Source organism: Glycine soja, chromosome 18 (genome assembly GCF_004193775.1).
Source record: "Glycine soja cultivar W05 chromosome 18, ASM419377v2, whole genome shotgun sequence".
Classification (NCBI taxonomy): domain Eukaryota; kingdom Viridiplantae; phylum Streptophyta; class Magnoliopsida; order Fabales; family Fabaceae; genus Glycine; species Glycine soja.
In genome coordinates this window covers 11,837,088-11,905,014 of record NC_041019.1, presented here as the reverse complement: position 1 = coordinate 11,905,014, position 67,927 = coordinate 11,837,088, and the positions used below count along the sequence as shown (strand labels likewise).

At 32.3% G+C, this 67,927-nt stretch overlaps 1 protein-coding gene, 1 long non-coding RNA gene and 1 pseudogene across 3 annotated transcripts; 1 reads left to right on the top strand and 2 right to left on the bottom strand.

Annotated features, from left to right (window-relative positions):
• The first annotated feature begins 9,597 nt into the window (after positions 1–9,597).
• Positions 9,598–14,294, top strand: LOC114396555 (trifunctional UDP-glucose 4,6-dehydratase/UDP-4-keto-6-deoxy-D-glucose 3,5-epimerase/UDP-4-keto-L-rhamnose-reductase RHM1-like). 2 transcript variants are annotated; one of them, XM_028358596.1, is made up of 3 exons: positions 9,598–9,710; positions 11,778–13,323; positions 13,575–14,294. In XM_028358596.1, the coding sequence occupies exons 2-3, from the start codon at positions 11,788–11,790 to the stop codon at positions 14,019–14,021; spliced, it is 1,983 nt and encodes a 660-aa protein (XP_028214397.1). In that variant the 5' UTR covers positions 9,598–9,710; positions 11,778–11,787; the 3' UTR covers positions 14,022–14,294. The 2 variants fall into 2 exon arrangements, with proteins under 2 accessions (XP_028214397.1, XP_028214398.1); XM_028358597.1 differs by having other exon boundaries at positions 9,599–9,710; positions 11,786–13,323.
• Positions 14,295–28,854: 14,560 nt separating this feature from the next.
• LOC114396077 lies at positions 28,855–29,962 on the bottom strand (annotated as a pseudogene).
• An 18,174-nt stretch (positions 29,963–48,136) lies between these two features.
• On the bottom strand, positions 48,137–49,855 carry LOC114394815. Its single transcript, XR_003662848.1, has 4 exons — positions 49,643–49,855; positions 49,291–49,557; positions 48,604–49,204; positions 48,137–48,428 (listed from the first exon to the last, which is right to left on the bottom strand). It is a non-coding gene; the product is annotated as an uncharacterized LOC114394815 (long non-coding RNA).
• Positions 49,856–67,927: the final 18,072 nt, after the last annotated feature.

Here is a 67,927-nt window from a genome sequence, read left to right as displayed (position 1 = left end):
GTTAAAAGCTGAGTGAAGCTAAATTAATTTTCCCAAACGAATGATGACATATAACATTCATATATATATATATATATATATATATATATATATCAAATATTCTCTATCAACATCTTTTTTTTCCATCTCTTTTTCTATTACAACATATTAATTATCATATCTATATTTCTCTTTTTTTTTATTAACTATAATATTTATATTTCTCTCTCTTTTTTTTTTGTGTGCCATTAATTTCGATATTAGGTCATGAATAATTATTCTTTCTCAAATAGAGTATAATACTGAAGTAGCCATAGACTAGAAGTGTGATTGGGCTTTACTACATCAACTCCATTCAAATGATGAGAATAATTAGTGAGTCTTGCAGACGAGCAAGGTCCCAACCTTTTAAATGTTTGAAGTTGTACTTGTCTATGTACATGTGTTAAGACTAAACTTGAAAAGGAGATGCCCATTATATCCTAGAGGTATACCCTTTATATGAAGGGGATCGGCAAGTGAATAACAATGGGAGAACCAGTTAGTGCCAAATTAACAATATATTCCGAAAATAAAGGGTACGTATAGCTAGCTATCATTAGGTTTGGAACATTTATAACGGTGACTAAAGATGTTTTGCCCAGACAAATGCTAATGGATGCTTTAAGGATATTGGTTAAAAAATTGAATCTTGCTAATAATTATCCTTAGGTATAGATTAAAGAATTAAAAGAAAAAAATATATATTGTAAAAATTATAAAAAAAAAATCATGAGTAATACAATTTTTCGTCTTCTAATAAAAATATTTTTATTTTAAGTTTGTTACTAGTATCCCAAGAATACTGATCAGTATTTGTCTAAGAAATTTAAATAGGAAATTTTCATTAAAAGGTGTGATCATTAATACATTTTTACAGTGGTTTTCAATGTAAATTTTAAGTAGGATTCTTTATTTTGAATTACTTAAATTAGTGTTCTTTCAGTATGATCCCTCCATTTCTTACGATAAAATTACGATAATAGGGAAAAAGATGGAGTGAAGTTAATTGTTCGATTACATTTTAATATTTTTAAAATTTAAAATAATTTAAATAAAAACAAGTAAAGAAAAAAAAATAGAAGTTGGAGGTATGATAAGAAATAACTTCTCTTATCCCTAGAAGAATATTACTTTTCCGTCCCTCGTCATAAGAATAAAAATTGTTTAAGACATGAGAATATAATTTTTCTAAAATTAAAAAAATCCGAGAATCTCTTTTCATAATCTTCTATCAAATATGAGAATAAATATTCTTACATTCATACTTCCAAAAATTTATCTTGCATTCTTTTAAAGATATGAACGATGAATGAAACCTTCTTATGTTTGTTCGATATCGACAAAGCGTCGCAAATCATCCGAGGGAGAATGCGAGAGAATATGTCCACGGAGGTCTAAAAGACGAAAAGAAAAATTTTAATTTTTAATTTGATCTAATGTGGATTCTTCCATCGTGGTCTTCACATACTTTTGGTTTTGCATACAGAAAAATACATTGTTGGATTACGAACAACTAAATCGGACGACCTTGTTAGCTTTCACACCTACCAAACTGAGTTTTCCTTACGCACGATAGAACCCATCCACGAAACAAATGTCTTTTTAGAATAAGAAAAACTAACCCTCTACTGCGTTGTGTGATTGGAGCAGGTCATAAGGCCCAACATCAAATAATCAATAATTAATCAAGAATATTTTTCACATTTTATTAAATAATTTTTAACTAGTTAAAGAAAATATTAAAATAGAGATTTTTAATTCTCAATATGTGATACTTTTTTTTCCTTAAATAGTTTCCATTTAATTTTTTTTAACATGTTAATGGCACTTGCTTACCAATATATATTGGTTTAACTAGAGGGATTTCATATTTTCTTAAATAATACTCCCGAATCTTATTTTGTTTATCGGTATTTTAACAACAATAAAAAATGGTCCCATTTTGATTGTTATTTTACAAATATCAACAAAAGCATTAACTATCAATTTATAGGTGGAGGGTGTTGTGGTTCGTGATAGTTTGGTATACATTTGGTCAAGTAGGATTGCTTGCATCTTTAGGGGTTATCAATTTGATAGAGAGCTGCTCCTACAAAATATGACTTTTTTTTCTTTCCTGGTGTTGGCTTAAATTTGCACGTAGTGGATATGAATGTAATTTTTATGACCGATTTGTTTTGTGGTTACTTAATATTTGTACTAGCATGTGTCAATTAAATACAATGTAACCACTGCTTGCTTGTTTTCTTTTGTGGGTTTTACAATTTGTATCATGAATAACTTTTGGGCATCTCTTGTATCCTACTTTTATAATATATTTTCATTTGCTGATAAAAAAAATACATGACCAATTTACTTTTATTTGGTAAGTTTCAATTTAGGATATTAATCAATGATAAAACAAATACTATGATCATTATATAGACACATTTAATACCCCAATTATGATCTTAAACCCTTGCATATAGATTCAAGACACAATTGAAAGAACAAGAAACACACGAGAAAGGGATTGAACTGAGTGTATGTGAATTTTAAAAAACTCTTTTGGAATACATGTTTTTCTAAAATGATAAAAACCTCATCAATGTAAGATGCATGAGGATAAGGGAAACAGAGAAAAACATCCTATTATATCGGTTCACTCAATTGATTTACGTTTGGTGCCCTTTCAACTAGAATGTGTTCTATTAATCACACCTAGTTATAATAGGTATTCTCCAAGTCACTTATGGCTTCATAATTGTAACCTTATCCCCAAGATTACAACCTAAGTATTCTTTAACACTAAGCTTATCTAGGCTTTCACAAATCTATTGTTTGTATATTACATGTGAATCAACTCACAAAGTGATGATATAAAAGTTTAACACATATACAAGCTAGCACCACAAAGGATAAAAACTACAGAACATCATAAGAAGGGTTGAATTATGACTTTTTCTGAAACTTTAACCTTTCTAAACTTTTACTCAAGATTACATTGGTGTTCAGAAAGTCTTGACATAGTGGTTTAAATACTTAGATAGTTCGACTTTCTAAGTGGTTAATCACAACACTCAATATTAAATGTTTGAGATGATTATGAGAACTAAATACCAATGTGCATTTGCTCATGTTTAGAAGATCATTACATAGATAAATGTATCTCTTAGTTGTTATGAAAACATAGATAATGTGATGATGATTCAACACTTAGAAAGTTGTTGTGTTTACTGTAATACTTAGAATGTTGTACTCAGAAAGACATTGTTCAAAATATTGTTTGAAGCTTTTAATGCACAAAATCATTTTAATGTTTTCTAAAAGTTTTCATACTTTGATGCATATGATTGAACTAGTTTGAAATAGATCTTGTTATCACAAAGAAGATTTAGTTCATATATGTCATTTACCAAAATAGTTAAGCTTGTTATAAAAACCTTCTTATGTATGCATTTTGATATATGTCATTTTGATGCTCAAAATGTTCTAATGCAGATGCAGTATATATGACAACAAACAATATAATGTAAAGTGGAAGGGAAAAAGAGATTCAACACATAGATTTTTATGCCAGTTCACCTTAACCTTGGGCTATATCTAGTCATTACCATTTAAGATGAGACTTTTCACTAACACAACCAACAACTTGTTGGGTTTTTACAACTGACAACCTTGCTGGACTTCATAACATCTCCTTCACCACAACACCACCTTTAGTCTTGGCTTGGAGATAACCCGTCTCAACCACAACACCATGGTAGAGACAATCCAAGTATTCTTCACCTCTTTAGGTGGGCTTAACACAAAATGATTCTCTACACTATTTGGTAGCAAAATCCACTCAACCATGACACCCACTTGGTCATGGGAGAGACAATATATACAAATATTTCTTTCACTTCTTCAAGTTACCCAAGCATTATTTCACTCTAGCCTCTTCAGGCTACTATCTTAGGGAGACTTTCTCTAAGATATCCACATTCCTTGGGTTCTCCCTATCAATTTTCTCACAACCAAACTTAACCCACATGGTTAATTTGGGATACATATAGATTACATACAAGGAGAATGTATTTAGGGGGATTTTATAGCAAAACAAAACTCATAGGTTGGATCTTCATTGATACCTTGGTTGTACTTCACTCCATTTGTTTTCTTTCAGCACATAGAAGGGTTATGAAGGGTAGAGAGAATGCAATTTTTGTTTATGCACTACGTAGGTGGTCTCATAGCTTTGCTCTCAACTTCTACAGTTGTCCTCTAATAGTTTTATAGACCTACATGTCAAACTAGCCATTATGATAGTTGTGACTCTTCTTCTCTCTCTTCAAAAGCTTGCTTCAAGTTTGAAATGCCCCAAGAAAATAGCTATTTGAAGTAGGGCCCTTAGCTTTGCAACAACTTCTTGCAGAAGTTGAAAGTGTGTCAGTTGTACTTGACTTGACAGATCTGAGTTTACCCTTAAGTTCTCCATTCTAAAGAACAATTATGATCAATTTCTAAAGGTATATCAGAATTGCATTCTAAAGTTATTGGGAAAAGACCTATTCTGATGTAGGTTCCTTTTGATGAAGATCACATGATATGAAATTATAGATAACTCAACTTCATCAATCCAAACAGTTCATCATAGCAAAGATCATTATGAAGTAGCATACATCAACATAGGTAACATGTGAAGGTTGTTGGTGTTGTGTTAGTATTTTGTCTTTGGTCCAGACTTCACAAAGTTCCTTAAGTCTTCATTATAATGTTTCACACTAGATCTTCTCAAAGACATTCTCGGCTTTCCACTTGTGCATCTCTAATGCAATTAGCATTCATTTTCTGAAGTGCCATCAATGTGTGTGGCAACATATAGAAAATGAAATGCTTTCAACCTCAATCTTCTTATCTCTATATGTGTGACAATATATGGAAGAATTGATTTTGTCTTTGAGGTGCATTCTAAGCCATTCTGAACCATTATGAAGTTTAGTTTTCAGAGTTAAGTTCTTCATCATTTTGATATAGACTCTGATGTAGTTTCATTTTGAAGCATAGATATTGCATGATCTTGACTTGAATACATCATTCTGATGTAGTCATCTCAAAATCTATCTTGCTTTGATTTTGGTCTATCATTAGAGTATCATGGTGATGTTTTCATTCTCAGAGTCCCCAAGTACATCATTCTAATGTTGACTCTAAAACAACTTCATTCTAATGTTATCTGCTCAGTGTATCCTTTGATAGATCTTCTGAGTAAGGCTTTCTTAATGTCTTTGCAACATGATAAAATTAAGATCTTCAGAGGGAAGTACTAACTTCATCAACAAATGGGATTCTTTCAAATCTTTTGAAGCTTTTCACTTGAAAGCATAGTTGAGATCATCTCAAATTCACTTTTGTAGCTCAAGCAATCTTTAAATTACTACACACACATCAAGTTATTTAGGCAGACCTACGTCTACAACTCCAGGCTCCATTTTGTCCATGATCCAGGTTGTATTAGACCACAACTTACTTGTTAAAGATCTTTCTTCAAGCTTTCCATAACCACCAAGAATAATTCAATTTCATTTTTGGAACTTCAGATACAATATACATAATGAAGTCATCTTGTTGATGAAATTCCATTCTAAGTGTGTTGCAGCAATGTTGTTCTTCATGTCATGTTCATTGTGTAGATATTCATGTTTACAACATTCTTCTTGTCCTTTAATTGTTGATTACTTCTCATGCCTTGAAGTTTTTCTCTTCATCTAGTAAGCATGTTGACTTCTTCATTGTAGTACACAACCAAGGATGCTTTGAGTCTTCTTTTGAGCTTTCAAGCTTATCATCCTTTTTGAGTGACTTATAACAATCCTAAGCTTGCTTCAATTGTTGTTCTTTACAAAACTTGTCTTTTCTGAACACATTTAAGCAAACTCATCAGTAGGCATAAACACAAAATGCTTATGATTTGTGTCCATAAGATTTGTCATAATTAAAATACCAAGGGTTTTGGACTCAACAAGCCTAATCTAGCCCACTTTATATTTCTATAACCCAAGCCTGACTTGTTACCCTCATGAGCCTATTTATTATACCTGACCCTAGCTTTTCTAGAAGCCCTTTTGTTAACCTATTTAAAGGCTTGTTTCATATATGTGTCGTGTAAAAATACAATTATTGTATAATAATAAAATTATTATGCGTTGAAATATTAGAGTGTGAACAATGACTTCAAATGTATTCCCATGTTACTTAAAATTGGATGTGTTAGTATTCTTTTTTTTTTTTTTTGCTTTAACAAAATCAAAGATTTTCATTGAACATAATAAGTCAATTTTAAATCACAAGATGTGACCAAAATGTGCCTACAAGAATTACTTGTGATTGGCTACCAAAGCCTTTTAAGCCTCACCGCATGAATATAGCTTTTATTCCTACTATTCATCTATGCCTACAAGAATTAACCTATTCAAATATAAAAATGATTTGAATTGTTAAACCACTAAAATAATTTTGTTATTTTATTAAAATAATTATAATATTATATATTATAGTAATAATATTTTTTATTAAAAAATATTTTTGCTAAATAGGCTAGCCCATCAGACTTAATAGACTTATTTAAAGTCTATAACCTGACCTATTCAACTAAAAAAAAACTTTTTAAAAAGCTTGAGTTTGACATTTTTGTTAAATGAGTCGACCAAGTCAGGTCTTAAATGGGTTGGACCCATATGTAACATCCCGGACGCTGATGAGGGTGGGGAGTGGTCACTAGTGCATAAGAGATATGACACAAACAAGGAGCAACTCCTGGCAAGCTTCCAGTGGGAGGGGTATATGAATGAATCAAATACACGCTCGAATGAGAAGGATCTAGAGACTATGCAGGTATGTGATTGTACAGTTGAGGATGACTTAAAGGAAGTAAACGATACTATCTATGCTAACAAGATGCATATTCTTTTTGGTAGCTCATTACTTAAGAACTCTATAACAACATGCTTGGCTTGGAACAATTTTTACATGAGTGACCTTTTGGAAAATTTTCCTTAAAAGCATGTTAGTAACGACAATATACGTTCAAAAGTTTCATTTTGGTTTGTGAGGATAATCAATGATCTTAAAAGTAACTGGAGTTTTATACCATAGGCCTTCGTAGGTGGCTCGACTTACTTCCACCCCTAGGTGCAAACGTATATGTTATGTCATCAAACGTATAGGGATTAAAACAAATATATATATATATATATATATATATTAAATTTTGAAGGGGACTAAAATCAAATAAATTTTTTAAGGAAAAAATTTAAAATATCCTATTTTTCAATGAAAAAACCATATTTAAGCTAATAAATTATTACCTCATCTTAAAATTTTATTGATAAAAATATAAACTTTGAATTTTAGTGTTAAAAGGATAATTTAAAAGTATGCATACTGTCCACGAGTAAAAGGATAATTTTTAGGGGGGGGGGGGTTTATGATTAGGATTTTTAAAAGACTTTTTTTCTTATAAAAAAGTCTTGTAGTATTCAATGAAGATTTTTAAATAGTATAAATAATTCTTGTGGTATTTAATTAAGACTTTTAAGGAAGGCAACAAAATCTGGTAATATTCAATTGGGATTTTTAATAACTTATAAAAAGTCTTTTGGTATTAAAAAATATACAAATTTTGATGGATTATTTTTTAAGAAGGATTTTGATAGATTTTGTTAGACTTGTTAGTATAAAACATCTATCAAACAATTTCACTCAAACCCTTGAGATTTTGTTAAACTTTTTCTTTCTTTTTCTATTGGTTAACAAACTTGGTCTCCTTTTAATGTTCTTCAAGGTGCATGTGTCATATATATTTCTCCTATTATTTTAGAATAAAAAAATATAAAACATATTTCTCCCCTCTATACTTTTGCTTTTTTTTTCTAAATTAAATTAATGTTTTTATGTATTAAGACTAATCATATTTTTCTTATATTAACTATATCCATAACTTATTCGACCTAATATTTTTGTGATTGTCACCCTTAATTTCGTTATACACATAACTTAGTAACTCCCCTACCAATTCTCCACCTGCTCCCATATAATATATGTTTGCTATTACATCCCATTTAACACATGTCATTAGATTTATCATGAAATAATTATAGTAATTAAAAAAATTTAGAAAATCAACGTATAATTTTAAATTTATTGTTCAAATCCAAAAGTGAGAACAAGAAGATGTTATTTCAAGAAAGATTAATATAAGACGAACATAAAGTTAGAATCAATATAATTATTAAAAAATTAAAAAAATATTTTAATTTTATTTTTTTATCCAAACTTTATTATTTTTTACTAACTGATATAATTTTAAATGTTTTTAAAAATACACAAAATCCTTTCAAATCTTATAAATTCTTATGAAATATATTCATTATATTAAAGTCTAAAATACCATAATATTCTTACCTAATCTTATAAAAATGTAATAAATAATAATATTCTTAGCTGATCTTTAAAATCTAAAAGATTTTTTATATTAAAATAATTTTCTTAAATTTTAATCCAATATACACCCGTTAGTGTTGAGTAATACTAAACTTTAAATTTTAGTCTGATGACTTGATGACTATACATACTGCCCACGAGTAACACGCTCATTCGATTTATTTCTTAAAAACTCATGGTTACCCTACTCATACAATAACTTATACTAATATAGTCATAAATATAATAATTATAGATCGATAACACTTAAATATTATTAAACTAAAGTTAATTGAAATTTTGTTATAAGATTATTTATAATTATGGATAACGTTTTTAATAATTATTAAATTCAATTTGGGGATTGAGATAAAAAAGATAAATTGAAAGGAATAAACGATTAAGAAAACCAAGTACAGATGTGAAAATAAAGTATGGTAGTATTGAAATAGTTGAGAGCGAATATTTCTCAGTTGTGAGAGTAGCTTGTGAATTGAAATGCATATCTAAACGAGAGAATAGAGAAAATATTGAGAATGTCTAATTGTAAAAATAAAGAGAGCTGAGAGTTTCATCATCCAAATTATGCATTCTAATTTATATAATTTATATATTTGAAGATATTTATTTGTAATAAATTTAAATTATATAAAATAAATGTTTTTCTTGTAAACGTACGCTCTAAAAGTAAACCATATTTTTTTAAAATTACTATCAATATCTTTCTTACTATATTCTTTTTAACATTTTTTTTATTATCGTCTAAATTTAATAATTACAAAAATATGTTTCTATAACTTCTATTTTTTAACACTGAATTCTTTTTTTTTTTTATCTTAATCTTTTGATTTATAAGGGAAAATGAACTTTAACGCTGAATTCATGCATACTAAGGCATCAGTGTGCCGCGTGTTAAATTATTAAAACTTATGATCCTCGTGCCACCATACGTTGTTTTTGCTGGTAAGGACTGTTGAAGAATTTTTTGCCTCAGACAAAAAAAGGAAAAAGAAAGAAAGTTATGACGAATAAAAAAATGTAACTCGTGCTCCATGAGACTGATGAAACTAAGAGAGGCAATTATTATTAATATTGTAAATTATAAACTATAAATACATGATGGAATAACTTTGTGTTCACAATTCATTTCTCCCTCTTTAGATTTCTCCTCTTCTCCAATTTTAAACAAAACTTCCATATTTTTCTTAAATTTATTTGATCGTTTTGCTCGTGGCTGAGGAGCTCCTGTAAGTTATTTTCCACTTTTCAATTCACTGATATTAATTGTTGAGTACTTTCTATGATTGAAGATTTTGATCCTTTGTGTTTAATGATTCCTTTCTTAGTGTGTATTTTCCATGTTATTAGTTTGTATTTAACTGTTGTGTTTAATTACGGTAGTTTTCTGTCAAAAAATTTATGCTTTTAGTTTGATACTACAAGTGTAACAGTCAACAGTCTTCACTCTGGTCAGGGTCTAGTTATATTTCTAGTTCCCTATGGTTTCGAGTCTTTAATGTACTGCACCCTAGCAAGTTTCTCTAGAAAATACTATTATTCTTCTTCCGTTCATAAATGGTATAATAATTAAGATTTAAGAAACTCATTAAGACACTATTTGGATAAATAAATTAAGAGATAATTAGGATAACATTCCTTGAAGGCGGTGTCAATTATATTTAGTTATTTACACCCTTCTTGATTGAATAATTACACCTCCTTTTTTGCTTTATATTTTACACCACTACCCATTATTTCAAAAATTACACATTCTACTCCTACCTTTTTCGATTGATTACACACATAATACTCTTAAAATAAAAATATTCATTCAAGCTGACCCTGCTTGAGCCTAAAAGGATTTTCTTGTCAAGAGTCAAGTATAATTTGAACTAGTCAATTATTATTCCAACTTTTGTATTTGTGTAATGGAGTCTTCTAACTAGCTTGTTGACTTATAATTCTTTTTTTACTTATCTGCATAATCAAAGTCCAAATATGTAAGTTTTAAATTATTTTTTTATTTATTCTTCATAAAAAAATTATTTAATTTTTTCCTTAAAATAATAATTTATTTAATTTATAAAAAAAATATAAGCTATATTAAAATATTTAAAACTTATTAAAAAATATAAGTTCTAAATATGCAACTCCTTTAAATATTTAGAAGAAAAACTTTATGATTCATAATGATTTTATTTCACTTAAATAAAAGTATCTCCTATAAAAAAAATATATTTGATCTCTACAAAAAGATATTTGATTAATAATTACATTTAAGAGACAATAATATAGAAACTTATAATAATTTCTGACTTGTGAGTTGTAACACGACCTAACCCATTGTTATTGTTGACTAGCACACAATAGCCACAGCGAAATGGGGCCGGGCCGAAACCATTTTCCGCATCAAATTTGGGGTATTACTATTTGCTAATAGTAATATGCACGTGGGTACACTTTAGTCATATCCCAAAATTGTCCCTTGAAAAATTGTACAATGGAATCATATTTCTATTGTGCAATTGAGGGGTGTAAAAAAAATAACAATGAAAATACGTTTCCATTGTACAAATCATGTTTTCATTATTAATTTTTTTATCCCTTAATTGTGCAACAAAAACAAGATTTTGTTGTATATTTTTTTATCTCTAGCTACACAATGAAATCATAATTTATTTCTGTTATTTGGTTTCACTTCCAAAACAGAATCATAATTCTATTGTATAATTCTATCTTCATCCCTCATTGTACAACAAAAATCCGACGCTCTTGTTTTATTCAAAATTATACAATAAAATCGTCTTTTCGTTATATGTATTTAAAAAAAACACCAAAATGGAAGTAAAATTTTGTCGTGCTATTCATCAATAACACAAGGAAATCATAGTTGGGTCATATTTTTCAAAACAAATATAAATAACACAAAAAACACACCATGACGAAAGTACAATCTTATTGTGATTTTCAACCCATAACACAATAAAATCATAGTTTAGTTGTGTAGAAAAAAAAACAAAAAAAAAGGCATACCAAGAATACTATGGTTCAATTACAGATTGATACATGATAAAAAATGTTGACTAATATAATAATTAATCTGGAATGATTTTTAACTAGTGGATAACGTTAAAAAAAATTACGGGGACCGCGTATCAAAATTAAACTCTGTTACTTTGATGTATAATTGTTCTAAAAACATATATTTAGCCTCAAGATGGGGGATAGGAGGTTGTAATAAAATGTTCTTAGAAATTCATACGTGACATGATTCAACACTTTGTGCAAAACTTGTGACATTTATATCACAAAAGTTATGCAGAAATGGCCAACACCTACAAGCCAAAGAACATTCTCATAACAGGAGCAGCAGGCTTCATTGCATCCCATGTATGCAACAGGATAGTGCGAAACTACCCTGACTACAAAATCATAGTCCTTGACAAGCTCGATTACTGCTCAAATCTGAAGAATCTCATTCCCTCGCGTTCATCTCCGAATTTCAAGTTCATCAAGGGAGACATTGGAAGTGCTGATTTAGTAAACTACATCCTCCTCACAGAGTCCATTGACACCATCATGCACTTTGCAGCACAAACTCATGTAGACAATTCCTTTGGCAACAGTTTTGAGTTCACCAAGAACAACATCTATGGCACACATGTGCTCCTAGAGGCTTGCAAGGTCTCAAAGGGTCAAGTGAAGAGGTTCATTCATGTGAGCACTGATGAGGTTTATGGTGAGACAGATGAGGATGCTGTGGTTGGAAACCATGAGGCTTCTCAATTGTTACCTACCAATCCATATTCTGCCACAAAAGCTGGTGCTGAAATGCTTGTCATGGCGTATGGTAGATCGTATGGTTTGCCGGTTATAACGACGAGAGGGAACAATGTTTATGGGCCTAATCAGTTTCCTGAGAAGTTGATTCCAAAGTTCTTGCTCTTGGCCATGAAAGGAAGGACTCTTCCAATTCATGGGGATGGGTCTAATGTGAGGAGCTATCTCTATTGTGAAGATGTTGCTGAGGCTTTTGAGATCATTCTCCATAGGGGTGAGGTAGGGCATGTTTATAATATAGGGACAAAGAAAGAGAGGAGGGTGATTGATGTGGCTAGGGATATATGTAGGTTTTTCAATTTGGACCCTGACACACATGTCAAGTTTGTGGAGAATAGGCCTTTCAATGACCAAAGGTACTTCTTGGATGATGAGAAGCTCAAGGATTTGGGGTGGTCTGAGGGCACTACTTGGGAAGAGGGTCTAAGGAAAACCATGGATTGGTATGTCAAGAATCCTGATTGGTGGGGTGACGTTTCTGGTGCTTTGCTTCCTCATCCAAGAATGCTCACTATGCCAGGAGTTGAGAAGTACTATGATGGCTCTGATAATGTGACCGGAACCGCTTCCAATGGTGATGTTAACCATTCTAATCAGAACAGAATGGTGGTTGTTCCAGCCACAAGGAATAATGTGTCACCACAAAAGGCATCTTTGAAGTTCTTGATATATGGTGGTGCAGGGTGGATTGGGGGGCTTATAGGAAACATTTGTGAGAAGCAAGGGATACCCTTTGAATATGGCATGGCTCGCTTAGATGATAGATCACAGATCTTGTTTGATTTTAGGACCATTAAGCCTACTCATGTTTTCAATGCTTCTGGGGTGATTGGAGCATTAAATGTGAAATGGTTTGAAGCTCATAAGCCAGAAACTATACGTGCTGTTGTTGTTGGTGTGTTAACATTAGCAGATGTCTGCAGAGATCATGGTCTCCTCATGATGAATTATGCCTTTGGTGGTAACTTGGAAGACAAAGCAAATTCCACTGATGCCTTCTATTTTAGAACACAAGCCAAGGTAGGTTCCTAAAAACTTGCATTTGCTATGAGTTTAATTTCTGCTCATTGTCCGAGTAATTTATACTGTCAAATTTTAATAAAAGAATTGTTAGTGTAACTTTTAAGATTATTGCAAACATAAACGAACTTGTAATATATGGTGATTTATGATTGGATGACACAAAGTATATACTATTTATTCTTTTGCTATTTCTATTGCACAATTTTTGCATGGTCACTAACTTTGTTTTTCCATCAATATGGTTGCAGGTTGAAGAGTTGCTAAAGGAATATGAAAATGTTTGCACCCTAAGAATCCAATTGCCAGTGTCATCTGATCTCAGCAACCCACATAACTTGATCACTATGATAACAAGGTCTGATAAAGTGGCCAACATTCCAAACAGCATCACTGTTTTGGATGAACTCGTACCAATTTCAATTGAGATGGCCAAAAGGAATTGCAGGGGCATTTGGAACTTCACAAACCCTGGTACTGTGACATGCAATGAGATTCTTGAGATGTACAAGGATTATGTTGACCCTACTTTTAAATGGGTTAATTTTACACTTGAACAACAGGCTCATGTCCCTTCTCCAAGCACTAATGAGATGGATTCATCAAAACTGAAGAAGGAATTTCCTGAGCTGTTGCCTGTCAAGGACTCATTGATCAAATATGTGTTTGAGCCAGAAAAGAAAAGCTTGGGGTTTTGAGTAGCATAATTAACCATATATAAATGTATACATTTCGGTCTCTATCATTTTATTTTCCCTTTTTTGGTTAGTTTGGTTTAGTTTGATAGAATTGAATTTCATATTCCTTTTACCTTTTTTTTTTCATTTGTATTTGCTTCTGCTTTTTGTAGTTTATATTTTCTATTCCATAACAGAACTATTTTGGTCAAAATCAAAAGAAGTTGAATAAAGGGTTAACCCCTGATGTATGAAACTATGAATATATCCAAATTCGTCCATGGATTTTTTTAATTATTCATTAATAAGTCATGTACTAATAAATTTAGGGTTACTTTATGGAGAGCATCTTAAACCACGATTTTTATTTAAGCAACCCTTCTATATTTGTATCCTTAGTAGAGTTCTGTAAGACTGTGACTGGATATGTCAATTTAAAGAACAGTCTTGTGTAAAATAAAAACAACTTTTTTCTAGAGAAAAAAAAAAGAATTAGAAGTTGCATGAAAATATTTGTCGTCCTTAATTAAGATTTAGAGGTACTGTTTGTATAATGAGATGGGTGAAATCCATATAGACCAAAAAAGTCTGAAGTATATATATATGGCAGAAGGACTTGAATCTTAGGGAGTGAAGACAGACGTTGCATATGCAATATAACTTTGAGCAATTTTGAGAAAAGGGATGCAATTAAAATGATTCAATTAATATTAGAAGTTTGAAAATATTTAAATAAGAAAACAAAATGAAAACGAGAGCCAATATAGGCACAATATGAACGTCTAAAAAAATAAAAAAATTCATAAGTCGATGGTGAGCGCATCACTAACAGTGGATCAATTATACATCATCATTTCTTTTTACGAGAAAGACTATCAATGATAATGTACTATTATTTCTGTATAGATTTAAAATATGGATTAAGTATTTGTAATGGGCTTTAGTTGTTTTGGGCTCCCATCCAAGTACATTATATTATGAATGTTGCTAGGTGTACCCAGCATTTTTGCTGGTGCACCCAGCAAAGTTTGTAAATGGCACAAATGCCCCTGGTCTCTTTAATCCATAAGTAACTTATGGATCAGCTTGATCCGTAAGTTACTTACGGATCAAATTGATCCGTAAGTTACTTTTTTTAAAAAAATTTGAAGTTTTTAAGTTAAGTTTCCCTTTTTTATTAGTTTGATTTGTTATTAATTTATTTTGTTGAGCCCTTGCATATTTAAAAAAACATATTTAATAGGTAGCGAGTTGAAATTGAACCAACATTACTAATCAATGGAAATAAATAAAACCAACACATACTAGCTGCCTGATTCGTGCATCAAGTTCAATGAAAATAAATAAAATCAACTTCAAGTTCAAGTACAATAATTGTATATACATCGAATTTCAATCTAAAATACGTAAATAAACTACGCCTGATACGTGCGCCGCCTATGTCGAGACCTAACATATACTAGCTGATCCTGTGTCACACTCCTGGCCATCCTGATGCATTCTTCGATCACGTCATGTGTGGATGAGCCTGGCGTGACCACCCCAAGGCTCAGATGACGCTTTAACCTCTCAACAATGTCACTACAAACTTCCTGTTAAATACAAAACAAACAGATTACACAATTTATTATGAAAATATTGACGTAAATTATTAGTATTACTTACCACTGCATGTCTAGGCTCGTCCACAGTAGATGTCGATGGTGCTCCTGGCTCCGGAGGAACGACTGGAGGCTGCGGAGCATGATGATCTGGCAGAGGATCTGATGCCTAGCCTGGTGTCATGAAAGAATGTGAAATGCGGAAGAACCAGTCCATGTAGTCACTGGCACACTGACCTGGCTCAGCACACACCTCAGCTGCTGCAACCATATGCTCCAAATAGTGCATCCACCTGTCGTGTATATCATCATATGACACCCATGAATCGACAGGCGGAGCAGGAATGGTCTGGGTGCATCCAAACTGTCGCATAACCCTCTTTGGCCAGTAGTACACGGCAACGGGCCCCCAGCACAGGAGACCGGAATAGCATGAAATCAAATGGAAGTCCCGGATCGATCGATGCTCCCCATTTGGGATCCAATAGACATCCAGAATCTGGAGTCGGTCCAGGTGCTCCCTATACGTCAGTGTACGTATGCTCTTGACGATCTTCTTCGTAGCAATCCACCTACAGGCACGCGGTGAATCCTCATCGTAGTCCGGATCAGCAGTAAACTCCGCGATTGAGGGAAAGTGCTCGTATATCCAGCACTACAAAGGTAACATGAAAATCATAAACATTAATAATAAAAGTCTAAAAATTTTTAAAGTAAAACATTGTTGGTTGAAAAATGTGTTTCTTACCTGTAGCAGCGTGATGTAACCGCCAAGCTGTCGGCTGTTGGTGACTGAAGCATCGTTCAGGTGGTCGTACATATGGACCAACGCAGCAACTCCCCAGGCGTACCTCCCGGTCTGACTGAGGTCACGAAGGGCCTCCAAAAACATAACATGAACATGGGTTGCACTCTTGTTAGCAAAAAGAGTGCAACCCAGAAGATGAAGAAGATAAGCGCGAGCCGCAGCTGTCCAATGACCTACCTGGCATCGGCGCTGATACATATCACGTACCCATTGCAGGCGTACATAGGGTCCACGACACTGCCCTGTCTCAGCCCTGGCATCCTCTGTAGAGACCATCAATAAGTCCACTAGCATCTAAATCGCATCATCCACGTGCAGGGGCTGAAAGGCGTGCAAGTTGCCAACCACGGGCAGATGCAGAAGAGATGAGACCTCGTTCAGCGTGATCGTCACCTCTCCCACGGGGAGATGGAAACTAGATGTCTCCCAGTGCCATCGCTCGACAAATGAGGACAAAAGTCCCCAATCGCCAGTGTCTACCGAACACGCGATCAGAGGACTTAGTCCTGTCCCAGCAACTAGGCCCTTAATGGTAGGAACAAGCCTGCCTAAACTGTGGACCTTCCTCCCATGAGAGGATAACTTCAACTCAGGACGCTCTTGAATTGAAGTATATAGGAACACAAAATTCGTTTAAATCATCATTTAAAGGAAAACAAATTTCAATCATAAAGTATAATTAACAAATAACTAAAAATAAATATTATAAATACCTCTCCCGTCCATATGCTGCAAGCAACGTGATCCGGATACTGGGTCAGCACGAATGGGTCGCTCGGACCACCCAGAAATCCCTCATGCTCATCCTCAGGAGCCTGGGCGCCTATGTCTGCATGAATGTCTGCCCCAGTGTCCTCTACATCAGCTGATGCCATCGGGTCATCCAAAAATACATCAGCCTCAATAGAAGCTCCGTCAGCCTCTGTCGCCGCAGTCACAAGTGCTCGCTGCCTCCATGCGAATGCGGTAGGCCGTCGACGCTGTGGAGCATCATCGGAATCATCATGATCTCCTTTGCCAGTAACGTGACCTAAGGCACGACCTAATCCTCTGGTCCTAACCATGATCTGCAAAAGAGTCATGCAAGTTGTCAGGATTTAATTGATTGTATGCCTGTCATTGAGTCAATTATTTATTTGCAAAGTTGTTAGGACTTCATAAGATAGGAATGTAAGAGCTTCATATAAGTGCTTCATAGGATTTAATTGACCTAAGACACTCAACCTCAAACATTTTGGTTGAAATCGAGCTTCCTATAAGTGCTTCATTCAATTTTTGGATCAAAAACAATTTTCCTAACTTGTTACTCAATCAAGTTGCTTCACTACAAAAGACATTGGCAATAATAGAAGATATAAGACTAATCTTGAACCTTCAGCTTAACTTTGAAGTGTAGGTCTTGGACATAATATTAAAACATCTACATGACTAAGTGGTTAACACTCAAGACCTTTATTCTTGTCAACTAGATTCTACTAATTAAATTTGATCTTCAACTGGGAAAGCAAATCAAATTATAAATATGTATTTTTCAACAAATAACAGTTTCAAGACTTCAAACCAAATTGCTAATATACAACAATATAATACACAATGATCCAAATTGACAATAATATACAATGCTCTAGCTAAATTGACAATGATATACAATAATATACAATGATCCAAATTGACAATAATATACAATGCTCCTGCTAAATTGACAAACCAAATTGACATTAATATACCATGATATACAATAATATACAATGCTCTTGCTAAATTGACAATAATATACAATGATCCAAATTGACAATAATATACCACATCACAGTTACCAATGCTCTTGCTAAATTGACAAACCAAATTGTGACAACAATCTAATAACAATGATCCAAATTACAGGTATTATTTAATATTTTACCAAAGTAATACACAATGTTGAAAAAAAAATTCTATAATATATCAACTACATACAATTCAGACTTCAAACAAACGCCTAAAGAGAAAGAAACTCAAGCCACCAACTTGATGAGTAACCTGCAAATTTCAAAACAAATTTCAAACTATTATAAACTTAATCAACAAATTTCAAACTATTTCAAACTTAATCAACAAATTTCAAAAAAACTCACTATTTTTTAAATATTTCCCAATTTTAAAAATTAAAATTAAAGATTACGGATCAAGTTGATCCGTAATCTTCAATTTTACAAACTGCTACCTACGGATCACCTAACAACGCTTACGGATCAAATACCAACGCCGGCAATGGAAGACGAAAAGTTGCTTACCTCGACAATGTCGGCGCAGAGGGACACCACCAGCCTCAAAATGCCTGGAATACTCAACACCAACGACAACACAGTCGCAGAACACGGACTCCCGGTGCGGAGGAAGAAGACGAAGCTCGCGGGGGGAACATAGCGCGGACAAAGCTTTTCTGAGACCAGCAACCACTTGGAAGAAGAACCACGAAGAAGAAGGCCAATGTGGGAGGGAGGGAGGGAGAGAGATGAACGCGGTGAATCTAGCAAGAAGAAGAAAAAATGCTCAGGGGTCACGAGGAAGAAGAAGGTAACGTGGGAGGAGGGAGAGAGACATGAACCATTTTTTTTTAAAAAAAATTAGGCCAGGGGTACAAATGTATTTTTGCATCAACTACTGGGTGCACCAGAAAAAATGATGGGTGCACCTAGCAACACTCTTATATTATTGAGAGGAATTGATATTCCCGCTACACCTTTTTGTATCTCACTACCAGTTTTTGAAAATTAGTAAAAATAGATAAAAGTGCTCCTCTGACCCAATTTGACCAACTCCCACCCCTTCCCCCATTCTTCTCACCTCCAACGTCTAGCTCCCTTCCCCTTTCACACGTCTCTCTCGCTTCCTTTCAAAATTCCATCTTTCGTCTTTCCCATCCTTTCAAAACTCCATCTTTCCCTTCCTTTGAGCCTATCCCCTTCAACTCTCCCCTTCCCTCTCAGTTCCTTCTTCCCCTTCAACTCTCCCTTTCATTTCTCTTCATCTCTATCCCAAAAGGTAAGCTTCTATAAAAAATAATCATTTTTTTATACACAACGAAAATACGATTCTATGATGTTTTAAAACCCAGATCACAATAGTTTTTCAAAATAAAAAAATATATACAACAAAAATACAAATTCAATGTGTTCTAGATTCAAAAGCACAACAGATTATTTTACAAAACAAAAAAAATACACAACGAAAATACAATTTTGTCATGTTATTCATCCAATAACACAATAGAATCATATTTTCATTATGAAATATTTTTTGTTTTTAAATTATTTAATTCATTTTTTAATTAATTTTTTATGCTTTTAATTTTAATTTTTATTTGCTTTCTTTTTTCAGATGGATTGCACGATGTGTATTGCCTATGCCTTAGACGTTGAGGACTAGAGGCAATGTGTGATTGTGTCAACATGTTGTGATGCAGAGTTGGCTCGATGATAACAACAACACGCAACAAAGGCACAACCAAAGGAAGAGCCATAGATACTGCCTGTTGATTGTATCATCGAATTCCATTTGGAAGAGGTCCTGTGGATTTAACTTTGATTTGGTCCTATAAGAACTACATAACTAGGCATGTATGGATCAGTCGGTCAAGAGAAGAGTCGAAGTTGGTCAGCCATGGTGGCAGTGTTATGGACTACGCTACCCAAACAAAGTTGAAAGGGCATATATGTGGATAAGTTAGGGCTTAAAAGCCTATATGTTGCACGGTGCATGTCTGGGAATAAAGGCGTAATCAACATCTTTATCGAAAGATGACACAATGAGACCTATTCCTTCCACCTTCCAGTTGGAGAGATGACCATCACCCTCGATGATGTGTCATGTCTTTTGCATCTGCGTATCTCAAGCAATTTCCAAGATCACACAGACACGACCTACACTAGGAAGGAGATCAAAGGTTCATAGAGGTCAGAGCTCGGTATTATGACAAACTAGGAGGCAGATGCTGCAACGTCAACATGCAACATGGTGGCTCTGAGTTGGTTACAATGGTTGTATCACACCTACGTTGCTAGTGAGACATACGTTTGGGCTACTACAACATATTTGTTGCATTTGCTTTGCAATACCATCTTTGTTGAGAAGAGCTCGACACATGTACACATTTGCTACCTACAATACCACAATGATCTGGATAGTTGCATTGAGTATGCTTGGGGGGTAGCTACGTTGGCTTATCTTTACGACCAACTGTCATATATGAGTAAGTATGGCAACAAATAGATGTGAGGTTATATGGTGCTACTGGTGATAAGAATTATTTTTTTAATACACAATTGTTTGTTACTTAGTATTATATGACACTAAAAATATGTTTCATGTTTTACATGTGTGTGTGTTTGAACATTTATCGACCATTCCTTGTAGTAAGAAGGTGTTGGATTATGACCGTAAGAAGCCATTTGCGGCTAGGTGGTTGCCATTGAGGGGTAATGATAAGGCTACTAGGATAGGCAGTTGTCAAATCAGTTCCAGATGATTGATGTTGCCTGGTCCCCATATGCATCACGCATAGACATTAGACCTTTTGAGGACTAGACATGCTACTTTGGCTACATCAGAGTTGGGACAAACATGGTATCTATTGTAGAGGGTTTTGAGGCAGTTTAGGTATGCACGAGGATTCCCTTAAACCTACTTGAGCGTCTTACTACATATGATAAGTGTTGTGAGGCATGGGCTGAGTGGGAGCAGCATTTGGTGGCATTGGGTAAGGCTTCTCCACATGGGACTTCATGGGCCTACATTATAGACTACCTACCTTGGTATTACGAGCATTTACATCCATACATGATTTCGGCACAGGAGGGAGAGCCACCATATCATCTTGTATGTATTTTGTCTCAGCCTCAGCCACAACCTGGTCGTGGTCAGATACCAGATTATGTACTAGGTATTGTTTACTCCTGTCAGGTAATACAAATAAAATTGTCATCATTTTGTTTTATTTTTTTATTGAAAAATTAATTACTAATTTTAGTGTTAAATATTTATGTAGGATTGATTCCAAATGATGTCAATATCGACACAAAGATTGTTGGACATGAGAGTTATTCTTGGATGCACATATAGTCATCAGGTCATAAAGTAGCTTCTACTGATAACATAGGAGGGTCATGCAACTTGATATAGCTCAGCTAAGGAGCAGCCACCATTGAGGAAGAAAGCCATTAGAGGTGGCATAGAATGTAACCGCAAGGGCACTTAAGGACATTTGTTCAGGACATTTGTCATTTTGTATTATTATTTTTATTATTATGTATTCGACTTATGATATTGTTTGTACAATTTTTTATGTTCTATGAACTTATATTTAGCAATTTACGTTTGTCTTGTTTTTATGTTTAAACTATGCACACCTAGTAATGTAATAAAGAACGAAATTTTGATTGAATTCAGAAAACAAGCAAACAAACAACAACAACAACTAACATAAATTTCATCAATTAAAAACATGACTACATAGACTTATCATCTTCATTAGAGCTTGTTGCCATTGATCCATGCATCAGACCGATAACATCTTCGATAGATCGTGGTTTTCTTGGTTTACACAGAAGGACAAGAATTTCTTTTGGAGATTTGTCAATCATTGCATACAACTCGATTAGACATTTAGAACTAAACTGCGAAAAGATGAAAAATATCTTCCCCACTTCATTGTCATTTTTAAGCTCCATGCAGACATACTCAACACAACCATCACCTACATATACATGTTTACGGTAAAAACCCACAAATAAGCTTCTTCCACCTCCAATGGCATTCGTAAATGCTTTTCTCATAGCAGCAAGCAACATTTCCTAACTATTTTTAATGAATTTAGGAACATTAGAACATTCAAACAATAACCCCTAAGAACTTGATACCACATCACCATCGTAATACACAACAACGACGACTCTTTCCATCTTCAATCCACTTCTTTGGCGAAATATCAAGACAATGCAATGAGCTGTCTCAAACCACTTGTATTTATTAGCATCTTGTATTGTTCTCTCATGTATCAATTCTTAACCAATGCCAAGATTTCACTGACAAAACATACGATTCTATTTTTGGCTTGTCAAATCGCGATAAATATGGTTGTTAAATCACAATATAAAACATTAAATTTTACTTTTAAAAAAACTAAAACATTTTCAAAAAAACACCATGGAATCATGATTCCATTATGTTAATCAACACAACACAACCATGATTCTGTTGTACAATAGAGGTGAAAATAAAATTTCAAAATGAAAGCATACCTCAATTGCATATCTGTGGGGAAAATCAAATAGCACACCAGAATCATGAATCCATTGTGTTATTTGGGAGTGAAAAAAATTGCACAACAAAATTGTGTTTCCGTTGTGCAATTTGGGGGTGAAAAAAAATAACAACGAAAGTATGTTTCCGTTGTGGTGAAAAAATAATAATAAAAGTACTTTTGTTACTATGAAAACGTACTTTCGTTGTTGTTTTTTTCACCTCCAAATTGCACAACAGAAACACAATTCCGTTGTGTAATTTTTCAAGGACCAGTTTTGGAATATGGATAAAATACACCCACACGGGTAATGCTATTAGTAAAAGTGGTAGTGCCAATAGCAATACCCATTATTCAGATTGTTGATTCATGCACCTTCAAATTGTTTCCTGTACCCTTTTTAGATTATTTTTTTTACCTTTTAGATTGGTCAAAAGCCAAAATTTGTAATCATTTCGGAATTTAATTTTACATTCAGGATTGATCATTCCAAAAACAAAATCGTTTTAATAGAAAGGGATGGAGAATGTGGACAAAATAGAATCGTATTTCCAAGTTGAAAAGATGGGTTCCTTTTCCATCTTGCATTTCTCATTGAAACAAATATGAAAAAGAAAGATATTGATATGTTCAATTCCAATGTGGAAGAGCAATTAAATAAAGCCAACGACCAAGTGATCAATGAGGTAGAGTCTAGGCCTAAAAGAACTATTGTCACACCAAATAAGTGGAAGGATTTTGTGCTTTATCAGTAGTGTAAAATTTATTAGTATAAGAGGGGTATTAAGGGGATTTTATTTGCCTTATAATGTTCCATATTATGTTAGAGTGAATTAGTTTGTTAGAAGGAGAGTCACTGTGATATATATAACAGTGTTGTAATGAATTGGAAGGCAATGAGAAATTAGTCAATTATCCTCTCTCTTTGTTTCCTTTTCTATTTGAGGTTCTTCATCCTTAAATTTAGAGATTATCACACATCAATTGGTGCTTTGATTGAGAGAGACAACCACCTTTACACATGACTGACAATACATGTTCCAAGAATAGCAGTACTGCTACTGACAAATTTGAGGATCTGATTCAGCGCATGACTCAATTACAATCCACGTTCATGAACAAAATGGATGAAGTTGCAAACTGTGTTGTAGTTTTGGATAATCGTTCACCAATTTCTCATTCTTCACCTTACACCAATTCATCCTCACCAACACATTAGAAACACTACTTGAAGTTGGATGTTCCCTGCTATGAGGGGGAAGACCCCCATGGATGAATCTTCAAGATTATTCAATTTTTTTTATTATCACGAAACCCCAAAGGAGGAGTGAATCACTATAACTTCATTTTATTTTGATGGCACTGCATTGGCATGGTATCAATAGATGTACAAAAATGGTTAGATTAACTCGTGGCCCCAATCTCTTCAAGTTTTGGAGTCGAGATTCACCCTTACTGCATTTGACAACCCACAAGGTAAGCTCTTTAAACTCAACCAAACTTCTTTGGTTGCAGCTTATCTTAGTGAGTTTAAGTCATTAGCTAATTGAATTGTGGGGTTGGACTCCTCATTTCTGTTGAGTTGCTTTATATTGGGGTTGAAATAGGAGATTAAATATGAGATATTGGCTTTGCAACCCACTTCCCTTTCTCAGGCGGTCGGACTTGTTCAGTTACATGAGGATAAGTTAAATGACCTGTTTTGTTTCATTCGATCATAACCTCCTGACATTGTTACTTCTCCACCGGTGACACGAGTGTTTATGACGACGACATGCAATACCATAGAACCAGCTAAGCAAGTCACTCCTAAGCAACTACCGCCATTGTTACCAGCTCCTACTTCCTATACCAGATACAAGAACCTCTCTCTTGACAAGTTTGCACATCATAGAGAAAAAGGTCTCTATTACTATTGTGACTAGAGATGGGCCCAAAATCACCATTGTGTTGCTCGATATTTCTTACTAGTGGCAGAAGAGATTGAAGAGCGGAATTAACAGGGACAAGAAGATGACCCATTTTTTTCAGTCAATCCAAGACCTGATTCAAATTTGGAAAGGGAGGCCCACTCGGCACAATTGAGCCTTAATGCATTATTAGGAAATCATGCTTCAGAAGCATTATGAGTTGTGGGCCAGATTTCATCACATTCAATCCAAATTCTTGTAGATAGGGAAAGTACTCATGACTTTATTCAAATGAAGATAGTGCGAGAATTGGGCCTGGCTTGCAGCCCAACACCCATGTTGAAGGTCCAGGTTGGAAATGGTGAGGAATTGACTTATGAGCAAGTCTTTCGTGGGGTAATATTGCTCATCTAGGGGCATTAAGTTGTGGTATATCTTTTTGTTTTAGATTTGAGTGGAACATATGGGGTATTGGGGGCCCAATGGCTCAAACAATTGGGGCATATCCTGATGGATTATCAACCCCCGCAATGCCTTTTTAGCACAACTATAAATATGTTGAGTTGAAGGGTGAGAACATTAACACCCTTACCCCCATTAATTACCAACATCTACAAAAATTGGCCCAAAGCAGCCAAGAGGCCCAATATTTCTCAATTTGGGTGTGGCCCCAATTCCTTAAAGGATCCATAGGCAATATCAAATCCTCTTTCTCATCCTCAATTGCAACATCTTCTTCATTAGTTTTCATCTCTATTTGATGAACCTTCTAACTTCCCATCATCATGCATCACTAATCATTCCACTCCATTGCTTCCTAACTCGTCACATGTCAGCCTTCATCCTTACAAATACCCCTACACTCAAAAGGTTGAGATTGAGGCACAAGTGTCCAAGTTACTGACATGATTGGATTTATCCAAGCACAAGTCTCTTTTCGTCGCTAGTTCTTCTTCTATAAAAGAATGATGGTTCCTGGTGCATGTGTGCGGATTATTGAGCTCTAAATTCCCTCACTGTGAAAGATAAATTCCTCTTCCACAATAGATGAATTGTTTGATGAATTAGGGGCAGCCACCATTTTCTCAAAATTGGATTTGACTTTTGGGTTTCATCAAATCCACCTTCAACCCCAGGACATTTCCAAAACGACATTTTGCACCCACGATGGACATTATGAATACCGTATCATGCCCTTTGAGCTCTGCAATGTGCCAATCACTTTGCAAGCCACCATGAATGACCTTTTCTAGCCACTTCTCCACAAGCACGTCATCGTCTTCTTTGGCGATACTCTGGTATATAGTCGTTCGCTAGAACTTCATTGGGAACATCTTGCTCAGGTCTTTACTATACTCTAGCAAAATAACTTCCATCTCAACATACAAAAATGCTCTTTTGTCAGTTTCAAGTTGCTTACTTGGGACATATTGTGTCTTAGGGTACCATGGCTTTGGACTCTCACAAACTCCATGCCATCCAGACTTGGTCAATGTCTTCCTCTATTAAAGCTTTACGTGGGTTCTTAGGTTTAACTAGGTTTTACAGGAAATTTGCCAAGAATTATGTTGTTATTGCTTCTCCCTTGACAACCTTACTTAAGAGAGAAAGTGGTCACCGGAGGCACATTCAGCCTTTGACGCTTTGAAGATGGTGATGATGACGACTCTTATTTTGACCTTGCCAGACTTCACTCAACCATTTATAGTGTAGACTAACACATTTGGCTTTGCTATAGGTACAATTCTACTTCAATCTGGCCATCCCATAGCTTATTTTAGTAAGTTATTTTGTCCCAGAATGTCTCAATCCTCCATTTACCTCCAAGAATTACACACCATCACTAGTGTAGTAAAAAGATGGCGACAATATTGATTAGGTCACTACTTTATAAGCCAAACTGATCACTACAAGTTAAAGGAACTGTTAATTTAGGCCATTCAGATGCCGGAGCAACAACATTATCTTTCCAAGCTTCTAGGTTATGATTATGAGATCTAATATAAACCAAGGTCTTCCAATACAATTGTTGATGCCTTGTCCTAAGCTCCGGAACCACTCACTACCACTTGTTATCTTTTGTCAGTTCCTCAGTTCATTTTTGGATAAGCTTAAGTAAGAGCTGCAATTGGATTATGAATTCTAGTACTTGTGTGATAAATTTTTGTTTGATCCTAATTTTAAGCATAATTAGGGTTTATTGTTGTGAAGGGGGCAAATTTGGGTCAACTCCTCTTCCCAGATTAAGACATTACTAGTCAAGGAGTTCCATGAATCCCCTCTAGGTGAGAATGTAGGAGTGGAGAAAACATTGCAAAGACTAGCTAAGAATTTTTAGTGGACTGGAATGTGCAATGATGTCCTCCAAATTATGGTTCATTGCTCTGTATGTCAGCAAACTAAGTATTGCTCCAAGAAGTCGATAGGGTTGTTACAACCTCTTCCCATTCCTTTCCATGTATAGAAAGACCTTTCCCTTGATTTCATCACTGGTTTGCCACCCTCTCTCGGTTACACAATCATATTAGTGGTGGTTGACCGCTTCTCCAAGGGTATTCACTTAAGAGCTCTTCCTATGAGTTTCACTGCAAGAAAGGTGGCTGAGTTGTTCATTTCTCTTGTTTACAAACACCATAGATTTCCAGCAAGCTTGGTTTTAGATCGTGACCCAATTTTCATCAGCTGTTTTTGGTTCGACTTGTTTAAGCTAAGTAGGACATTCCTCTGTATGAGTTCGACTTACCATCCAGAGACAAATGGGCAAACCGAGGTTATGAACATGACCATTGAGTAGTATTTGTGGGATTTCATCCATGTCAAACCTTCCTTGTGGGTGAAATTCCTTCCATGGACGGAATATCATTACAACACCTATATTCATTCAACTTCTGATTTCTCTCCATTCCAAATTATGTATGGTAAGCCAACCCTATCAATTCCTGCTTATGTGAGGGTACTTCTACAAATTGCTGCTTGTGATCCTGTCCTCTTGGAACATGATGAGATCCTTGCCTTGCTCTAAAAGAACCTTTTGAAAGCTCACAATCGAATAAAGGCCATTGTTGATAAACATCGCCACGAATGTACTCTAATGGTATGAGATTGGGCATATGTCAAATTGCAGCCACACGAACAATTTTCACTCTTAGGTTGCAAGTTTACCAAGCTTTCAAAATGTTTTTATGGCTCTTTTCGTGTGCTTGAATGCATTGGGCCTGTAGCTTATCGCTTGGACCTTCCACCTTCGTGCAAGATTCATTCTGTTTTCCACTGTCTAAGTTGAAACCTCTTGCAGGCCCTCTTCCTAGTCAAGTGGATTCCCTTCCTTCTTTTGTTGTAGGTAATGACCCTTTGGATGTTCCTCTAGCTATCCTAAACTTCAAGAGGATTATCGTGGATGGCTCTAGTCAATGCCAAGTGCTTGTCCAATGGGAGGGTCTCTCCCCTGATGATACTTCATAGGAAGATTGGACCACTCTGAAGGTTGCTTATAACCTTGGGGACAAGGTTAATTTTGATGCAGGGAATATTGATATGTCCAAGCCCAGTGTGAAAGAGCAATTAAATAAAGCCAATGACCCAGTGATTAAGGAGGTAGAGTCCATGATTAACAGAACTGTTGTCACACCAAAGAAGTGGAAGGATTTCGTGCTTTATTAGTAGCGCAAGATTTAATAGTATAGGAGGGGTATTAGGGAGATTCTGTTAGCTCTAGAATGTTTCCTATTCTATTAGAGGGAATTAGTTTGTTAGAAGGAGAGTAACTGTGATATATATAGCAGTGTTGTATTGAATTGGAAGGCAATGAGAAATTAGTCAACTATCCTTTGTCCCTCTGTTCCCTTTTCTATTGGAGGTTCTCTGTCCCTAAATGCAAAGATTATCACACATCACATATTGAAAAAAAAAAAAAAACAGAGATACAGGAAACAACATGGAGTAACAGAAAACAACAACCTATTATTCAGCTGCAGTATTCTCGTGTATGGGAATGAGAGAAGTCCCTTATATGTTTGTGAGTTTTGGATGAAAAGGGGATAGAAGATAACTTTTTACATTTCTAATAAATACCTTTAACTTGACAATTTTTAAAATAAAAAAGAAAATATTTGGATCTTCAAATAGACCGACCGAGCATAGCACCTACACGTTCAGGCTTTTTTTTTTAGGAAGAGAACTACTTCATTTCATTCATAAGAACATAGTAAATACAATTTGAAATATGATCAAAGTTTTGGATGCTAGCAAATGATAATGATACTCAAACTAACAAGTGAACAATATTATTGGCTTACCTCTGAATAAAACTCACGAATGAGTTAGAAAATATTCTTTAGAACTCCCTACACTTAGAAAAAAGGATTTGAACATTTGTGTTGTGTCTATTACAACTATGGAGATCATCTACAATGGACTAACAATCAACTTCAATCTCAACATTTTGGTAACCAGTTCATGTATCCAATTAATCCCTTGTAACAACGCCCAGGCTTCAGCTTCCAGAGGGCTTGGTTCACCATAGTTCCACTGCGTTCTGGCTTGTAGAAATCTACCATTTTCGTCCCTGATACACATTCCAGCACCAAAGCAAGATATGCTCAGGAAAATTGCAGCATCCACATTTAATTTCAGCGAGCCAGATGTTGGAGGAATCCAGATTGCATGAGCTTGACTTTGAGGACTGGGAGTGTTCACGGAGTTCCGTTTTCTTTCATGCTTCCTCTCCACGAGTAACTGAGATGAATATGATATTGAGATATGATGTGGGATTTCCACAGCTTCAAAAATTTTCTGATTTCTTCTAGTCCAGATCGTCCATAAGATGATTGCCAGTTACTCTTTGATATCCGTTTCAAGGGAAGATAGGAGATGAAATAACAATGCTTTGATGCCTTCCACTGCATGAAATTGATGTTGAATAATGTTCCATGACCCAGCCTTTTTCCATATAGTTACTGCATGAACGCAACCAAAAAACAAGTGCCAATCATTTCCAAAGTTAGTCTCACAAAAGGGGCACTCGTGGGGGCAATGAACTCCTTTGGACTGCAATTGAGTTCTTAATGGCAAGCATCCTCTCAAAATCCTCCAAAGAAAATGCTTTATTTTAGGAGGTATTTTTAGCTTTCATAATTGCATCCATTCGTCTTCTTCTTTGAGATGGTTGGTTTCAATGATTGAATTCATGAGGCAATGGTATGCTGTCCTTGCTGAATAGTCTCCATTTTTTTTGTAAGTTTCCTCACACTTTCAGGCTTAGTACTTGAGGTTGTGGACTGTCCAATTAAGGACTCCTCATAATTGGTTGGCCTCTAATCCTTGGGCTGAATCACTTTCAATAAATAAACATAACTCTCTTTAAGTTATGCCAAGTCACACAAAGAGAGATCATTAGGATTTTTTAAGGTTTTAATTGACTTTAGAACTTTCTAAGGTTCTCGGTCGTGAACAATACTATACATGCATACTTAATATTTTAATCTTTTTGTTTAGTATATACAACACTGCATAGCTTTGTTAATCTAAAAACTAAAATTTACCTTTCTTTTTTCTTTCCCTCTAAAATGTCAATCCCAAACACTTAAAAAAAAAAAAAGCAATTCAGTTTGATTTCCAACATGCAGTGTGATGTCCGTAGTTCTATTTGATTCGGAATATTTTTCTAGGAGACAATGTAAATTTTATTACACTAAAAGTGTATAGAAATTGAGCTTCGGCATTTCATTGAGTAATAAGATATTTCTAAAATATCATACAAGTTTAATTTAATTTTATCCTTAGATTAATGATTAAATCTAATTAACGAGGGAACATAAATGTTTATTTAGGAAGTAACCTATTAGCTTAGCCAGTATGAACTTCTTTTTCTATGACTTATTAATTAATTTGTATTTTAACCTTAGCATTATAAAAAATAAATGTTTAATTATATAATTAAGATTTAAAATAAAAAAATTTAAATACATAAATTATCTTTTAATTAAAATTTGTAATAAAATTAATATTTTTGAACATATAAATTATATTTTAGATTTATGATAAATAATTTACAATGATACATTGTTATTTAATTATTGATATTTTCTTTTAAAAATATTAAAAATTCAAGTTAGAACTAAAAATATTAAGAATATATCTCAAAAGAGATAAAAGATTAAGAAAAATCTCTAAAAACATTCTCACACAAGAAAAATAGCTAAAAATGTTTTCGATAAGTAATGATAGCTAAAAATAACCTCGTTCAATATAGCTATTCTAATTTTTATATATATAGAAAGAAATTAGTCAATGGAGCATTAATATATCAAATATTTCTTGCGTTCCTTTTTATAATTGTTAATTTTTTTGAAGGTTTTGTTTCTATTTATCTATTATTTTTAAAGTTGAAAATAACATTAATTAGTTAAGTTTTTGTTACTTACACTCTTATTTTCTACTCAAACTGTAATTAATTTACAAATATATATTTACATTGAAGTAAAAATGAAAAGTATAAAATAAAAACTTTATAACTACTTTATTAACATCAAGAAAAATTATTACATTTTTTATTTTTATATAAAAATATTAAAAGACGGATAGTAAAGAATGACGGGACTATATCTAAAAGAACTGAATAACTTTATTATCCCAAATTATATTTTAATTAGAAACTTCAGATTCTAGTTTAGTTATCTTTTTTAGTAAAGGACTATTCATTCCTCTGAATGTAGTTAAAATTTTGACCCTTAAATAAATTTCAATACCATGATAAATTAATTATTGACACTTGCCCAGAAAAACTTTGAGTTTAAAAAAAACTATTAAAGAAAAGTAAACATTATATTTAAATTAAATATCATCAAAGACCAAATTTACGTATATGACAAAAAATATGTCCAATAACGAAAAACAATAAATGCCCAATATGATAGTAGTACTTTATATATTATCCCACTATAAATCTACAATGAAACTTTCTTCTGTAAATTTCCAATCACGAAAAGCTATAAATGCCCAATGATATATTGGTCACTCCTATTAACCTTTGTATGGTTTGAGCATGCCAACAAGCTTTTATGACCCAAAAAACCAAAAACAGCTCTAGGAGAACATGCTTTGTACCCCTCTGTCAAACTAAAGAGAATCCAAGGACAACAAGCACCATTCAAATAAAGCTCAAAACATGTAGATGCTGCTAAATTAGCCTTCAAGGTATCAATCATTTATTGACCTTTTCGTGTTATATTCATATGTACATAAGATCGAGTATTCTTTCTTTCTACAGTATATCTTACTTTTTATTTTATTTTTTCTAAAAGAAAGTTCTTTGAAGTTGTTAATGGAAAGATTTAGTTTGCACGTAAGCGCTTCCAGCCTATCTAAGATTATAGGTTAACTGTAGGAGTCCCCACTAATAAAAATAAAGACAAAATTGCTGAACAATGAGTGATCAATTAAATAACAAAATTAACTTATAATATATCATTCATTAATCATACGAGTTGATTACGTTCATTAGTTCTTAGTATTCGTTTTAGAGCTTAAATAAAATTGATAATTAAGTAATTTCTTTTGGATCCAATAAGTTAATTGGCTTAACTTTTAAGTTGGACCATTTTTGTTTAATTTTAACAAAAGCCAAAGTCATGTCATCGCCAAGAGTCTTAGCAAGTTGCATCCAAGTATAAAAAACCATTTTGCCGACACTTAAATCCCTCATACCAGATGCATATTTCTCCTAATATCTTGGGCGGTGGGCCATTGCCATAGTGGTAATCATTCCACATTGTTAATCGTAATGTTTATTAATTAGAGTAATGTTACAAGTCCTATAATCTCAGGTATTTAATTAGTTTTGGCTCTTGGGATTTAACAGGGGCACATAGCACTGTATTTCTACTTATGTAAAAAAAAAAACACTGTACTTCTTTGGTATGTAAAGATCTGTATATGAACCTTTGAATTTGGCATATTTTGTGTTCAATTTACGTATTGTGTTTTATACAAATATAATTTTTAGCTTATGAATTGTTTTTCAATTGTGAAAATAAAAATATTTAATTACAACTATTAAGTTGAAAAATTACAGTTTAGCTACATTTATGTATTTAATTATAAAGTTCATGTAATGTTGTTTCCTTTTAATTAAAAATTATATGCTTTAAAAAATCAGATGAAATTTGTACTTAAATCAATACACAATACCTTAATAAAAAAAATACACAATACATATGTTTAATTTTAATCAATTTCTCAGGAAAAAATTTCATGTGAAAAGGTGAAAATCTTATTTTTCTGATTAATTTTTACTACAGTAAATATATCATCTTACTCTTTATTAAATTATTTGATATGATTATTAAATTGTTTGATATGATAAAAATAATATATAACTCTTTGATTTCTAGAAAATTTATCTTAAGATTCTAAAATTTTTATTTATTCCAAAAAACATAATTTTTGTATTTCACAGTTTTCAGGAATCATGATTTCATACATGAAAAACTTTTTCTCTTCTATCAAATGCTTCATTATTTTAACATAAAATTCCTCACCTCTTCATGAGTATGTAACTTAATTTTATGAAGACCCTTTAAAATCATTCCTACTAGATCGACAGAACAAACATGTACATAAATTTGGCAGAGCAAGAATAAGCAGCAACAGAAGCAATTTGCTGTTGCTTGTGGCATAGGGCATATAGAGTTAATGAGTTAAGAAAACATGTCCGCTAGGGTCACAAACTGCATGTGGCTGGTCTCACTTTTGGGACCACAACCAAAAAAAAAAATTAATCCAATGGATAAGGATAAAAGATATTCATATCTTATAAGAAAATATGTTTAATTTTTATTGTTAATATGAAAGTTTTATTAATAGATAATCTGTAAATATTTTTATAAGAATCCATTACAAGTGAATTATGAAATCCAACTCATCTAAATTATTTATGATAAAAAAAAAAACTTAGTAGGCCCACGCAGACGCATTGTTCTCGCTTTCGTACGTAAGATGCAGCAAATTAAGCAACCAGGACACACAAAGAATAGTGTCAACCACATGCATGGTTGATCCCTTCATTAGCCACTTTGCTCTTCGCTTTTTTCCACGTTCCACTTCAACAACACAGTCCAAAGATTTTCCCTTCCCTTCAACGATCCCACGTGTAATTTGTTGAGCACAATCTGTATTAATTATTAGTTTCTTTCAGACTAAACATTCACTTCAATTTGTGGCAAAATATATAATAACAGAAACTCTGTAAACTAGATATATGATTACTGCACTTTTTTTTAAAAAAAAAAAATAGTAAGTTTAATATACAAAGAGGAAAAATAAAACTCTGTAAACTAGATATATTCTAGACTATTCAAAAAGGGAATATATATAAAAGAGAGTTACCTGATGACTTATTAGGAGAATTTTCATTATCTTTTAGGAAAAGGAACATTTTTTTAAAGAATTGGTATAAAAATAAATAAATAAAACATTTGATAATGATATTTATAGTACATGTATATTTAGACACGTACGCTTGCAAAAATTGATTTTGAATCAAACACGTGATATTATAAAATTGATATTAAGTAAACTTGTGTTTGTAACATGATTTTTGCTCGAATAACACATATTAAAAAACTGATTTTGTCACAATATAATTTAAAACTTACAATCAAAATTGATTTTATGTATATATTACCAAAATGTGTTTTATTATTCATCATTAAATAGGGTTATAGTTAAAATAAATTATATGACTCAAGTTAATGATGATGTAAAAATTACTTCTAAATACTTCAATAAAACTTGACTACGTCCACAATTTAAAATATGTTTCTAACACACATTAAAACATCCTGATCAAATGTCTTAAACTCAAGTCATGTTTTTCAAGCGTTAATCCAAACCTTCTCTTAGAAGTATTATTTTAGAGTAAGTATGTTAGGCATACATAAGAGTTAATATTAACTATCCATGAATAAATATGAATAGTTAATATTCTCCTTAGTTTTATATGTAGAGTATGTGATTATTCACATTTTTTTAAACATGGTGTTTGGTGTATTATCTATATTAATTTTATATTTTTATTTTTTTTAACCACTTCTCTAGCTATGATGGCTCTACACTAATTTATTTTCTCTTTAATTTTAATTTTTGCCAGTTTTAAACTCACGTGAACTACTTTATTACAAAGTTGAAATCTCACCAATCTACCATTAAGGGAATTAAACTCACAAAATTATGAATGAAATCCATCATAGTTCTAGTAAATTTTAATTAATTAATAACAAAAATTATATTGAAAAGAATGTATTGCATTTGCTATAGCATTCTTTTTAATGGTAGAATTACTCATCGGATAATTAATAAAATTGTTTTATGAGAAATGTTATTCACTTGATACAACTCTGTCAATCTTGTTGAATGGTGGTTTGAGCTAGCCTTTTCCGAAAGTGTATTTTTGAAAAATACAATACAAAATGTAAATGTGATAGGACATGGATATAGATAGAGACATTTGATGACGAGTTTTATAAGTTATGAGACTCGATATAATATAATATAACATAAAACTGTTATAAAATAAATGTAAAATATAAAAGTTAATATTTTATAAACACAAGAAAATATTATGTTATTTTGTTATTGTGCACTTATTTGAGGATTAAGTCTCGTTTAGTTTAATTAATTTAATGATTTTTTGTAGCCATGCATTAGCTGGAGGTCACATTAAGTAGATTCAATATATAAAAATTCATATAATTTAAAAATTATTTGATATTTTATCAATCAACTTTTTATCTTAACATACAATACATTTCTAAAAAAAAGTAAATGTTGGCTAACTGCGTACTCATAAATATTTAATTTATCTAAATTTTAACATACGTAATTATTATTTTTTTATAGCAACATACTTGTATTATTTCCAAAGCAATTTGTTAAGCAATAAAATTCCGAGGACTATGAAAAATCCGGTGACCAGCGTAAGAATTTGCTACTCTGGTTAGACCATAAGCAACTGAATTCGCTAGCCTCCTTAGAAACCTTAAAGTTTGGTGAAATATAAAATAAATTGTGACATTGATCGATGATAACGCGAATTCTGAATTATCTAAGTACTTATTATGAACATGATTCACTAACTGTTGAAAATTCAATTCAATTATAGCGTCCTCAATGTCAAGCTCAACATGCATAATTATTTAACAATTGAATTCGTGAATTGTCTATTTTTAAAAAATATTAAGGCCATTAAGTTTCCAAATTTTACTACTGGAATAAGTGAATTCATTTTACTATATTGTGAGGAAAGAAATTCACTTCAAAAATAAATATTCTGTAACGTGCACCACATACCACACTAAATCACTAATGGTAGATGAAAAAATATGAATGAGTGAAAAAAATTTCCCTAAAAATAATCAGCTAAGCAGATATTTGATATCAACAAATCTGATAATAATTCATACTAATGTTATGTGACAAAATGAATAAATAAATATTTTTTTACATACTTCACGTTATCATTTTGACCCACAAAACATGTTGATATAATTTAATGAATTGTTCATTCACAATTTTTACTACTCCACTAAAAGTTGTTTGTCATTAATTGATTTTGGATTTGGGTTTAGATGCTCTTATATTATTAAACAATGTGATATGGTTATATTCGAAAGAAAAAAAAATATAACTTTATCATATCTAATAAGTGAATTCTATAATTGATGATTTTTTATTTAATAAAATATATATTAATATTTCTCTCCAACCTAATATATCATATCATTCGACAAAATGAGAAGATTCAAATTGAATTGATTGAACGTGATGATAGAGACATTTAATTTTGGCATAAGTGAGCATCATGTAATGTAGATCATTATGGATTATGGAAATGCAAATGTCATTGGCTCCTTGCAATATTGCATCCCTTTAGCTTAACTCATACTCTTATCTATATATATATATCTATATATATATATATATAGATATAGATATATAATAGAATGACCCACAAATATTGACACTAAATGAATAAGACATGTTTGCAGTACCAAACTCGGAAATTTCATTTCTATATGATCTTATGCTTTACTCGTACAAAATATAACTAATATGGACAATATCCAATGGATTAACCTATTCATAAAGATATAAGATTAATTTACTGATTGAAAAAGAATAAAGGAAATTAAAAAAAAAAGAGAATGGATTGGAGAAATCACAAATTCAAATATGATATTTCAAACAAAATTAATAAATTAATATTTATCAATAAAAAAAATCCATTCATAATATTGATAATTAATTTGAAAATGACCTTACATGGTATATTTCGTATTTTTTATTTAAGTATAATATTGCATGTCAAGATTTATACAATTAACTAGAAAGTTTTCATACATTGCATAGGTATTTTCTAAATTTAAATAAAATTTATAAAGAAAAAAAATAAATTTTTATTATTAATAATGAATATTGTATTATATTAAATAAGACTAGATTAAAGAGGTAAGACTTTTAAAATTAAAAAAAATGAAAATAAATTATTGAAATCAAGACATCTTTTTCATTGATATAGTATGTCCAATTTAAAAATTAAAAGTTAAATCCAAATTAAAGATAAATTAGTATCACAATAGGCTTAAAATTAAGTTTATTTAAAAAGAAATAAAATATTTTAATTTTGATAGAGTGTATTAGAACTAAAAGTAAAATCAAATCAAATTAAACAAATATTATTTGAAAAAAATAAAAAATTAACAAAAAAACAGTAAATATTTAATATACGAAAGACTTAAAAATATTTTTTATGTATGTAAGTTAGTGCTTTTTTATTTATGGTTCATGTAAGTTCATTTTTTTTAAAAAAATTAGTTCATATAAGTTTATGATTTTTTTAATTTTAGTCTTTGTAAGATATTTTTGTTTATTTTTAATCCCTATAAATTTATGTTTTTCTTTGGTCTTTATAAGCACAAATTTATGAAAATTATAAATAAAAAAATTAAAATCTTAAAGAGAATAAAATTGAAAAAAAATTATAGGGATCAAAATTAAAAAATAATAACTTATAAGAACTAAAATTATAAAAATAAACTTATAAGAATCAAAAATTAAAAACACTAATTTATGATGATAAAAATATAATTAAAACATATTTAATCTTAACAAATTATGTGATTCATTGAGAATTGACTTCCTGACATATCCAACAAGGTTGACATTTATGTGTTCGGAAAAAAGGTAACTGCTAGTGGCTTCTCTCTAATAAGTTATTTGTAGATAATCTACGGTTTTTTTTCTGGTAAAAATCCCCAGTTGTATATCATTTATTTGGCTTATTAGATAATTTTATATATTTTTTTCTCGTCTAGACTTCTTGTGAACTTTTATATTACTTTCTTTAATTATTTGTTCAATAAAAATCAGTGTTTTAAAATTATATTTTTCACATTTACACGTACCTACGCAATGCAAGAGATTTTTACCTTGTTTAGTGGTATGTTCTAACTGTGGATTGGGATAACTCCTTCTTTCCTTTATTCTTAATTTGGGAAAAAAATATATGTTAATAATTTATAAATGAAGAGAAGGAAAACTTCTTTAATGGTAGCGTTAGGCACGAAAGAGAAAGTTTGAATACTCATACGACTGAACATGCATGTAATATTAGAATTATATATCTTGAAAACCTTGATATATAAACATAGATAAGGTTGTCAGATCGAACTTGACAACTGATAAACAGCGCAGCTCATGTATATTAACTATTTTCAGATCTGATAATGGCACTAACACAATTGAAAATATTCATCTTTTATTGTGCACTGCAACTTGTGTGTGATTATATAAATTTGTAGTGTAGGGCTTTAAAAATGGACAGCATATTATATTTGCAAATTGCTATTAGAAATTTATATATATATATATATATATATATATATATATATATCAAAGAGAAAGAAAATGATTCGATATTTGTAGTGTTCTTAAAAGAAATTATCATGTTGTATTAAATTAGTTCATCAGTTCAGATATTAAAAGTATGATAAATTGTTTCTTTGCATACAGGTCAATGTTTTCATCATCTTTTATTTATTTATTGATTGATGAATTAATTGTCAACAAAATATTTCACTCATATAATAGTCACACTTAGCTAGAATAGATTAGGCTACGATTGTGTATAAATAAAAAAACTTATTAAAAAAATGTTTTTTTCCTGCATATAAAACAAAAATTTATCCAAATTATATGTGGCCTTTGATTTTGCATATAGATAACATAATCTACAAAAATGGTCAAAGTAGACCAAATGAAATTGAAGGGCCTTCGTTTCTATTTTTGCAAACCTAAGTATATAGATGATATATATGAAGAATTTTGTTACGTACAAGCATGAGTTTTATTGGTTAGTTGATAACTTAAAAATAAAAGAATAAATAAAAACGCTGCAGAAAAGCCAGAAATCATGACAAGATTATGGCATAATAGACTTCATCCAAATTTGTCTCGTACAATCTAGATTTATTTTTATAATTAAAAGATACTTTTAGGACGGTCTAATTCATCTGTTTAAGAAAAAAAAAACAATTTTTATTAGAATAAATGCTTAAAAATTATGATAATATGTAATTTTTTGTATAAAACTTTAAAAACAAATTTTTAATATTTTAAAATTAAATGTTATAAATAATAATGCATTATGAATATAATAAGTTTCTCAATTATTATTATACTTTTTTTTTAAAATACACATTTAATTTAAATTTATCTTTTCCATTAAAACTAAAAAAGAAAATAGTTACTGCTGAAGACATGGATCAACCAATATAGAATTATTCTTATTTAACCGTTAATCTCAAGTTCAAAATTTTAGTATATAGTTTTATTTAAGTATTTAGAAGAAAAATTTTATTACTCTTGAATAAAATACTCTTCCAATACATGTGATTTCTAAGAAAAGAAATAAAACAGTCATCACATATTCATCACACGCCAATTAAGTACGTGTGGTCCTGCTTATATATTAGAAATCCTTCTGGCTGTGATAATACTCCTGTATTTTGTCTAAGCTATGCTTTCTCTGAGTAATTGGAAAACAAAAGGAAAAAAGAACATAGAAAACAAAAGACTAACGAGAAAATGGTTGAAAACGGAAGCTTCCGGCTGGTTTGATTACCTATTTTTGTTTTCAATTTCAATACAAATTAAAACTAAAAATAAGTTTGATTGCAGTGTACGAGATATTTTCTTAAAAATATTTTCTACATTAGGTCCAAAACTTGAGAACACAATAGTTAATTATGTTTAGCATTTTCTTTGATAACTCTTGAATTTTAAAACAAGAGAAAATACGGTGACATACTTACACTTACAAATCTTACCTTAACATTTCAATAGCTCTTCATATTAATTAATGAAATCGAAAGTAAATGTAATAAATAAATAAAACATGATCATATTTGCATAAACTTATCCATAAATACTTATAAGAGAGAAAAAATGAAAAAAATAATTTCTCATAAGCTTTTTTATCCATCAATATTAAATGTTAGTTGATTCATTTTTTTATTAGTAAAACAGATTTTCTCATTATCTCTTCTTTTCATTTTATTTCTTTAACCATTAAATCAATCTTATATCTTATCATATAAATTAAATTAATCTATGTATGAGTTAATTTTAGTTCATAGGCAAAAAAAACTTATTTCATTTTTTTCTTTTAAGTGTTCACGAATAAATTAATCAGAGCAAAAACTTATGTCTATCTCACAGCTAATCTCCTCCTTATATTTTACCCTCTCAAAACATAAATAAATGAATAGAAATCGCAATTTAAACTCAAACATACAATCCTTGTTAATTATATGATAACTGGAGCATGTTTAGAACAAATATTTATACAAATTGACAAAATATAGTAAATTCTTGTTTTTCACCCACTTAACATGCATCAAATTTTTTTATTCTTTACATGCATGCATTATTTGGAATTTTAGGGATCTTAATAAAATACCAATAATCACCGAAAACATATTACGTTAGATTATCAAGAGGGGTTGTAAAAAATACTTGGATTCATGATAAACAGCGGAATTGATGAGTTTGAGGAACCGTTGGTTTTGTGTTCTTCCTCAACCAAATCAACGTTTTCCTTTTGGGACCTTAGGTTTCTCGTCAGATGGGGAGAAGAAAATACAATTTCTTATTTGATGTATTAGGGATCACAACCTTGCTTTAGGTTTTAACCTGTTTGAGTTAGAGTTCCCATTATTCTCTAACAGACCAAATTGGTTTCCGCTTATCAAGTCCATATTAATTTCTGATGATAGTCCAATAGACTCACCAAATTAGATCATTTTTATTGAGCCCATAAATATAAATAATTAATATAAATGATAAATGTAATATATAGCCCACACTAATTAATTAATTAGAAATTATAAAATTCCTAACAATCTCCCACTTAAACTTCATATTAACCTTAATCATTTATATTGCAAAAGTCTTTAGGTGCGCAACCGTATGTTATTTACTGTTAGACTTCCCTTAAATAATATGGTCCATCTTATATAGTAACACAGAACCATTGCAGTTTTCCTCACAATCCAACGTGATTGAGCCACAATGATCACTAATGTCACATATACTTTATGACAGATCAAATATGGATAAGTGGCATGAAAATAACATGCAATGTGATTTCATTCATGTTCATTTCCAACTAGTCCAAACTTTATTCTTTATAGAGATCAATCCAAACACAATATAAATATTGCAAACAAAACAAGCTCAGAATGAAATGATAACCTTCAACTTTATTTTATAGAAAATCAATCTATACAAATATCTAAAAAATATAATGCATATATAGAACATAAATGGAATTCCCACTAAACTAAAGTACTATAAGGAGTCACTCCCATATGAGCAGTGTGCTCATGAAAAACTTTAGGTACCAAACCTTTCATAAGTGTGTCAACTAGCATATCATTAGTCCTTAAATATTCTATGAAAATCTATCTATTCTGAACTCTTTCTTTAACAACCAAAAATTTGATGTCAATAAACTTTGATTTGGTTGCACTCCTATTGTTGTTGGAGTAAAGAACTGCTGAGTTATTGTCACAATAAATCTTTAATGGTCCTTCAATGTCGTCAACCACACACAAATCAGTGACAAAATTTCTCAACCATATCCCATGGTTGGATGCCTCAAAACAAGCAATGAACTCCGCAGCCATAGTCAAAGAAGCTATGAGAGTCTGTTTAGAAGACTTCCAAGAGATAGCTCCTCCAACTAGCATAAATACGTATCCAGATGTGGAGCATTTACTATCTTGACATCCAGCAAAATCAGAGTCTAAGTACCCAATGATCTCCAAATTCTCATACTTCTGACAAGTGAGCATGTAATCTTTTGTTCTCTTTAGGTAACGCATCACACGTTTTGCTGCTTTCCAATGCTGCATTCCAGGATTACTCAAATATCTGCCCAGAACTCCTACTACAAAAGCTATATCGGGACGAGTGCAAACTTGAGCGTACATTAGACTTCCTACTACTAATGCATAAGCAATCTTTTGCATCTCTATTATTTCAAGGTCATTATTGGGGCATTGTTTGAGATTAAATTTGTCTCCTTTAGCTATCGAGGTATCTCTTGGTTTATTATCTTTCATGCTGAATCTATCTAGGACCTTATCGATATAACTCTCTTGTGGCAACCTTAGGATACCTTGAGAGCGATCTCTTAGTATCTTGATTCTTAATACAAAAGAGGCTTCCCCAAGATCTTTCATCTTAAAATTTTTCGTCAGAAATTTCTTAGTCTCTTGTAAGAAGCTTATATCGTTGCTAGCAAGCAGTATATCATTGACATATGACACCAAAAAATGAGTATTTACTCCCACTAAACTTGTGGTATACACAATCATCAACTGCATTTGCCTCAAAACCATATGAGGTAATGACTTGATGGAACTTGTAATACCATTGACGGAAAGCTTGTTTCAAACCATAGATGAATTTATTTAGTTTGCAAACCATAGACTTTGAGTCACCTGATACAAAGTTTTCTGGTTGCATCATATAAATTGTTTCTTCAATGTCAACATTTAGAAACGTAGTCTTAGCATCCATCTGATGTAGCTCTAAATCATAATGAGCTATCAATGCCATTATTGTTATAAAAGAATCCTTTGAAGATACTAGAGAAAAGGTTTCTTTATAATCAATGTCTTCCTTTTGGGTAAATCCTTTAGCGACTAGACGAGCCTTATATCTCTCGACATTGCCTTTTGAATCCCTTTTGGTTTTAAATATCCACTTGCAACCAATAGGTTTCATACTTTCAGGCAATTCAATGAGATCCCAAACGTCATTGTCTTGCATAGATTTCATCTCATCCTTCATGGCATTGATCCAGTTTTGAGAGTTAGAACTATGCATGGCTTGACAGAAGTTAATCGAATCATCCTCTGTTAAACCAATGACATCCTCATGTTCTTGGAGAAAGATAATATAATCATCAGGGATTGCACTTCTCTTCTCTCTATCAGATCTCCTTAATGGCACTCCTTGAGGTTGTTGTATGGGTATTTGAGGAGGAATCTCATCGCTGTCTTGTTCTTGAACAATGTCATCAACAATAGTTTGAATATTGTTTTCTATTACTGGAGTTATTTCTTGAACAACAATAAGTATGAGGACTTGAGCGCTGTCAATAACAGGTTCTTCCTCAAAGACAACTTTCATTATGTTCTTTTCCTTCCCAAACTCAACTTCCTCAAGAAATCTTGCATTTCCCGTTTCAAATATTGATCTTAAAGTGGAATCATAAAACTTATAGCCTCAAGAGCGTTTAGCATAGCCAACAAAATAGCAGCTAACTATTCTTGAATCCAGCTTTCTTTCATGTGGCCTATAAGGCCGCGCCTCAGCCGGACAACCCCAAATATGAAAATGCTTAATACTTGGCTCTTTGCCAGTCCAAAGTTCATAAGGGTTTTATTAATTGCTTTACTTGGCACCCTATTAAGGATGTAAGCTGCAGTCTATAAGGCTTCTCCCCAAAGTGACTCTAGCAAAGAAGAATGACTAACCATACTTCTCACCATATCCTTAAGAGTTCGGTTTCATCCTTCTACAACACCATTCATGCTAGGTTTGCCTGACATAGTGTATAGCGGAACAATTTCACACTCTTTGAGAAAAAGCGCAAAAGGTCCTGGATGTTGTTCTCCTGATCCATCATATCTACCATAGTACTCAACACCATGATCAGATTTGACAGCCTTAATTTTCTTTCCAAGTTGAAGTTCAACTTCAACCTTGAAACTCTTAAAAACGTCTAGGGATTGAGACTTCTCATGTATCAAATAAAGGTAATTGTATCTAGAGTAGTCATCTATGAACAAGATAAAGTATTGTTGCCCATTCCAAGAAGGTGTTAGAAAAGGACTACAAATTTCCATATGTACCAGTTCTAAGATGTCTTTAGCTCTTTTGGCACCTAATTTCCTTATGTTTGTTCGTTTTCCCTTTATGCATTCAAAAATTTCATCTGACACATGTCTCTAAATTCTCTGTTTAGAGATATGACCTAAGTGTTTGTGCCATAAAGTGGCCAAATTCTCTTTTAATTTCCTTTTTGTATTACGTGAATTTGTTTGCAGTATTTCATTATAGGAATAATTAACATTCAACATATATAAATTATCAATTAAGGAACCAGAACCAATCAAATTCGAATTTTGGTAGAGACTAACTTTATTATTTCCAAATGAACAAGAAAAACCAAATTTGTCCAAACTAGAAATAGAAATTAAATTTCGTCTAAAAGACGGTACAACAAAAGTCTCAAACAAATCCAAATAAAATCCAATCTTTAACTACAATCTAAAAGTTCCTATAGCCTTCACCGCAACCTTTTTGCCATCGCCAACAAATATGAATCTTTCATCATCACTTGGCAGTTGGCTCCACAGGCAACCCTACATGGTTACACTTATGTGAGTAGTAGCACCAGAATCTACCCACCAAGTATCTTTAGGTACAAAAGCTAAATTAACTTTAGAATAAATAAGAGCAAGAGATTTACCTTTCTTTACACGCCATGTGGCATACTTGGGACACTCTTTCTTCATGTGTCCAGACTTCTTGCAGAAGAAACAAGTAAATTCCTCATCCTTCTTTGGTTTCTTTTGCTGAGAAGATCCTTCAGCAGCACCCTTAGTTTTCTTTCTTTTCTTATTCTGAGAGGTGGAGCTTAAATGAGTACTTTCATATATGTCTCTCTACAACCTCTCTTCCTCTTGCACACAGTGAGATATAAGCTCATAAAGGGACCATTTGTCCTTCTGAGTGTTATAACTCACTTTGAATTGCCCAAAGTGTGCAGGAAGTGAGATCAAAACTAAATGCACGAGTAGGTCTTCACCAAGCTCTAACTTAAGTGCTTTCAATTTAGATGCCAAGTTAGAAATTTCCATTATGTACTCCTTTATATTACTTTTGCCCTTATACTTCATGGAGATGAGTTTAGCCAAAAGGTTACTCGTCTCTGCCTTCTCATTTTTGGCAAAGTATTGTTCAATTTCATCAATAAATTTCTTTGCATTTTCACCCTAAAAAATAGATCCCCGAAATGCTTCTGGAATAGAGCGCTCATGATCATAATGCACATTTGATTGGAACGATCCCATTTCTCAATTTTTACCTCATTGGAGGCTTCCAGAGTGGAAGTGGGTCGTTCCAAATCCAAATCCATACAATCAAGAACAATTTCTATGACTTCCTTCCAAACCTTAAAATTTGTCTCATTCAGCATAGGAATATTGTTCACTTGAGCAGATACATTTGCATCACTAGCAACAAAAACTGAATAATAATAAAAATAAAAATAATTACATGCTCACAAATACATAGTCTTTCTTTGGACCGACTATAATTCACATGAAAGTATCTTATAATTGTCACACATTTATCATCACAGGTACAAAATTATTTGGTCAAATTGTGTCTTCCTTTGAGCTAAGCACAATTCGCATAAATAATTTTATAATAATATCTATGAAATTTTAATTAAATTAATTTACGCAATAAAGATTGTTTTGATAATATACTGTTTCAATCAACTCAATCAAAATTACCAGACATAATAAAAAAAGAAATAATTTTGAGGGTTTGTAATTTCTGAATTTACACCAAAACATAATGGGAATCACCAATTAATACACATAATTCACAAATAAAAACAACGAAAACAAACATAAAATGCAAAAGCTAAATTACATTTAACGATATGCAACAGGGGTTTTCTTATGATGATATAATAAAGCCAAAGATTATATATCACGTGTATATCATGTCATGGCATGTATGACATGGATTCATGGCATGCATAAGGAAACAAAACCAACAACCATATAAAAAAACAAAAACAAACACGTGAACAAGAAACAAAATGGATGATTATTCTAGGGCGAGAAAAAAAATAGTTTTTCTCATGGAATTCGAACGCAAAACATGAACGCACATATGATGATTATTACATCATGATCGAAAAGAAAGAAAAAAAATTCCAAACTTACAATCATAATTATAATTGCAAAGATAAAATCCCAAAATAAAATTAGGGTTCATGTAACAACATAATACAGGTATAACACAAACCAAATAACTTTAATTCCCAATAATCTAACAATAATGGTGGCTCTGATACCACTTGTTTAGAACTTTAGGGATCTTAATAAAATACCAATATTCACCGGAAACACATTACATTAGATTATCAAGAGGGATTGTGAAAAATATTTGGATTCATGATAAGCAATGAAATTGATGAGTCTGAGGAACCGTTGGTTTTGTGTTCTTCCTCAGCCAAATCACCGTTTTCCTTTTGGGACCTTAGGTTTCTCGTCAGATGGAGAGAAGAGAATACAATTTCTGATTTGGTGTATTAGGGATCACAACCTTGCTTTAGGTTTTAACCTATTAGAGTTCTCATTATTCCTTAACGGGTCAAACTGGTTTCCGCTTATCAAGCCCATATTAATTTCTGATGATAATCCAATAGGCTCACCAAATTAGATCACTTTTATTGAGCCCATAAATGTAAATAACTAATATAAATGATAAATATAATATGTAGCTCACACTAATTAATTAATTAGGAATTATAAAATTCATAACATGCATCACTTAAAATCATGGAAAATGTTGGGGTAAAAAGGAAAATAAAACTTACAAAATGATGCTAACATGCATGTTCTCAAGGTACATTTTGTTATGCTGACGAACTCAATTTTGGCTACTAAACAAAAGTTCAGAGTCAGCAAGAAAGTCATGTGATTCGGACTCATTATAAATTTCACACAAGAGTACAATTCTTCTTGTCGAACATTATTAAAAAATAGACTTTTAACATCGATTATTAAGGACTTTCAATATCGATTATTAACCGATGTTGAAACTACTGATGTTAAAAGTATTAATGTTAATATTGGTTTTAGAAAACCAATGTTAAACTAAACTACACAACATCAATTTTTTAGAAAATCGATATCGTATAGTTAGAAATAAAAAAAATGTAAAATATGTAAAATGAACATTGTTTTTTAGAAAAACCGATGTTGTGGGGAAACCGGTGTTGAGAAATGATGACAACAACGGATTTTAAGAAAATCAATATTGTCAGTCAACCACAACATCGATTTTTATAGGTTTTTCTAAGAATCGATGTTGGTGAGCAAAACACAACATCAGTTTTTTTTTGTGAAAACTAATGTTTTTTGGATTTTTTTTAATATCCTTGAAACCTCCTAGAACTATCATTGACATTCAATGCATTACGTAATACCCGCACCCAATGCTTCTTTTTTGCTTATTTCACTAAATTGAATAGGATATTTAGATATTCAAAGTTAACCGAAAATTAGTGTACAGAGTAATAAAATTTAATTTTTAAGGCAACAAACATTGTTTAAATCACTTACTTTAACTATAATCGATCTAGCAGCAGCCTTGGATTTACTTTCTTGACTATCGTTGAATCCCTTCAAAGCACTGATTAAGAGAAACATGCATGCATATTGTACAATTAAAATATTGATGTCAAATACTAATCATAATGTAAATATATTACAAAATACAACTTACCTATGAATAATTTCTTTCAAGTAGTTGTTGGGCCTATTGTGCAAGGAACAAAATCAGATGACAACATTGTCCTTAGGACATATAACGACCATTTGGCAATGTGCACTGCATTGGATAACATTAAGTTATTATAAGGCGTACATTATTTAAATTGATTTTTTCAGTTTAACTTACTCATTCAAGTAGGCTTCTAGGTAGATATCTCTTTGTGAATTCCGCATCAATTTCTTAATATAATCTTTTGATTCAAGTTGCGATTGCCTAGATTTTTGTATGGACTATGACCCGAGGAATCTATACATAGAGGCATTCCCTGCTCGCATACTTGTCTCAGTCATATGCCTATTGTTGTTAAAATAAACTAAATTATGTATGAATTTAAAACAATCAGGTAGCTAATATACAATAATGTAAAGTGAGATACAAAATCCACAATTGTATAACAGAGATATTGAGACATTGACCACCGTGTGTTATTTCAAAAAGATCTTCATGTTTTATGTACAAGGGGAAGTTATCATTATACACCCCAAACACAATAACATCCCACGACACCAGCAAAGGCTTGAGGAAAAGTTGCGGGATGGTCAATGTCATCAAGTATTGGAGATCGACATCAGGATCCGGCCTATCTGCAAGTTTCGTCGATCCCTTACAACACTGTTTATCCTACACAATTAATAAACATAAGTGAATGACAATCAACACTTTATTTGTAACAAATCCTTTTTAAATAATTCTTAAAAACAACAAAATGAAATACATGTTCTGAAAAATGTTTTACAAGATGTGTCGGCCAAGTAAGGAAGGTGTAAGTGTTTGCCCTACTAACTGAACCTCTTACATGGATATAGGAACGCGAGCATCGGCATCTTGAACTTCATTAACACCGACCTTGATTTGATCATTGCCCATAGGGATGTTGTGGATGATAGTCAAACTCTCATAAAGTCTTCCAAGGGCAACCAGGTGGGGAGGATTTTCATCGACATACAACCCAGATTTCTCTGAGTCACCTGTGTCTGGGTCCTGCCCTGAGGGATCAACACAACTTTCCTTTGTGCTGACACAAGCAGCAGAAGGACCAACCTTAGGCTTAGGAGGCAATGCGAGTCCTTGTGATTGCATCTGCGATTGCATCTATGGATGCAACTAGGACTGTATCTGGCTGAAGGACAACATTAGTTTTTGAGTCACTTTTTCTGTGATCAACTCCTCTAGATGGTCCTTGATTTTTTGTGTCATATGCTCCAGGTCTTCGGGAGCCATGGACATAGATGTGTGGGATCTCCTTGAAGTCATTCCAAAGTATTGTTTGATCATGACATCGACTCCAACAGCATGGACACTGCAAGGGTGTTCTGGTCGTCCAATGGTAGTAGTCAATACATCCTGACGTCCATGGGCAATAAAGCTTCCTTATGAGGCTTGCTCTTCCAGGGAATCTTGTAGTCAACAGATGAAACAAATTTGGTTTACTCATCCAACAATTATTATAAAAAATGACCACTGACAAATGAGAGTCACTTACAATCCTATTTGCAATTTCATTTGATGCCTCAGACGTCATTTGACCAGATTTTTTCGTGCGGGTCATCTTCCACTTCATGTTTCGTCTAATGGGAGATGGAGGATTAATAATTGTGTCAGTGCTCTTGGATTATTAGGCTGCTTCCTCCAATTGTTTCTTTTTCTTGTCCTCCATCACCTTTTGTTCTAGATAATCATAGCCCTTACAAGACAACACGTGAGAGGCAATGTTTTGTTTCTGAATGGCATGTGCCTTCTTTTGAACATCCTATAACAATTACACATTAGCCTAAGTTAATACGTTTGACAATAATGCATAAATATAAAGTTTAAAATAATGAAAATCAACTAACCTCCCATGAAGGATCTCTATGGCTCTGGCAAAACTGGTTCCACTTCTCCTTGCTTATGTCATAATTTTCACATATATTATCATCCTCGCCTCCTTGTCATTTTCCAGAGCCCATTTGGAGGTGAAATCTGACTTAAACTGCCTCCATCACTTTCCTATGGTCTGAAGTATTTTTTTTCTTCGTCCTCAAATCAGATGCTTCAGGAATATTAAATTCAGCCTGGGATACAATAAATACATTTTATAGTTAGTCAATTACAATATGAGATTTTTAGTACAACCAATTGAAACAACATTCAACATTTAATTGTAATACCTAAATATCCTCCCAGATCAAATCCTTTTGAGCTGCAAGGACTTGTTTTCAATTATCATATGTAACATTCACCTTATCGCGAGCGACAATCCTCAAATACGTTCTTAATTTCTTTCTATGGGGACCATCGGCTTTCCTAGTGGCAGGATCCACATGAACCACTAGTCTTTCTGCCCCAACTGGTCTAGTAGTCAATGGTTTGAGCCGTGTTGTTTTTCTTGTCTTCTTTAACGCAGGTGACGAAGGTGTTGCTGACTCAGCAGGAGGAGGAAGGGAGCTAAGTGGTGTAGCCATGTGCCTTTAAAAAATAACATTAATTAAACAATTTCTGAAAACTATATTAAGTTATGTAATCGAAATTATGAAAGCAAGTAAATATAAAATAAATTACATTATAAGATGTTAATTAATTCTCCTTCATCATGATCATTACGATTTGCATGGACGTCATTAACTTCTTCTTCTCCGTTGACGTTAGGCAGCATTTGTTTGGAGAAAGGACTGAGACAAGTATCAACGATTGAATCATCATCTTCAACATTAATGCCAATTTTTTTTTTCGTGTAGAACCACTGACCACCTTTCATCACAAGGATTTTGAACATAAAACGCATGTTTAGCTTGTTCTGCCATGATGAAAGGCTCATTTTGACAAGCGAGCTTTTTCAAATCTACCAACGTAAATCCGAAATCATTGGTTCACATATCGATATTGCTATCAACCCACTTACGCTTGAAAATACAGACCGTGAATTTTACATAATTAAGCTCTCAGATTTCTTCAATGACTTCAAAGTAAGGCATGGAAGCTACATAGGGATTGTCATCATGTACAATAGCAAAGTGTTAAGATTTGGCCCTTAGACTAATCCCATTGTTTTGCATTGTACTCTTGTCATCTTGTGATTTCATGTAGAATGAAAACTTGTTGATATCATATCCTTGTCAAGTTATAACATTTCTTTTAGGCCTATCTGTTAACTTCCTTAGCGTTTTAGAAACATTATCGTCACTAAAGATTGTATCTTTAAACCAATTTAGGAAAGTCTTGTTATGCTCTTTCAACACCTTATTCATGGTCATTTTTGGGTTACTTTCCTTGACTAAAGCTTTGTGACAAACTATGTATGGCAGAACTTCATTACTGTTATTTAGTATATACAAATGAGCTTGTTGCAATTCTTCTAGGCTTAGAGTGATAATATGCAGTTCTCTTGAACCCTAACCTCTTACTATTTCGTCATGTCGAGACTCGGGAAGCCCAACTGGTTTTGCCTTTTCAATGTACTTTGAACAAAACTCAATAGCTTCTTTTGCAATATACCTTTCAACAATAGATGCTTCAGGATGGTGAAAATTCTTTGAATGCCCTTTTAAGATCTTCATGTATCACTCGATCAAGTACATCCACCATAAATAAACGGAACCACAACATTTAATTTTCCTCACCAGATGAACAATTAAGTGAACCTTGATGTCAGAAAATGAAGGACGAAAATACATCTTCAACTGACACAAGATAATAATAGCCTCGTATTCCAGTTCATCTAACTTGAAAGGATTAATGACTTTGCTACATATGGCATAGAAGAAAAAACATAGGCGAGTTATGGCATGCCTAACTTTGTTAGGAAAAATGTCTCATATTGCTACGACTAACAATTGTTGCATCAAGATGTGACAATCATGAGACTTTAGGCCAATTAATTTTAGATCTTTAAGCTGCATAATGCTCTTAATATTTAAAGAGTATCCCTGTGACAGTTTGACACTATGTAGACATTGACAAAAGCTCATCTTCTCCTTTCTTGACAAAGTAAGACATACCGGAGGCATGTATATTTTCTTGTCATCAAACCTTGGATGTAACTGGTCTCTTATACCCATCCCAGCTAGATCTTGATGAGTAATTAAACCATCCTTTGTCTTGCCTTGAATGTTAAGAAGCATTCCGATGACACTATCACACACATTTTTCTCGGCATGCATAACATCAATAGAATGTCTAACATGTAAATCATACTAGTATGAAAGGTCAAACAATATCGACCTCTTCTTTCATATGCAAGTTTTACTTTTTTCCTTCTTTTGGGTATTTTCAAATATTGTATTGATGTCCTCAACCCGCTCAAGAACCTGTTAACTAGTTAATGGTGTCAACGTAATTTCATGCTATTGACTTCCATTAAAAGTGTTTTTTCAATATCCAATAAGGATGAAAAGGTTTTAGAAAACATCGATGTCGAGTGTATACTATTTTTCTGCCATGTTTCAATTATACGTAGCTTGTGTCTTCTTCACAGATAGGACATGCACGATGCCCCTTAACATTGTATCCACTCAAATTCTCATATGTTGGAAAGTCATTAATAGTACAAAATAGCATTGCACGCAACTTGAATGTCTTATTTCGATACCCATCATACACGGTAACCCCCCTCATCCCACCAATTTGTCAAGTCTTCAATCAACAAACTGAGATAAACGTCGATGTCATTTCCTGGCTGTCTTGGGTCGGATATCATTATAGACAACATCATGTATTTTTGCTTCATGTACAAACAAGGAGAGAAGTTGTAAATTACTAGCAAAATAGGCCACGAACTATGCTAATTACTTAAACTGCCAAAGGGATTCATTCCATCAGTGTTATGTCCAAGCCTAAGATTTCTTACCTCTTTTCTGAATTTCGGATATAAACGATTAATCTTCTTTCACTGAGAGGAATAAGCCAGATGGCAGAGCATTCCATCACAATTTCTCCCATCTACATGTCATGTAAGGTCTTTTGCATCATATGCATTAGCAAATAGATGCTTAAACCTTGGAATGATCGAAAGATACCATAACACCTTTGCTAGGGGTCTTTCTTTGTGCTTTCATCACTGCTACACTCGTCATCATCCTTCGCTTTGTACCATGATACCCCACACTTGGGGCATTTGTGCATTTCTTCATACTCATGCTTGTATAGTATACAATCATTAGGATATGCATATATTTTCTGATACTCCATACCCATCGGACACAATATCTTCTTCGCCTGATAGTAACCTTTTGGCATTGTGTTTTCCTCTAAAAGTATCTTGTTGTACCTGAAGTAGTGAAGTGAAATTTTGTCACTCCACCCATATTTGGCCTTCACATAAACTAGACTTAACACCGCTGACAACAACATCAATGACTTCTTGCACCCTAGATACAAAGGCTTCTTGGAATCACTTTCTACTATATCATACGTAGGGGCATATGCTTGCTGAAATTACCCTTGTCCAAGATCATGAATCATTTCCTTTAGGAGATCTTCCATTTCTACAACAACCGGTTCAGATTGGGACCCCCTCTATATGTCTATCAATTCACCATGTCATATTCATGTCGTATAATTCTTCTTAATCCCATCACACAGTAGATGTTCCTGTATGTCGTCAAGTACTTGTCGTCTCTCGTTCAAATAGTTTATACAAGGACATAAATATTTTCCATCCTTATCCGGTCAACTTCTTTCATAGGCGAATTCTAAGAACTGTTCAGCGCCTTCCTCATACACATGGCTCATACGACTTGCATTCATCCAACTTTGATCCATCTAATAACTTTGTGATACTTACAAAGTTTGTTGGATGCATGAAAACCTCACTTTTTCCATTAAAGGTGTGGCCCTATCCCATTCAGGAAGATATTTTTTTATAGTGCATTCATATGTCAAGGTTAACTTTCTTTTCTTAGATTTGACAAAATTTTGGTAGCATTTCACATTGATCTCCAAGTGCATCACATGAAAGTGATAAGATGAATACCACCACCATCAAGTACGCACCCGGAGAACAAAACAAAATGCACTAACCAAAATTTCATCAAATTTAAGAAAATAAAGTTAACCTTTACGTATGAATATACTATAAAAATATGACTATTCTCAAACTGTTCAAACGGACAATTCAAGATTCAATACAACGATTAATGCAAATTATCCGCAAGAATCATAGTATTTAATCTCAAATGAGAATCTAAGGTTTACTCATCATGAACATAACTTGTAAATAAAGCAATACTCATTAATCACATTCAACTAGTTATAAAAAAGCATCGATAACAAAAAGAAGCATCAAAACTTTAGGAAAAACATTCGTACTTATGATGATGATGACTGTAACGTCCAACAATAAATGTTGTGATCACGATGCAAACAGAAAAATGAAAAGTACCAACAAATTACACTGAACATTGAAGATTAGACATCTTTAACTAACAACTCATAAGCAACAACTTCATGACCACTGACCATCGATCAAAGGCATATATATCCAGTGGATGGTGGTTATAGGTTTTCAGCTTCTTACCTAATTGAGTAAAATAGCGAAGGCGAACACAGTTTCAGATTAAAGTTGTTGGTATAAAATATTTGAAGTGAAGAGAAATGGGAGCAATTCTTGCAAAACGCTCATAAAGAAAGAAGATGTTTACAAACTCAAGTTTCACTAGTTCATGGGGGCCACATCTATTGATAATCGATCACTTTTGAGGCACATAGGTCCTAGTTAATTATTGTCCAGACTTAACAAGTACATATACAATTTGTGCAAGCACAAGTTTTGAAAGCAAGGAACATAGAAAAATGAAGTAGCAAGCAGAACTTACTATTTGAAAATTAGTCTCCTCGTGATTCCCTTCTTCATACCTAATAATATCAAGCAGATTGAAGATGGATTATCAAAACCTGCCACACGTGCACAGACACAACAAAATAGTGCCCTAATTAGTTCAAAAATACCTTGCGAATTCAGAATTCAAATAGATTAATTGTCAAATTAGGAGGACACAAGCACATACCAAATGCTACGTAATTCTAGAGGATATCTTCTAAAATGTGGTGGACATATTCACAATTGCATGAACAAACATTGAAGCCGCCAAATTTGAGTTGAGCTCTGGAATGAGGAATTTAATTAAACAAGGTGTTAAAAGATGTGGTAATTGATATATTGTAGAAAGCGATACAATTATTCCTATAGCTAGGTTTTTCATCCCTCTATTCAAACTTAAGTTTTCAATTTAAGCATGTTCATTACTAAAAAAATACTATAGTAATGAAAATATAATAATATAATTGTTAAGCTTGCATTGTTAGTTTCGTTATGTCATGTTATCTTTGTTTTCTAAAATTAATGTAATATATCAAAGTTTGCTTTTTGAGGATTTATGTAATAGCTATCATGCATCTTTGTCAATGCAAAATGTCAAACCAGATTCTTCTCCAATCTCTCATTCACAATACCATTGTAGTAGGATAGTCAAGAAGGAAATTGAAGAATGTTATTACACACACTGAGACCAACTGTCTACTCTCTAAAACTTAGAAAACTTGAGACCAATTGACTTAGTCACTGACAACAACTAATAGAATATAATCAATACTTTTTCATTGTTCACTCACTAATTAGACCCTGAGTTTTGGGAAATAGAAAAAAAGCAGTGACCACTATGACCACTAGAACACAAGTCGCAATAAGTTTAACTGAGTTTAGCCTTTGGAGTACATGTAGAATTGAAAAAGCTATAGCCATAGTCATACAAGAATCGCATTCATCAACAGTAACACATAACAAACAACAAAATTCCAACCAATCACACTCCCAGTCACAGAGCATCATCAAACAAAAATACCTCAAATCAAAAGAACTCATGAACACTAGGTGCTTGCTCCTCACCTTTTGAACTTGAAACACGCCTTCGTGCTTGCTCTGCTTTGCGTTCCTCCTTTTTCTACCACAACAAGAAGCAAAGGAGGACTCGTGAACACTAGGAACATAACAATCTTCAGAACGAACAAAATAAAGAGCGAAGACAGCCATGAAAGAAAGAAAAAAGGAACTGATAGTGAGGTTGCGCGAGAGCTTGCAAATGAGAGTGCAAAAGCGTGAGAGTGAGAGGTTTCAAGTTAGTGACCTTGAGCATTTTTGGCATTAGACAAAGATTATAAAAGATCCTACATCAGCTTTTTAAAATAAAAAATCAATGTTAATGAAATAATTCAATATTAATTTTTTAAAAAATCGATGTTAAGTTTTCTTTATATTTTTTTTAATATCAGATTTTTAAAAAATCAATATTAACTAACTTGTGTTATTTATAAATATGTCATTAATTTTTTTAAACATATTTTTATCAAAAATCGATATTAACATATTATAATATATTTATAATAATAGTAGTGTCTGATTGACCTTACCCATAGTCACTAAAGGTTTTCTTCTCTTCAATTTTATTTTCTTTTGTTTAATTTTCATTTGCAGAAATGCATGATTCTATTCTGTTGCAGTTAAAGTGGGGTCATGTCATTATGACATAACTGTCAAGTTCTCAAGTGCTAGAAGCCTAAAACTACAAGCCAAAAGTGTGAAAAGGCCTAGGAGGTAATCACAAACTCCTCATAGGTGAATTTGTTTTTTATTATTAAAAAAGAAAAAAAAATCTGTATCTCCCTTGGAACATTGATCCTTATCCATTATAACGCAAAGCACTAGAGTAGTCAATACAATGTCTTGAGTGGATGTTATCCTGAATCGACATATTCCCATAAAACAAGATTATCATAATAGGGTGCCATATATACTTCAAGAATGATGTCAATCACTTACATATATTTTCTAAAATAAATTATAGTACATAATTTGTCCAAATATGAAAATTTTTAAACTTAATAAAAATTCACTCTTTACTTTTTTTACGTAACAAAATTTGAGATGCTTTGTTGGCTTTACTTCTGTGGTAATTTCTGCTTTATGGAATTGAGTTGAGTAATGTGGGTAAATTAAAGTAATGTTATCTACAACTTTAACGTACACCTTTGTAAGGGTGAGCATAAGCAGGATAACAGTATGGTAAGAATACTTGCGTATCTAAAGGTTAAAAACAATTCTCTGGCACGATATTAACTATCACCAGTTAAGTGATGAATTAAGTGAGTCACATTGGGAATCATACCGGTTGGTATGCTATTAGCTAATCTTATGTGATATTTGGAATTTAATTATAACATCATTTTAAGTGATGAATTAAGTGAGCCACATTGGGAATCATATTTTTTTAAGAAAAATAATTAATTATATTAAATTTATTAATTATTTATATTATTATTTTAAAATTATTTTTTACTTATCTCTACCCACTTAATTATTTTTTATTATTATTAGAGAAGAAAATAATTAAGTAAAGATACATAGAAAAAAATAATTAATATATCTAAAAATTAAAAAAGAGTCTTATAAAATAAACAAACAAATTTTTAAAAGAATCTTATAATTAGAAACAAAAGGAATAGTTATGTGTAATTATTTTTATAAAGTATATTCTTAGTTCTTCATCTTTTTACGAAATTCATTTTTTTAATCTTTCAATAATTTTTTGATCCATTTTATATCCTTGTTTTTATATTTAGTTCTTCCCATCAAGTATTACCAAAGTAAAGATGTGGTAACCACATTTGGCATGTGACTTGTCATGTAGACTATTCGAATTTGACATAATAATATATCACATGTAAAATATTGTTGCTCCAAGACATTTTTTAGTAGTTCAAAGCATTACAAATAATTTTCTAATGATGTAAAGTTGCCTGAAGAGATTTTTGAAAATTCAAAAATAAAAAACATAGGAGATATAGTAAGCTAAATCAACAACTCACAATGCACAAATCAATGATTCACTTGAAAATTCTCACGACATCAAAACTTGTTTTTGCCTTATTCTCTTACCACCATCGCCACCTCGTGTCTCCTTTCTATATGCATGGTGTTATTCATGGAGCAAAAAGGTTTTTGGGAGTTATGTCGAAATGAAAGGGTTTAGCGCTTGTTTGAGAAGTGTGGTTGGGGATTGTTTTTTCCAAGGGTTTAAAGATTTGAGGTTCTTTGATTTTGGTGCTTGACGTTTTAACTCGTGTTCATTTGTTTGTGATTTTGCTTATTCTTATTGATTTTACTAACATTAGGTGGTTGATTTCGTATTTTGGATCATGACTTAGTGAGAGGCCAACTTGTGTAATGAGGGTTGTTGATTTTGTTTACTGCATTGACTTTGTCTTTTTCCCCACAAATTCTCAAACCCCTTCCCTTGCAAACAAATTTACACTACCAATAAATAATTTTTAGGGCCTTAAAACGGTTTAAAAAAATGATCTTGAACCAATATTTTATCATATGTCTATCATGTCAAACTATAGCTAGTAGTCTACGTGACAAGTCATGTGACGGTTCACATGATTGCAACATCACTTAACAATAATGCTTTATAGGAGTGACTAAAAACAATAACAATTGGTCAAAAATTGTGAGAGACTAAAGTGAATTTGGTGAAAAAAAATGAAGGACTAAAATTGATAAATAAAAAATGAAGGACTAAAATTGATAAAAAAAAATTAAGAAACTAAAAATAAATTGTGAGAAGATAATAAACAACTAAAAGCATAGTTTAACAAAACAAAATACATATGATTGGTATTTCTGACTAATTAATGATGTAACTATTACTGTAACTTTCATGTTATCATTTAACAGTAATACATAAGAAAAAGGACACAAAAATATTAATAAAATAAAAATATAAAAATTAAGACCAATTAATAGTTTTAAAAAAAACTAAAAGTAAAGTTTACAAATTAACAAACTTATGATTTGATTATATCTTCTACAGCCTTTGATATAAGCATGAAAGAAGCCTGGATTTTATCGAATTGAATTGCAGTTAATATTTACTAGTTTCCTTTAAAATTTTAATTAGCCCAACAGACAAGCCTTAATTAAAATACTTGCTTAGGTTAGGAGTATAAATATTGTCTCACTAAACCTTTTTAATAGGAATATATATATAATGAAAATATAATTAAATAAATAATATGCAATAATAATTTAAAGATTTTTTATACTATCATTCTATGATAAATTGTCATGTATGGTATAACAAATATTTTAAAAGTACCTAATATTTATTATAATTTCTAATTAATTGATGGTATAAACTAATACAAGTACTTACTTTTGAAGTTTTATTAAATATTTCTTAATATATATGGAGATTGTTTTGGTAAAGATTAATAAGAATATATATTATTGAAGTAAATATAGTAATTAAGGATTAATATACAAATTACATTCCAAACCATGTGGATTTGAACATGGATATATATATGATTATGAGAGACGATAGTTGAATAAAAAAATCTGCATAATTGAATTGAATACAAACCATTAAAATATCAGACATGCACAACTAAGAAGGTAAGAGTTATTCATGAAAAATACATAAAATTTAACAAAAATAAGAAGCTCAACCTCATTGCAGCAATGAGTGATGCCGAGGTTACAGGATTGTTGCGTCATTGAGCACCACAGACAAGTGGGATACTGATTCCTGTTTGCCTAATTGTTGGGGTCATGGAAACATTACTCTCAAAGGGGGGGTTCCATTTCCCTATCCCATATGTGCATGATTAGCTGTAAAGGGTCACGAGCCATTGTTTTCTTCTTATATTTCCCTTTTAAATTACTTCAATATATTTTCAAATAAGTATTAATAATATCCTATAAAAAAAAGTGAGTATTAATGAAGAATATGTTTCATTTTTTCGAACCTTAAATATAAAGAAGCACCATTACAACTAGATCTACCAGCACCGTTATTGCTGAAATTTGTACTTTTAATGTGTGTGTGTGTGATTATTTATTATAAATAACTAATAATATCAGTTAACTTATATGTTTTTATTAACGTTAACTAATTATTAATTAATATTAGTAATATATATTGTGCGTTTAGAAAGTAATTTTGACCTTTAGAACTTAGAATCCGACCGCATATATTTTACATATCAATCAATTCGACTCATTATTCCATTCTCCAACAACAAACTAATTGTTGCAATCGGGAAGGCAATAGTAGTGAAAAATGTGGATATGGATGTATAAGATTGACATGACTTGATATTGATATTATTAATAATTAGTATGTCAATATGTTATTAGTATAAAATTGTTAGTGTTTAATGGAAATACATTGATATGAATATAACTGGTTTTCGTTTCTACAATTGAAATTAATAAATTGATACAATACTCTCTCGTAAGAAAAAAAGTGTTTAATTGAAATAAAAATACTAACATTGATTACATAATAACCTCTTTACTTTAGTTTTTTTCCTTTCATTAAGGTGTTCTTCTGTTATTGGTGAGGAAAGAAATAGAAATATGCGAAAAAATTTTAAAAATTTAGGATGGATCTCATATTTTTATATACTACTTTAATTTAATTTTTTTTTTAATTTTTTTTTCCTACTCCACCAAACATTACATAATGGATCATCTAGTCATCATTGGATCCACTAAAAGAAGGTCTTCTACATCGGTTCTAATAGTCTTTCTACATCGGTTATGACGCGTGGTGATAGTCTGTGTCATTGAATAACGACATTGGTTGAAGGACCGTCTTTGAAGGGCATTGGTACGAAGACGGGCATGGTATCAAACCCATCTTAGAATGGGGATTGTTCTACATCGGTTGTGAAGGTACAACCGATGTAGAATGTGAGTTTTCTACATCGGTTTTGAGGGTGAAATCGATGTAGAATGGGTACTGTTTCTACATCGATTATCAGTCAACCGATCAAGAAATGGATATTGTTTCTACATCGGTTATCAGTCAACCGATCAAGGAAATGATACTGTTTCTACATCAGTTATCAGTCAACCGATGTAGAATAAGACTTTTTTTCATTATTTTTGCGAAATTTATAAACCCAGGTCAAATTTCAGCTATCAAATTAGTTAATGAATAAGTACAAGAAGCTACATTGCTTATAAGTAATACAATACAAATATAATGAATAAATACAAGAAACTATATGTAATACAATACAAATATAATGAAATTCAACAAAATATTTTGAATAAGACGAATTTCCTATCCAACAGTCTATGTAAGTGCTACACCTCCAGTTTCAATTGCAGTGGTAGGAATGAAATCCATGACACAATGCATTCTCCTAGGACCCCTGCATGTTGTATAGATTGTAAGTATAGCATGGTAGGAATATAAAAAAATGCATAGTAAGCTAATATATTTTCAGCAAACACTTTGGCTGCACAAAGTCAAAGCAATAATGTCCACCAAAGCAAGTCTGATATCTCTCATAATATATCCCATCACAACTAGGCAGCACAAGAAAACACAAATCAATGTGCACTAAGTATGCCAATAATAACAGTGACAATACCCAGATGCCACTAAAAGTGGTCCTTGACAATGTTGTTCAATATGAATTAGAGAGTAAATTCCAATGTAATGTTCATAATATTTATAAAAGTGACATGACTATATAGTGGTCCTAGCCACTTAGGTAGTAATACACAACATTCAATCATAGTGAAAGAGAGGAGAAAAGAGTATCTAAAATTATGCCAAAAATATCCACAGATACGATAGACCAACCAAAATCATAATTTTCCACAAGGATAAGAAGAACATTTAGAGAGATATCAAACTTGTGTTTATGCATATATTTTTTAATACTTTATAAAAGATAACCACATGTTTAGCCCAATTTCACCTATGATTACAAAATCTCACCAACAGCTTTTACCTAGGTCATGTAAGAGCTTGTACAAGTTACCATAGAAGCTGCATATGCAAAAATTAGATTGAAACTCTGTATTCCTACACTGGCAGGAAATAGCTGATTGGTTTGTTGAAGTGGAAGAAATATTGAATAGCCCAAGGCAAAGATAAATTGCCAAGATAACAAATGCACACAGACAACAACAAGAAATGGTTCTTAAATTTTCTTTCAATAGAAAGTACATAAAAGATTATTATACCCTGAGATATTAAATATATTAACGTACTTACAAAATAAGATTATAACTTTCAAAAGTAAATTATGTTATAATTATTAAAAAACGGTTCTTAAATTAGGAAGATTAACAGCATGAACCTGATTATCATGGTACCAAGTTCGCCACCTAGACTTTAAAGGTAATCCCAGAGCCTCAACGCAATATCATGTTCCTATCATTGGCACTCTTCCATCTGTGTCTCCACTGTACCAAAAACAAAATTAATTAAAAAATAAATAAAACACGAAATTGAAATAACCAGAAATTCTATCTTTAAGTTTTTTATGTACTGTACTATTTTTTTCATATGTGAGTAAAAATTCTTTATGGCCAACAAATGGAAATAGAGCCTAATTAATGCGAGTCATGATATAAGAATGATGATTCGAAAAAGGTAATCACGATAAAGGGCATAATCCCTACATACAGGGCACATGAGTACGTGACACTTTCGCCGAAAGCAAGCAGTAATCCCTCATGTCATTTAATGCACATTCTTTATATCTTAAAGCTAAACAACCATATGAATCAGTTATGAAAATTATTAGATGGTGGGAATTACTAAGATAAAACTTTGATTTTTTATTAGAGAATAAAGCCAAAAACATGTGAAGAACTGCATCTAAATTTTATCCTCTTTTTTTTCCTTCCTAATTGGAGTGTTTACTTACAATAAAACCTTTAAGATTAATAAAGGGGTATTTGCTCCCATCTTTGTTTCAATCAAAGATTAACTCTGCAAGCTTAGGGATATAGTGACCTGGAAAATATGGACAATGAAAATGTGGTTATGCCAGTAATATACTGTGTGACAGAGGTATAACATGGTGAAGTTAAATACTAACCATCCCCAAAGATTTGTTGGTTATTATTTCCCTGTTAAGTTCCTAAAGATAATGATTTTATTATTATTAGTTTGGTGTGTCTCCTCCAACATGTTTTCCCTGTTTGGATTTTTAGTTGCATCTTTAGTTTTGCTTTGTTTCTAATTGGCAGATTCACCCTTCTTTCTCTTAGACGATTGTGTTTCGTTTGTTGTGCCCCTCTTTGCTGTGTTTCGTGACTGCGGTTATGCGCAGTTTGTTGTGACCCTCTTCTAGTTTGGATGCTGCACTTGGAATATGTTGCATTTCCCTTCTTATTTGTCAACTGCATTTGGTTAACTGCGCTCCTCTTCTAGTTTAGCGGTCGAGCTTGCATCCCTCTTCTTTGGTGGTTGCGCATGTTTTGTTATGTCCCATTTCTTGTTTGGCAGCTTCCCTTGATTTGTTAGGGCCGTCTTGTTGGATAACTTTGCTTAGTTTGCCGCACCCCTCTTCTTGTTTGGCGGCTGCAGTTGGTTTGCTTTTCCCCTCTTCTAGTTCAGTAGCTGTGATTAGTTTGTTGCACCCCTCTCTTCTTACTTGAAAGTTGTTATTGGTTTGTTACACCTCTCTTCTTGTTTGACTAATCTATGTTTGATTTGTTGCAATCCTCTTCTTGTTTGGGGTTTGTTGTACTCATCTTGTTTGGTGGCTATGCTTGGTTTCTTGGGCCAACCCTAGTTGTTTTGTGGTTGTGCTTAGAATCTAGACTATTTTTACCCCAACCTAGTTTAGGATTTGTTTGTTTTCATAAAAAAAGGATTTAATTATAACACACTTAAAGCTTAATAAGCTTCAGCCTTCATTTTGAATGAGTGTTAAGATAGTGAAGGAAATATCATTGAGATATTTGGTATAATTAGGGAATACTGTTCATTCATGTAATTAAGGAAATTCCAGAAATGATTATAGTGTTTGAGTTGATACCATATCAAAACCTTAGAAAATGAATAAACGAAATTGTCTATCAAAAAGCGATAGTAGGAAAAGGCTTACCTTAGCTCTCATTGAGTGATCAAGCAATATATTAGCAGATTTCAAATCACGGTGAACAATGGGTAGGACTGCTTGTTCCATGCATATTCATGTTAACCAAGGACACTTTCATATAGAATAAGAGAAAATATAACATTAAACATACCCCTTCATGAAGGTATTCTATTTCGTGTGAAATGTCAACAACAATTTGTAGCCTTTCATCCCAACTCAGTTCCTTTTCTTCACCTACATGCATGCACAAAACCAACTATTCTCAATAGATATTAAAGACAACTTTATGTATAAGATTAAAGGGTTAAAACTTCAAATATAAAGAAAATTTCCTTAGTTGTATCTCATATAGGGAAAAGGTGAAAAATACATTACATATACTAATAATTGTGGACTACTAAAAACATGTAAAAGAAAGCAAGATCTTCCTGTCTGTTTGGTGAGATTATCATGCAAGTCTTGATATATAACTATCACATAAAAAAAAACCCTAAGAGGAACATGAAATATCTTCTGCTTACCATATAAAAGGTTTTCTAAACTTCCATTACTCATGAACTCGTAAACTGACATAAATTGTCCTTTATCTATGCAGTATCCTAACAAATTTACAAGATTTCGATGATGCAATCTTCCAAGCAGAAGCACCTGGATCAACATCTCATTAAAAACATAGTGGAAATAAGTGGTGATTAATGTTAAATTCATGGAGTAATACTTGGAGTGGCCCCAATAAGAACCAATATTAGTACATTAAGTGAAACCCAGTAGAAATAAGTGGTATCCTTGAAAAAAAAGAGTTCCCAAACTGTCCAAACGGATAATTCAAGAATCCATTCCACAACTAATCCAAACTATCCGTATTAATCATGGTATGGAATCTCAAACGGGAAACTAGGGTTCACTCACAATGCACATATTTTTTTATGAACAATAATAGTAATTTATGGAACAACAAACTTACAATCCAAATAAAATTTCTATTAACTGACATACCTAGATAGATGGTTGCGGTAATGGAAGCTTCAAATACTATCAGTTTTCTCGTGGGTTAACTAACAAAGTGTGAATTGTCCAATATAGAACTCGTAAATTGCAGCCAAAAAAACCACAACAATGTGTAGACAGTTGTGAAGCACAACAAATGGTACACACACATCAACAGCTGATGAAAATATAAATGAAATCATACATTGCTAACTCAATTGGCAAAAATTTTTTATGATAATACAAGTGTTGAACCATATACAGAGGTGCATACTTTTATGGCAGGAGATTTGTGTAACCCGAGTTGTGGTTTTCTACAATTATAAATTTCATGAGTTGTCATTGATAGCAGTGGTTGTTTAGGGCAACAATCAACACTGTGCACAAGGATTCTGAACACTTGGCTACCACCAAGCTACACTGGGTGACATGACTCTGGAGGACTTATTGGTGAAGGCTGGAATGGTTGCTGAAGCTTTGCCTACCACCAAGGACAGGGCCATGTGAGGGGTTCATTCAAATTGGGCTTCCTCACACCATGGTCATTGGTTGCAATACCAGTAACATGGGTTGATTCAAATGTCAGGGGTTGAAGTTTGTATGCTTTCTACACATGGTGCTAATGGTCAAATTGGTCTCTACCTTAGAAGCACTTTCATTTAATTAGAATAATTTCAAATCTTCTTAATCTTATAAATCTTCCTAGTCACTAAATGAGTGTATATTGACTGCGAGTATATTTGTAAGATATTGAATATATTACCAACTTAATTTGTAAGTATTGAAATAAAAAACCAATATAATGTGTTGAACATTTGATAATATAGACATTACTATAATTATTAAAATACTAATCTCATGTCCCTGAATAAGGATGTCCGACATCTAAATTTTAGTTTAATTTTATTCTTTATATTGAAATGTAGATGTACTTATTATTTTACCATTATAACTATTTTATAGTTTATAATCTCCCTTGTTTGGGAATTTTATAATTAATATATAAATATCTAAACAAAGATCAGTAATTTAAAAAACATTCACTGAGCTTTTAAATATTTCTTCTTCTTTATTTTGTATCCTTTAAAAAAATTTAATGAAATACCACAAAAGGGTCAATTCTTCAAAATTGAACTCCACAAATTGTTTTTCAAGTGATGTTCAACTTGATGAGCATGCGTAGAAATCTTATTTCCTCGACTGCGCACATACAAATGGTAAACGAACTTTTCTATGCATAGTGTCAATGGACCACTTCGTCTGAATCTAATTGAAACAGGTTTGTGTGTGTAAGGTTAAAAGATAGTGTTGGCAAGACATGGTGATCAGGTAAGTAGAACAAGAGTTGTGAACAAAAAGAGGAAGATAACATGACTTTTTAGACTATAAGAGAGCAGATGACACAATAATTACTAATAAGAGTTCATAGAAAAAATTATTGATACAAATAGTTCTACACTTGACTTCTTTGATAAGTTTAAAGTTTCGATTTCAAACTTAATAGAATTGTAATTGAAAATACTATTTTATTTAAAAGAAGTTGATTGGTGGGATAATATTAATCCTGTGTGGCATAAGAGTTCTTAGTACCTCTTAGTTTATTTTTATTTTTTTAAAAAAAAAAGAATTCATAAAAAATGAAAAATAATAATAGAAAGAAAAAAAGTGTTGTGGGATGAGGTTGAGTTTGCGAAAGGGACATATGATTGACTGAGAAAAGACTACATGAGATACATGGGTGTGAGGATGACTTTGCAGAATCATCATCACCTAAATCCAAGCAACCACTACCTAACAACATGGGCATCCATGCTTATTATCTATACACTACAATATCCTTCTCCACTCTCTCATGCTCCAGGTCCATGACCTATTTTTGCTTTTTTCATTATTATATGATGTAGTTTATTTTTCTTTTTGCTTTTCCCTCATCTCATGTCCCTATCTCATTATTTAATCATAGAAATCTCACCAAACTTTATGAAGAGTAAGTATAGAAATTAAAAAGGATATTTGTAAGTATAGAAATTAAAAGACTAAGTTTTATAATTAGAAAGAAAAATGAATATTTAAATCTTTCCAAAAATTTTATAGTATACTACTAACCCATGTATCAACATAAATAAACCAATTAACTTTTTATTTTCCCTTAAACTTTAACACACCACAACTCATTAAACAAAATCTAACAGAATAGGTATAAAAGATAGAATACTCCATCCAAAGTGAACACCAATCACTTTTTTCAACATGAATGTGCCATATAAGTTTCACAATGGTATAAACATCACATTTCCTATATCAAAATAGCATATATAATAACTTAAGAATTAAGATGCTTTCAAGCTCAGATCAAAACACCAAAAATCAGAACAGAGCCAAATTTCTCCATGCATGACCAGGGGATGCAACCGCACATATATATGACCACTTGCATCCATGGATTCGAACATAAGCCACCAAATTTAGAAACACATCAAGCACCACAAAAATAAAATGGAAACATACTAACAATAACTAAGAATCAAAACAACTACAATAACGAAGAATAATTAAGACCAAATACTTAAGCCCTAGCTAGGATTTTGTAGTGGGGGGCCCAAAATCCCAGTTCTTCAAACTTCAAACATGTTCAAATAGTAGCAACCCAAGTATATTTTCCTTCATTTCCCTAGCTCAAAATATGCATGGAGTGATGTACTCCCTCCCTTCACCTATCTAAGTTCTTAAGTTGATGATGAATTAATTAATTGGAGTCTTCTCCTCTAATAGTCACTCTCGGTCTCTTCCAAAATCACAAGGAAATCGTTAGTTTCATTCACAAGGGGCGTAACATGTCTCTAGATGAAGCAATGCTAATGTGGGGCACATGTTGGATCTTCCAATGATCTTGTCCTCCATTGGAAGCAATGCTCTTATCAAATTCAGTTGACATATTCCAGACAATGAAAACTTCAAGTTTCTGTAATTATTGAATGCCAGAGGATACAGTCAGGAGTTGGGCATTTTCCTTTAAAGGAAGCTTTCCCAAAGAATGCAGTGTGAGGGAAAGAGAGTGTTTAAGATTTGAAAGAATGGAGAGTCAAAGAATGAAGTGGTTAGTTTGGGAATTTCATAAAAGCAAACACTCTCCGTTTGAGGAATCCTTAGCCAGTGTATGACAAAGAAGGTGAGAGACAAGGATGTTGGGGTGGACGAAATGGTTGGTGTTGACACACGGAAAACTTCAACAACTTTCACAC

Excerpts from the sequence above, each read along its gene's own strand:
- LOC114396555 (XM_028358596.1), top strand. The coding sequence starts at position 11,788 with ATGGCCAACACCTACAAGCCAAAGAACATTCTCATAACAGGAGCAGCA. Across the intron at positions 13,324-13,574 it reads ATTTTAGAACACAAGCCAAG|GTTGAAGAGTTGCTAAAGGA; the intron begins GTAGGTTCCTAA and ends ATATGGTTGCAG.